This window comes from Oncorhynchus tshawytscha, linkage group LG21 (assembly GCF_018296145.1).
Source record: "Oncorhynchus tshawytscha isolate Ot180627B linkage group LG21, Otsh_v2.0, whole genome shotgun sequence".
NCBI lineage: Eukaryota > Metazoa > Chordata > Actinopteri > Salmoniformes > Salmonidae > Oncorhynchus > Oncorhynchus tshawytscha.
Window position 1 is genome coordinate 28,240,106 of NC_056449.1, and position 54,069 is coordinate 28,294,174.

At 43.9% G+C, this 54,069-nt stretch overlaps 2 protein-coding genes across 2 annotated transcripts in view; one reads left to right on the forward strand and one right to left on the reverse strand.

The window, feature by feature from the left end:
- Positions 1-863, reverse strand: part of LOC112221137 (leucine-rich repeat neuronal protein 4) — a 2,056-nt gene extending 1,193 nt beyond the window's left edge. The window contains exon 1 of the mRNA XM_024383267.2: positions 697-863. The gene's annotated coding sequence lies outside the window, so the exon portion shown is untranslated. The remainder of the gene's footprint in view (positions 1-696) is intronic.
- A 9,907-nt stretch (positions 864-10,770) lies between these two features.
- LOC112221136 (monocarboxylate transporter 8) lies at positions 10,771-47,815 on the forward strand. The gene is made up of 8 exons (XM_024383265.2): positions 10,771-11,783; positions 34,551-34,695; positions 36,605-36,842; positions 36,984-37,238; positions 40,655-40,798; positions 41,284-41,512; positions 43,560-43,826; positions 43,978-47,815. The coding sequence occupies exons 1-7, from the start codon at positions 11,276-11,278 to the stop codon at positions 43,808-43,810; spliced, it is 1,770 nt and encodes a 589-aa protein (XP_024239033.1). The 5' UTR covers positions 10,771-11,275; the 3' UTR covers positions 43,811-43,826; positions 43,978-47,815.
- Positions 47,816-54,069: the final 6,254 nt, after the last annotated feature.

Below are 54,069 nucleotides of genomic sequence, written 5' to 3' on the forward strand. Positions count from 1 at the left end.
GATTATAACCACAAGTAGGAATTAACTACCACATTATTACCGTGTGAACCCGTACAGGAGCAGACACAGGATACAACAGACAGAAAGATACAGAACAATAATGTACTGTAGGACAATTGGTTCACAGAGAGATGATGTACTGTAAGACAACCGGTTTACAGAGAGATAATGTACTGTGAAGACAACTGGTTCACAGAGAGATAATGTACCGTAGGGCAATCGGTTCACAGAGAGATAATGTACAATAGGATAATCGGTCCACAGAGAGATAATGTACTGTAGGACAATCGGTTCACAGAGAGATAATGTACTGTAGGACAACTGGTTCACAGAGAGATAAACTAATAAGGCTGATTCTCAAGGAGTAAAAAAAGAGTATCCACCAGCTAGTGCTTTCTTCTCAGTTGGCAGGGTGCCAGACAAATCTGTGGGAACCCAAACTGTACTCTCAACATATGCTAGTCCTCCTTTTAGCTTCCACATACTTTCATCCATAGAATAACACATCATCAATCTAAATGATTAAAGTTGTTGGATGACTTTATCTGAGTTGACGTTGACTATGTTAATCAATTGTTATGTTAATCAATTGTTGTGAGAAAGATTAGAACAGTCATGCTCTCAAATGTATCACCATAGCAACCAATTGAAAGAAAACTAAAACAAACCAATGCCAGTAGTGATCTTTTACTATACCTGAATTGAAGAATAATAAGATATCTAATGTCTCTTTCTGCTCTTCAATCTTCTTTGTGCTTTTCTTAACTCACATTCTCGCTCTCTTTCTCTCTACATCAGCGTCTTCTTTTATTCTCACCAAACTTTCCCCTCCCTTTTAACACACCCTAATTTTCTCCCCTCTGTGCCCCTTTCTCACTCTCTCTCTCTCTCTCTCTCTAGGTCTCCTTGGCTCTTTCAGGAGGGGGGAGGGTGTACTGTTTGTTTGTGTCCCTCCTTGCATACCAATTTACTCTTCAGTAGCAGTAGGTAAGCTTGAGTGGGCTTGTTAGTGTGTGTGTTTTTGTAGGTATATTGTGTGTTGGCTGTTCATGACATCATTGTATGACAAAGTGCCCATGTATTTCTATGTGTAATGTATATGAATAGAACATGAGTTTGGCATCAGATCATATTAAAGCATGTGACCCACATACTCACATTCAGGTGTGTACGAGAGTGTGTCAGCGTGTGTGAGGGTGAATGCTTGCGTGCGTGAGTGAGAGAGAGACAGGGAGTGAATGTTTGAGCATGCATGTTTATTGTCACAATCCCCATGGTGTGCATTGTTGCGGACCTGAAGGAGAGGAGGAGGAGGACAGAGATTTGACTCCAGTCCTTATATGGAGGAGAGCTGGCAAGGTGGACAAGCTGGGACATGATAGAAGTAATAGCATCTGATTGAGAAAGACAGAGAGCGAGACAGGAAACCAGAATCAGAGCAGGAGTCACCTAGCTTCCCCTTTGTCTTGTCCTACACGCCAAAACACAATACTTCCCCTTTGTCTTGTCCTACACCCCAAAACACAATACTTCCCCTTTGTCTTGTCCTACACCCCAAAACACAATACTTGCCCTTTGTCTTGTCCTACACCCCAAAACACAATACCTGCCCTTTGTCTTGTACTACACCCCAAAACACAATACTTCCCCTTTGTCTTGTCCTACACCCCAAAACACAATACTTCCCCTTTGTCTTGTCCTTCACCCCAAAACACAATACTTCCCCTTTGTCTTGTACTACACCCCACATACTACTGCTACACAACACCTCCCATACCCTGAAGTGCTATTGTTATCTAGTACTACTACAATCCACAACATGACACTTCATCTTGACTATAAGTTGTAGTTACCTAATACTACCCCAACATGTTACCTTAAGCCCAAAATATTACAAGTTGTAACTTTATTAGTGGGCGTTATGCAGGGGCTTATCTGAAGTTCAAGTAAATAATGTATGAAGAAATGGAATGTATCAGTGGAGGCTCCTCAGAGGAGGAAAGGGAGGACCACCCTCCTCAGTTCATTTCATAAAAATGTAAATCTTAAAACATTAAAAAAGTTATACTTTTTAGATAAAACAATACTAAATATAATCACATGTCACCAAAGAAGGTCTACAGTAGCCTGTACAGCAGTCTGTAGGGTAGCACCATGGTGTAGCCGAAGGACTGCTAGCTTCAGTCCTCCTCTGGGTACATTGACTTCAATACAAAACCTAGGAGGCTCATGGTTCTCACCCCCTTCCAAAGACATACAAAGTAATTATGACAACTTCCGGAGGACGTCCTCCATCAGAGCTTTTGCAGCATGAACTGACATGTTGTCCACCCAATCAAAGGATCAGAGAATGAATTTAGTACTGAAAGCAAAAGCTACAGCTAGCTAGCACTGCAGTGTATAAAATGTGGTGAGTAGGTGACTCAAAGAGAGAGAAAGACAATAGTTGAACAGTTTTGAACAAATGAATTTCTTCCAAAAATGAAGGAGAAGCGAGAAAGAGAGATTTTGTCTTTTTTTTCCACTTTCAGTTTCACTTGCTTAGCTAGCAAATGCAGCTATCTAGTTTAGCCTACTGAAACTGCTCAGAGGGATGCTATGTTAGCTAGCTGGCTTTGATTTTCCAAAACAGCACTGGAACTCTTCCAAGTCAAGGTAAGCTTTTGGTATTACTCACTTATTGCCACCGGGGCCCGCTGGTGTAACTGCTTACTGACTGTACACTAATGTTACTGCATGATTATAGCGAGTTTAACTAACGCGTTAGTTCTATTAGCTAGGCTGACTATGACGTTAAGGTAATATGGTGACAACGATGTAGGCTGTGTGTAGCGGTTTGGCTTGTAAAGTTTTTTTCACCTGGTCGCATACAGCTGATGTGTTGTGCATTGAAGTCCACAAGTGAAGGGAAGAGAAGGAATACAACGTGGCTGTTATGAGAGTGAACTGTTTTTACGCGTGATCAGGGCTGTATTCATTCCCTGATTCTGTTGAAAAACGTTTCTTAAACGAAAGCAAATGGAACAAAATGGGGATAAACATACCTGAATTTGTCCAATAGAAACTCTTGTTTGCAACTATTCGACTGATGATTACAGCTAGAAGCAGGCAAGAGTGGCAGTATTGAATGTCATTGTCTGTCACCTCAAATTTGTCTCTCAACTTGTATGCACCTATTTTGTAAACTTTCATTCATAGGCTAGGTTGTAGCAATCTCATGATGGGTATAGGGAAAATTGGAGTATCATGTAGTAGCTTAAACCTATCGATGTTACATTGAACTGGGAGAATGGAATATGAATGAGTCATCCAATATGCTGTAATAGAAATAAGGTCATACTTATGAAAAAAAATCTTAAACAGCACTGATCGCCACTGGAATGTATGTATCATGAAGTGAGACTATAGGTACTAACATGACATCACATAAATCATGCTAACATGACATCACATAAATCATGCTAACATGACACCACATAAATCATACTAACATGACATCACATAAATCATGCTAACATGACACCACATAAATCATGCTAACATGACACCACATAAATTATGCTAACATGACATCACATAAATCATGCTAACATGACATCACATAAATCATGCTAACATGACACCACATAAATCATACTAACATGACATCACATAAATCATGCTAACATGACACCACATAAATTATGCTAACATGACATCTCTCACTGACAAGAATGGAAGAACACTGACAACATGCACAAACATACTTTACCTTCAGCATTTCCTCATGTTTATTTTGTTGTTAACTTCTACCTGAGTCTGGTTCTAACCAGATGGATACAGGGGGTCAGATGGAAACAGGGACCCAGATGGAAACAGGGGGACAGATGGAAACAGAGAACCAGATGGAAACAGGAGAGCAGATGGAAACATGGGACCAGATGGAATCAGGAACAAAGATGGAAACAGGGGAACAGATGGAAACAGAGGACCAGATGGAAACAGGAGAGCAGATGGAAACATGGGACCAGATGGAAACAGAGAGCAGGTGGAAACAGAGAGCAGATGGAAACATGGGACTAGATGGAAACAGGAGAGCAGATGGACATGGGACCAGATGGAAACGGGCCCAGATGGAAACAGGGACCCAGATGGAAACAGGAGGCAGATGTAAACAGGAGCGCAGACAGAAACGTGGCACGTCAGACAATATCTACCAGCAGGGATCACTGGATATGTGCATGTTGGTACTGCTAATGTAGCAGGCCTTGAACACTTCCTTAAAAATATAAACACCTATTCAGTCCATTTGTTTTCACATTGATAAATAGCCAACAAGTACTTTTAAGTGGATAATTTATCATGTACATTTCCATGAGTCTAGACTGTCAGGGACAGTCATTGCTAGATGCTGTCTGGTCACGTACCCTGAGATGAAACCATGCATGTCCCTTCAGGAGACCATCTAGCACAGTGTGTCACACAAAATATTGTTTTGTCTGAAAGTATTTTCCCCACTGCGTCACCGTGTGCCAATGACTACAGGTATGAGGGTGAGGGTGTCACCTTTTGATAGAAGAAGTTTGCTTCCAATGCAAACCACACCAGGATCACAGACATCAGCTATGGAATACAGACAGGGACTCTTGATTTGTTTTTGTTCCACTGACAGGCATAAACCAGTGAATTGAATTACATAGAACAAACTGTAACTTTCAGAACCCTGAGGGAAAAGAATGTGATGTGAGTCACAGCAGTGTGATAATGGTTCTGCCAGCACCACCTCACCCCTCGCTGGCTGCTGCATGTTCAGGCATGCTGAACACTACTTACATTACCTCTCTCATCCTATCTCTCTCTCTCTCTCTCTCTCTCTCTCTCACACACACTCACTCAACCTCTCTTTCTTACCCTCCCTCTCTCACACTCACCCTCTATCCCACTCACCCTCTTTCTCTTTCCCACTCACCCACCCTCTCACCCTCTATCTCCTACTCACCCCCTCTTTCTGCCAGTTACCCCCTCTGTCACCCACTCACCCTCTCCCACCCTTTCTCAAACAGTTCCAGTCTGATCCAGACAGCATGCATCATTCAGCGCTGCTGACGTCTCCGTCTTTTCTTTGCTGGGAGACCACCCGACCCCAGCCTCCACCTCTCAGGGAAATTAAAGACCTTTGACCCATTACATGTGTGAACTGCCGGAAAGTTCGAGAAACAGAACTCCTCAATCATCTATTTATAGGCCTCATTAAGGAGTGGGATGATGCTCCCACAGAGACAAATCCTATAATATAGGCATCTATGATTATAAAACAAAGCCATCAGTGCATCGAGCCAGAGGGACTGTAAGATCAGGAGAGACAAAGGACACTTATCTATAGCCATACACTGAGATAGGTCAATGTTGCATGTTGGCCCCATCCAATGGTGAAAGTTAGCTATTGCGTCACAGCTGTGGCCTATGATTATGGCCAGTTGTTTTTTTGTTTTTTTTACTGTTATTTTCAGCATTGTCCACTAGGTTTGCTGCAGGTAGAAAATCCTAGGAAATGATTTGTAATTGATACAAGCTGTCTTCAATCAATCAATCAATGTCTGGTTGTGTGAGCATTTGGTGGGGAGGTGTAGCTCTAATAATTTGAATTGCACAAAGCCTATTATTTGGTAGGGAATACCATTTGTAGATCACTGATTCTACACCTCTCTTTGCTCAAGCTGATCCTCTCCAAGGGACTTGGAAGTTGTAGCTAAAAATGTGTCAAATAGGGGAAGTTTAGAGCCGCAATGAGCAGTAGAAACAATAACAAAGAGTACTCCCCTCACCTGTTTCAGTAAAAAGCTGAGGGATAGGGCTGGAGAAATGTAACCACTCTCAAATTCATAGATAGCTATGGACGCAAGGAAGGACCATCCATGATTTCAAAATTACAGTTTACTTTTAACCATGTTTTGAGGCTGTATAATGTTTTTTTTACATTCACTTTGAAAAAACAAGCTTATTTTGGATTCTGATGGTGTATGACCTTTGAACTAAGCTCATGAGACATTTCTAAATTATATTCTTGAAAAATTTTGGGTACTTATCATTAATTTATTAGTCCAAAAATGGATATAGCAACTGCTAATTGCCCACTTAAAGGGAACAGTCAATGAAACCAACTATGGAAGTATGTTGTAGTGAAATCGAAGCATCGAGCCCAGATCTATTGACTGTCAAGCCAATACATTAACCATTACGTCAAGAGGTTTGACAGGAGCTAACTCTTTAATTGCAGTCATAGAAGAAGCCTGCTTTACAAGCCTCAATTTCCGTCACTAGACGTAAATCGTACGTTTTAACAGCATTTTATTCTGGTCTAAAATGCAGATGTATGGGATGTGATGGATACTGTGGATACTGATATTTTCCCTTAACACAGAGGCCTCACAGGGTTGTGTGCTTAATCCCCTCCTGTACTCCCTGTTCACCACGACTGTGTGACCACGCACGACTCCAACACCATTATCAAGTTCGCTGACGACACAACGGTGATAGGCCTGATCACCGCCTGATCATCACTCATCGGCAACGATGAGTCAGCCTACAGGGAGGAGGTCAGTGACCTGACAGTGTGGTGCCGGAGCATCAACCTCTCCCTCAACGTCAGTAAGACCAAGGAGCTGATCATGGACTACAGGAAACAGGGGGGCGAGCACGCCTCCATCTACATCGACGGGGCGGCAGTGGAGCAGGTAGACAGCTTCAAATTCCTAAGTGTCCAAATCATTAAAGACTTAAAATGATTAAAACACACACGTACAGTCGTGAAGAAGGCGCGGCAGTGCCTCTTCCCCCTCAGGAGATTGAAAAAGTCAGTCATGGGCCCGCAAATTTTGTTGTGATGGCGCCGGAGGGGAAGGCTGCCGTCTTATCGGCTCTTAACCAACCATGCTATTTTGTTAGTTTTTTCGCTTTGTTCGTAACTTGTTTTGTACATAATGTTGCTGCTACCATCTCTTTTGACTGAAAAGAGCTTCTGGACATCAGGTCTGCGATTTCCCTCCTCAAACTGGACGAAGAGTTCTTCTTCAATCAGTCAGACGGGAGGGATATAATACAGACACCCGACCAGGCCCAGATCCCCGTTATTCGCTGGTGAAGGAAACTCAGATTTTGCGGAAAGAGATCAGGGTGCCTTGTGAGGATTATACGACAAGTGGCTAATCTGTCCATGCCTTCTGTCCTGCTAGCTAACGTTCAATCGCTGGAAAATAAATGGGATGAACCGAAAGCAAGTTTATCCTACCAACGGGACATTAAAAATGGTAATATCTTATGTTTCACCGAGTCGTGGCTGAACGACAACATTAAGAACATACAGCTGGCGGGTTATACACTCTATGCAAGACAGAACAGCAGCCTCTGGTAAGACACTGGGCGGGGGCCTATGCATGTATGTAAACAACAGCTGGTGCAGGATATCTAAGGAAGTCTCAAGGTTTTGCTCACCTGAGGTAGAGTATCTCATGATAAACTGTAGACCACACTATCTACCTAGAGAGTTTTCATCTGCATTTTTCGTAGCTGTCTACATACTACCACAGACTGATGCTGGCACTAAAACCGCACTCAGTGAGCTGTATACCGCCATAAGCAAACAGGAAAACGCTCATCCAGAGGCGGCGCTCCTAGTGTCTGGGAACTTTAATGCAGGGAAGCTTACATAATGTCTATCAGCATGTCAGGGGAAAAAAATTCTAGACCACCATTACTCCACACGCAGAAACGCGTACAAAGCTTTCCTTCGCCCTCCATTTGGCAAATCTGACCATAGTTCTATCCTCCTGATTCCTGCTTACAAGCTAAAATTAAAGCAGAATTCACCAGTGACTCGGTCTATAAAATCGTGGTCAGATGAAGCAGATGCTGAACTACAGGACTGTTTGGTTAGCACAGACTGGAATATGTTCCGGGATTCCTCTGCCGATGTCATTGAGGAGTACACCACATCAGTCACTGGCTTTATCAACATTCGGGCAACATTCGCACTGAGCTAAATGTTAGAGCTGCCGCTTTCAAGGAGCAGGACTAACTAAGAAATCCCGCTATGCTCTCCAACGAACCATCAAACAGAGAACCGCAGAGCCAGACGGATTACCAGGACGTGTACTCCGAGCATGCGCTGACCAACTGGCAAGTGTCTTCAGTGACATTTTCAACCTCTCCCTGTCTGAGTCTGAAATACCAACATGTTTCAAGCAGACCACCATAGCCCCTGTGCCCAAGAACACGAAGGTAATCTGTGTAAATGACTACCGACCCGCAGCACTCATGTCTGTAGCCATGAAATGCTTTGAAAGGCAGGTCATGGCTCACATTAACATCATTATCCCAGAAACCCTAGACCCACTCCAATTTGCATACCGCACCAACAGATCCACAGGTGATGCAATCTCTATTGCACTCCATACTGCCGTTTCACACCTGGACAAAAGGAACACCTATGTGAGAATGCTATTCATTGACTACAGCTCAGCGTTCAACACCAATAGTACCCTAAAAGCTCATCACTAAACTAAGGACACGGGGACTAAACACCTCTCTGCACCTTGATCCTGGACTTCATTATGGGCTGCCACCCAGGTGGTAAGAGTAGGTAACAACACATCCACTACGCTGATCCTCAACACAGGGGCCCCTCAGGGTTGCGTGCTCAGTCCCCTCCTGTACTCCCTGTTCACTCATGACTGCACGGCCAGGCACGACTCCAACACCATCATTAAGTTTGCTGATGACACAACAGTGGTAGGCCCGATCACCGACAACAATGAGACAGCCAATAGGGAGGAGGTCAGAGACCTGACCATGTGGTGCAAGGACTACAACCTCTCCCTCAACGTGATCAAGACAAAGGAAATGATTGTGGACTATAGGAAAAGGAGGACCAAGCACACCCCCATTCTCATCGACTGGGCTGTAGTGGAGCAGGTTGAGAGCTTCAAGTTCCTTGGCGTCCACATCACCAACAAACTAACATGGTCCAAGCACAACTAGACAGTCGTGAAGAGGGCACAACAAAACCTATTCCCCCTCAGGAGACTGAAAAGATTTGGCATGAGTCCGCAGATCCTCAAAAGGTTTTACAGCTGCACCATCGAGAGCATCCTGACGGGTTGCATTGCTGCCTGGTATGGCAACTGCTCAGCCTCCAACTGCAAGACACTACAGAGGGTAGTGCGTACGGCCCAGTACATCACCGGGGCCAAGCTTCCTGTCATCCAGGACCTCTATACCAGGTGGTGTCAGAGGAAGGCCCTAAAAATAGTCAAAGACTCCAGCCACCCTAGTCATTGACTGTTCTCTCTGCTACCTCAAGGCAAGCGGTACCGGAGCACCAAGTCTAGTTCCAAGAGGCTCGTAAATAGCTTCTACCCCCAAGCCATAAGACTCCTGAACAGCTAATCAAATGGCTACCCAGACTATTTGCATTGCCCCCCCGCCCACCCAACAACTGCATTGTTGGTTAAGGTCTTGTAAGTAAGCATTTCACTGTTGTATGTGGCCAATAAAATTTGATTTGATTAGATTTTACATCCTGAAAAGGTCACACAGCTGTAACATTGAGAGCATTTAGACTATTTGCATCACTGCTTGGTATGGCAATAGCACTGCCCTCGACTGCATGGTGCTACAGAGGATTGTGCGGACAGCGCAGTACATTACTGGGGCCGAGCTCCCTGCATCCAGGACCTCTATATCAGGCTGTGTGAAAAGAAGAGCCGGAAAATCGTCAAAGACCCCAACCACCCAAGCCATAGACTATTTTCTCTGCTGCGGCATGGCAAGAAGTACTGGTGCATCAAATCTGACACCAACAAGCTCTTGTACAGCTTCTATCCCCAAGCAATACGACTGATCAATAGCTAACAAAATAGCTACATGGACCGAGTTACCTTGTATCTTATTGACCTTTTATTTCAGTATTTGCACTGTCTCTATGTGTAGGGCCCTATGCACACTCATAGGGCCCTACACACTCACACACATTGTCACTCCAACACACACACACACACACACACACACACACACACACACTCCATAATTTGCTCACTCACACATAATATACACATACATTTATACTGACTCTACACACCTGCACACTTGCACACCCACTCACTTATATCCTGTGGCCTAGTCTCCTTACCCCTATACATATCTACCTCCGTCACCCCAGTATCCCTGCACATGTAAATATGGTATTGGAACTGACTTATTAAATATTTCCTGTATATAGAATGCTTGCTTACTTACTTACTATTGTATATTTCATATTTCTTATTGTTATTTCTCGTTTTTTTTCTAGTAATACAATGCTATTGTTTATTGCGTTTTGGGGCTTTGAGTTTGCAAGAAAGGCATTTCATTGTACTTGTGCGTGTGACATTAAAACTTGAAACTTGATAAAATAGGCTGCATCATGGCTGAGTGAAGTTAAATCAGTTGCGATACACCCGATACAAAATTGTTACATTGAGACTTTTTTCGCGGGAAACTGTATCCTTCGACAATTGCAACATTGTATCAATAGACCAACATTGCTATATTTTGATGGAGAATGCTGGCCCATTCCATCAACATCATTCATTCAGTTGCGGCTGCGCCTTCCAATGTAGTTCGTGTAGTGTATGGCAGAGACAGCAGAAGGGGTGGGGCGACATTCGAGTCTTTCCGTAATCTCGTACTGCAGGAATTTTTAATCCATCCCTGAGCTCGGTCATTGGTGACGGAGGTCGTGGAGGCGGGGGCAATTGTTGAATGAAGGTTCTTTTCTGTGTTTGCACAGAAAACCCGGGTTCGAGAGATTCACATATTCCAATGTAACATTAAATCCATGAAAGAGGAGGAGCCGACACTCATTTGTTTACAGATTAGGCTACACGATGTGGACAGCGGTGACTCTGCAGCGCGAGGACGAGATTGAGTTGAGGTTGGCGAGCAGCAGACGTTTTCACAGGTTGATTTACATTTTTCACGGAGCAGGAAAGCAAAAGTGAAATATTTTACGGCGTCATCATTTCCCCTGTAAATAGGCTTCGTGGACACCTGCTTTAAATCATGATAAATAAATAAAACGTGCCTGTCCTTTCACTATACAACCGATTTTATAGCAGCACTTCGGATACTGAACTTGGTGCTGTGACTTGATTTTGCCTACAATTACTGGAAGAACAGAGCAGAAAGAATCCTACTTTTTATTTTCTATAGACCGACCTTGTCAATCAATAGGCTACTGTCGCTGTCTGATGCATGAGCGATGCACCCAGAACACAACAGTAACCCCTCTACTGGACAGGATAAAATGGGGGTCAACGGGAAAGGAGAAAATCGGACCGAGGAGGAAGTATCGAGCGGCGAGCCGCCGACCGAAAACTGTGATGAGGCTACTGCTGACTCTGAAATTGAGCAGAACGGTGGTTCTCCCCAAGACCGAGAGAACCAGCAAGCACAGAAGAACCAGGGACAGGACCTGGGAGATAGCGAATGCAAGATTCCACATGAGGACAGTACTATCCAGCTCATCGAGGCTGGATGTCTCGATTGTAAACCCGGTGTGTCCCCGGATTCTCAGTCCCCGGCACCGATGCCAGGGCAGTGCCCCGGGTTCGTCCCACCCGAGGGTGGGTTCGGCTGGTTAGTTGTTTTCGCTGCTACCTGGTGTAATGGATCCATCTTCGGGATACAGAACTCCTTCGGTATCCTCCACATGATGCTGGTGAAAGACCACGCAGACCCCAATGACAATACGTCGCAGTTTAAAGTAGGTGAGTCTGTCCTGTAACTGTTGCACCTGTTAATAAAGTTAGCCTACTGATGGTGACTTACTGTTGAAGGTAAGAGAGAAGGGTCAAATTAACCCAGAACTATACTGAACAAAAATATAAATGCAACAATTTCAGCAATTTTACTGAGTTACAGTTCCAATAAGGAAATCAGTCGGTTGAAATACATTTATTAGGCCCTAGTCTTTGGATTTCGCATGACTGGGCCGGGGCGCAGCCAAGGGTGGGCCAGGGAGGGCATAGGCTCACCCACTTGGAAGCCAGGCCCACCCACTGGGGAACCAGGCCCACCCACTGGGGAGCCAGGCATACCCACTGGGGAGCCAGGCATACCCACTGGGGAGCCAGGCCCACCCACTGGGGAGCCAGGCCCACCCACTTGGAAGCCAGGCCCACCCACTGGGGAGCCAGGCCCACCCACTTGGAAGCCAGGCCCACCCACTGGGGGGCCAGGCCCACCCACTGGGGATCCAGGCCCACCCACTGGGGAGCCAGGCCCACCCACTGAGGAGCCAGGGCCCAGTCAATCAGAATGAGTTTTTCTACACTAAAGGGCTTTATTACAGACAAATACTCCTCAGTTTCATCAGCTGGCAGGTCTCAGATGATCCCGCTGGTGAAGAAGCTGAATGTGGAGGTCCTGTGCTGGTGTGGTTTCGGGGCTGGTTGGACATACTGCCAAATTCTCTGAAATTACTTTGGAGGTGGCTTATGGTAGAGAAATGAACATTAAATTATCTGGCAACAGCTCTGGTGGACATTCCTGCCATCAGCATGCCAATTGCATGCTCGCTCAAAATTTGAGACATCTGTGCCACTGTGTTGTGTGACAAAACTGCACATTTTAGAGTGCCGTTTTATTGTCCCCAGCACAGCACAGCTTCTTGATATGCCACACCTGTCAGGTGGATGGATTATTTTAGCGAAGGAGAAATGCTCACTAACAGGGATGTAAACAAATTTGTGCTCAATTTGAGATACATTTTGTGCATATGGAACATTTCTTGGATCTTTTATTTCAGCTCATGGAACATGGGGCCAACACTGTACATGTTGTGTTTATATTTTTGTTCAGTATAGAAGAATGCCCAGCATTGTCTCAAGAAGATATTAAAGTTAAACATGAATGACATTTTTGATTATTGATCATATCCGTCTTCGCTCTTCAGATGTGTCAGAGAATTTAGGCTACTACTTCAGTCTCAGCATCATGTGTCTGAAGACTCTTCAGCCTACTTCAGTCTACTTCAGCCTACTTCAAGTTAATGTATAGACTATACCCAGGCCATATAGCACCAGAGTTGCCTTACATTAACTTTCTGGTCACGGCTCTAATTCATTCATACTGCTGGATAACATGCGTCCTTATGTTCTCCGCTCATGTTGTTAATTTATTTTCCATGTGACAAAGGCACTAGTGTGTGCCACTATATTGTGGCCTCAATCTTCACCCCCAATCTGTTTAGGATTACTATCAGGCTTTTCTTTTATAACACACACACACACACACACACACACACACACACACACACACACACACCGCTCTTTTGCCTCACTACATCAAGGCCGTCACAAAGCGTGTCAGAGTAGGAGTGCTGATCTAGGATCAGGTCCCATCCTGTTCATGTGATCTAATTCATTATGATCTTTAAGGGAAAGCTGAGGCTGTTAGTGTATACAGACCCTGATGTAGGCCATTTACGTGCGGTTAGTTTGCACTACTATAAAGGTTTCACAGTGGGTGAGGAGGGATGAGGGACAGGCATTGTGGTATAGGTGAGGCTATAGTCTGTCCACGGCTCAGTTATCATTGAGCTGCAGCTCAGTTAGTGTTTCAATGTTTAACAGCTTTAGGTGCCACCACAGACACTCATCGTGAGACCTTGAGTTTAGAGGTCGACTGATTATGATTTTTCAACACCGATACCGATTATTGGGGGACCAAAAAAGCCGATACCGATTAATCGGACAATTTTTAAAATATTTTTTATTTTATTTGTAATGATGACAATTACAACAATACTGAATGAACACTTATTTTAACTTAATATAATACATCAATAAAATCAATTTAGCCTCAAATAAATAATGAAACATGTTCAATTTGGTTTAAATAATGCAAAAACAAAGTGTTGGAGAAGAAAGTAAAAGTGCAATTTGTGCCATGTAAGAAAGCTAACTTTTAAGTTCCTTGCTCAGAACATGAGGACATATGAAAGCTGCTGGTTCCTTTTAACATGAGTCTTCAATATTCCCAGGTAAGAAGTTTTAGGTTGTAGTTATTATAGGAATTATAGGACTATTTCCCTCTATACCATTTGTATTTCATTAACCTTTGATATTGGATGTTCTTATAGGCACTTTAGTATTGCCAGTGTAACAGTATAGCTTCCGTCCCTCTCCTCGCTCCTCCCTGGGCTCGAACCAGGAACACAACGACAACAGCCACCCTCGAAGCAGCGTTACCCATGCAGAGCAAGGGAAACAACCACTCCAAGGCTCAGAGCGAGTGACGTTTGAAACGCTATTTGCGCGCGCTAACTAGCTAGCCATTTCACTTCGGTTACACCAGCCTCATCTCGGGAGGTGATAGGCTTGAAGTCATAAACAGTGCAATGCTTGAAGCACAACGAAGAGCTGCTGGCAAAACGCAAAGAAAGTGCTGTTTGAGTGAATGTTTATGCGCCTGCTTCTGCCTACCACCGCTCAGTTAGATACTTGTATGCTTTTATGCTCAGTCAGATTATATGCAACGCAGGACACGCTAGATAATATCTAGTAATATCATCAACCATATGTAGTTAACTAGTGATTATGATTGATCGATTGTTTTTATAAGATAAGTTTAATGCTAGCTAGCAACTTACCTTGGCTTACTGCATTCGCGTAACAGGCAGTCTCCTTGTGGAGTGCAACGAGAGAGAGGCAGGTTGTTATAGCGTTGGACCTGTTAAAGATTGGATCCCCCGAGCTGACAAGGTGAAAATCTGTTGTTCTGCCCCTGAACGAGGCAGTTAACCCACCGTTCCTAGGCCGTCATTGAAAATAAGAATGTGTTCTTAACTGACCTGCCTAGTTAAATAAAGATTAAATAAAGGTGTAAAAAAAAAATATATATTTCTGATTGTTATGAAAACTTGAAATTGGCCCTAATTAATAGGCCATTCCGATTAATCGGTCGACCTCTACTTGAGTTGTCTCAACCACTTATATTGTTAGGATTTAACGTTTGTGGCTTTAGGGTGGAACATGTTTGTGGCTTTAGGGTGGAACATGTTTGTGGCTTTAGGGTGGAACATGTTTGTGGCTTTAGGGTGGAACATGTTTGTGGCTTTAGGATGGAACATGTTTGTGGCTTTAGGGTGGAACATGTTTGTGGCTTTAGGGTGGAACATGTTTGTGGCTTTAGGGTGGAACATGTTTGTGGCTTTAGGGTGGAACATGTTTGTGGCTTTAGGATGGAACATGTTTGTGGCTTTAGGGTGGAACATGTTTGTGGCTTTAGGATGGAACATGTTTGTGGCTTTAGGGTGGAACATGTTTGTGGCTTTAGGGTGGAACATGTTTGTGGCTTTAGGATGGAACATGTTTGTGGCTTTAGGGTGGAACATGTTTGTGGCTTTAGGGTGGAACATGTTTGTGGCTTTAGGATGGAACATGTTTGTGGCTTTAGGGTGGAACATGTTTGTGGCTAAAAATAAATCCAATTGTCTTTTCTCTAACGCTCTCTCAATTCTCAGAAAGGGTCTGACGATGGCCTAGGTTCATTTTTAGGACGAGATATGTTTACCTCTGTATACATTCTTGCTATGGAAGTGTACACGTTCTCTGGTTTTCAACGGAAACTTTTAGGCCATCATCCAGGGGAGAGGTCTTTCCTCCCTCCCAAAACAACGACCCCAGTTTAATTGGATGACGAGTGTCAAGACATCTCCCTCTCTTATTTTCCCTTCGTTAAGACTTTTTAAATGTTTGGGTCCAGTCAGTAACCTGATTTCTAATCTTGAAAAAGGCGTCCGCTGTTCTCATATCAAAAGGAATTAGACTAGTGAGCTGTAGTCAGATCCCCCAGCTCGCCCCGGGAAAGAGTACGGTGCAGAAGGGGCTTCTGAGGGGAGGACGGCTCATAATAATGTCTGGAACGGAGCAAATGGAATGGCATCAAACACAAAGAAACCATGTGTTTGTTGTTGATACCATTCCACCTATTCTACTCCAGCCATTAACACATGCCCGTCCTCCCCAATTAAGGTGCCACCAACCTCCTGTGGGGCTTATTGACTGCCTGGCACAGAATCACATCTCTCAGCTGAGCCCACCCTGAGTGCAGTGCCCAAGCCAATACCCACTCCAAATACTTCTCTAGAGTGAGACATGAAGGAGAATTTACATTGATGTGAACTCTGTGAAATCCGTGCCCATTGCCCTGTTAGATCCCAGGCCCAGTTAAAAAATATATCTACACTAAGACACACTAGTTCTGCTCATAAGAGCTATGAGGAGGGAAATGAGGTACCAATCACTTCCCAGGGGTGCTTGTTTTGATCAATGAGTCTGGATCTCTACAAAACAGGCGTCATGTTTAGATTATTACTATGTAATTACACAGGTACAAATAATGGCCTGAGATTATCTGGGGGTATCAACAACAGTAGGTTAAGTGTGTAGAAGAATCCACATGTCATGATGGAAGAAATCCTTTCAACAAAACAATAGTTTCATGATCTGAACCAGGTGGGTGAGAGGGGAATCAACAAAGGAGTGCCTGAGGCGGTGAGTTATGGAGGTACCACGGTGAAGTGAAGGAAGGGAGTGAGGGAGGGACATGTAAGAAAAGAGAACGAGAGGTGGAAGGAGTGAGGGAACATCCAGTTCCTTGAAGTTAACACCGTTTGCGTCCCAAATGCAGGTTGGCATTTATTGTCATGAATCTTGCCCTGGAGGCAGCTCTGAAGAGTGTTCACTAGCTGGCAAAGCCACAAAGTCATAAAATCTGATTTTAAACCAAACCCTACCCACACAGCTAACCCTAACCTCAAATTAAGACCAAAAAGCACATTTTTGGTTTAATTAATTTTTACCATATATCACATTTTGAATTTGCAGCTGGACCATCTAGCAGAAATGGCTAATTTCTGCCTCTAGGGCAAGATTAATGCCAATTTATATCAATATGCGTCCCAAATGGCACCATATTACCTTTGTGATATACTACTTTAGACCAGGGCTAATAGGGCTGGGGGTCAAAGGTAGGGCACCGAATAGGGAATAGTGTTTCATTTGGGACGTACCCACTGTAAATCTGAGAGCGTTGTCTTGGTGAATGCAGAATGGTGTAAACTTTGCTTTCACTTATCAAATCGCAAACTGACCAGTGATTAATTACCTGAAGGGGAGAAGGAAGGGTTAGGAGAGAAGCAAGGAAAGGGGAGTGAGGGGAGGAAAGAGATTGAGAGGGTGATGGACATACAGTATGGGGTATGTGATCCCAGGTCAGGGAGTTGCTAAAAGAGATACAGACTTGTGACTCACAAGGCTTGGAATGGCTATGGGTTCCAGTAGAGAGTCAGGGATTTATTGAGGGGTTGTGTGTCCTGTTATTGTAGCTTTCTGGATTCTATAAGAACTGTTATGGCCATGCTCATAAGGGTTGTTTACTGTTAGCAAGTTATGTCTTTATTCAACCACCGGAAATGCATTTTATGTTGGCTGTATTTGGGGACTTGATGCCCTCGAGATGTCCTACAGCCTGAAACATGAATAGAGAGCAAACATGACAGTCTGGCGCCATTCATTTACAGAAAAACAAACAAGAATCCTCTTACTCCATCTGTCCGGACCTGCTGGCTCAGCGCATTTTACTACATTTTATTTGCCATGAAAAAAAAACAGCTCATCTGGTTTACAGACTGAGGGAAACGTTTAAAATGCCTCAGATATCTTGCGCATGTTGACCAAGATTTAAACACTTAATGCTTAAAATATCGACACTAGTTTGTTTAGGCCGTAGAAATATTCCACTCGAGGCCCCTTTTGAACCCGTTTGAAGGTTCTGTTTATGATTTTTTGTTCATTGGGACCTGACAAACATATTCCACTTAAAGGAAATTCGATTTCAGATTTAATCTCCATTTTTCATGTATAGTTATCATTTGTTTCCATTATTGAACAAGATACTGTTATTACAGTACTGTTCGATAGACTAGCAGGACGCTAGGGGGTTTAGCTATACATCAAGCTGCCTCATGCTAGCAAAATAAAATAAAAAATAACAGGCCTTGAGGCCCGTTCTGGCTCGGTCAAGACTACTCACTTTGTAAGACAATACATTATCATTACCATGCCTGATCATTTACCCATGAGTAATTCGCTTGTTCCAATACTTTACCATCTATGTAGTTTCTCTAGACTAGAGCAGCGACCAGCTACATTATAAATCCTAACAACTTGCAGCTTAAGGAATAATGTAGTGTGTTTGGCATTCCAGAAGGCTGTGGAATAGAATAGATCTCAATCGGATCAGGGCCCTTTGTCCAGTCCACTCCCTCCATTTCCACATTTCCACATTACACATTTTAGACCCAATCAAATACTTGTTGTGTCTGTGTTTTAGGCCTCTTAATTGTGCACAGAAGCTGCAAGGTAGTTTCACTCCTCATAGTGTATTTAGGCCCATTGGAACAACGTGTTTCTGAGTTCACTATACTGTAACTGTCCTTATACTCCAGGCCGAGGACTGCTTTTTTTGTGTTGAAGCTAAGCTAAGCAACAGATTAGACCCATTGAGCAATTTGTTTAAAAAGCACACTTCAGTGTGCATCTGTGCATATAGCCTACTCATGCACACAGAAAATAGTGTATACCCAGCAAACCAAAATTGGTTCTGTGAACATTCCCAGAACATTCATTAGGTTGTCCAAAAGTTATAAAACACAAAAGCTGTCCAGTTGTGCTGAAGATTATACCATTTTTGTATAAAGCATTTGTCTGATGTTGCAAGAATATTCCCAGAAAACATTCTGTTATTACATTACCTGGAAATCTAATAAGAACCTTAGGAGAATGTTCTGTGGTGGTTGTGCACAACATTTTAGTAAATGTTAGTAGAACATTCCAATGATATTTCATTAAAAAAACAAAAATGTTTTTGGGATGTAATCCAGGGGTTAGAACCGGTTCAGGGAACAGAACTGGTTCCAGAAACAGAACTGAAAACTGGAAAATAATGTCAATTTTCAAGGAACAGAATTGGAACCGGGACCAAAAGTGATCCATACTGTTCCAGAACAGAACCATTATTTTAAAAGCATGGCAACAGGTTAATAACATAATTTTATATTCCAGGCATATTTTTCTAGTCCCACAAAATAACACAACAAAGCACCTATGCAAAGCCCTCACTCCGTCATTCAGAAACATATTCCAGTTTCTGCCTGCAAGCTGAAAATCTTTGCCTGTGTTTTTAGGCTCCTCCCCCTTCCGAAGATACAGTAGGCTACTGTACTGACGTTACAAGCTTGATTCAGAAAATGGGGAGAGAGATTTTTAATTAGCTAGAGAAGAATGGATAAACTTTTTCAATGCTAGTTAAGGATACTATAGGCCTAGTGATCACGTTTCACGTTGGATTTATTAACTACAAAAAGGTTTGACATTTTTAATTCTCTGCCTGCTCTATCCACACTGATTGGTGAAGTAATTTATTGAGCTTAATGTAAAAAATAAAAATAAAAACTTGATTTCAAAGGTTAAAAAAGTAACAGAGGTTAACAACAATATAAACATATGTTTTTTGTTTCCAACTGGCTCAGACCTTTCTTTAGCTGGTCAGAACAGTGGGATGGAATGTAAAAAATAGGGGTTCTGTTAAGAACAAAAGATTGGAAAATACACTACATGACCAAAAGTATGTGGACACATGCTCATTGAACATCTCATTCCAAAATCATGGGCATTAATATGGAGTTGGTCCCCCTTTTGCTGCTATAACAGCCTCCACTCTTCTGGGATGGCTTTCCACTAGATGTTGGTTCATTGCTGCTGGGACTTGCTTCCATTGAGCCACAAGAGCATTAGTGAGGTTGGGCACTGATGTTGGGCGATTAGGCCTGGCTCGCAGTCGTTGTTTCAATTCATCCCAAAGGTGTTTGATGGTGTTGAGGTCAGGGCTCTGTGCAAGCCAGTCAAGTTCTTCCACACCGATCTCTACAAACCTTTTCTATATGGACCTCACTTTGTGCATGTGGGCATTGTCATGCTGGAACAGGAATGGGCCTTCCCCAAACTGTTGCCACAGTTCGAAGCACAGAATCGTCTACAATGACAATGTTTTTGATTTAGAGTTAAGATTTCCCTTCATTGGAACTAAGGGACCGAGTTCGAACCATGAAAAACAGCAACAGACCATTATTCCTCCTCCACAAAACTTTACAGTAGGCACTATGCATTGGGGCAGGTAGCGTTCTCCTGGCATCCGCCAAATCCAGATTTAGTCCGTCGGACTGGCAGATGGTGAAGTGTGATTCACCACTCCAGAGAACGCTTTTCCACTGCTCCAGAGTCCAATGGTGGCAAGCTTTATACCACTCCAGCCGATGCTTGGCATTGTGCATGGTGATCTTAGGCTTGTGTGTGGCTGCTCGGCCATGGAAACCCATTTCATAAAGCTCCCGACGAACAGTTATTGTGCTGTCTTTGCTTCCAGAGGCAGTTTGGATCTCGGTAGTGAGTGTTGCAACCGAGGACAGATTTTTACGTGCTACGCGCTTCAGCACTCGGTAGTCCTGTTCTGTGAGCTTGTGTGGCCTACCACTTTGCGGCTGAGCCGTTGTTGCTCCTAGACGTTTCCACTTCACAATAAAAGCACATACAGTTGACCGGGTCAGCTCTAGCAGGGCAGAAATTTGACAAACTGACTTGTTGGAAAGGTGGCATCCTATAACGGTGCCACGCTGAAAGCCACGGAGCACTTCAGTAAGGCCATTCTACTGACAATGTTTGTCTATGGAGATTGCGTGGCTGTGTGCTTGATTTTATACACCTGTCAGCAACGGGTGTGGCTGAAAGCCGAATCCACGAAATTGAAGGGGTGTCCACATGCTTTTGATGATGTAGTGTAATTTTGGTTCCAACTCTTGATGTTATCATGCTAATGTTGGATAAAACCCTAACTATAACTTATTGGGAATGTTAGCTAATGTCCTGGGAATGTTCCCGGTTTGCTGGGACCAGTTAATGCCTTGAGCAGAAGCTGCAAGGTAGCTTACGTCCTCACATTGCATTAAGGCCAATTGAACAACACATTGAACAACCTGTTTACACTATACTGCAACTGTGCTAAGCCTAGTAGGACTGCTTTTTCAGCGAGGGGGAGAGAACAGTGTTGCACGAAGGATAAGAAGAAAGTGGACTCTTTGTTTTCAGTTTAGCCGAGCAGCAATACTCTGATCATTTAAATTCAACAATTGCGAATGGTATTATTTACATCACAGTTGTAATAATGAATGTGATATCATGAGATGTTCATTATTTAGTAGTTAGTTCTAGGATTCTAATAGAATAACAATGTATTGCTGTTTGCTGCTCCACTTTCATTCCTTTCATCATTGTTTTCTCTTGTCTTTTGTGAGTGTGTTCAGATACCCATGATGCATACCAAAAGTAGTGCACTAAATGGGGAATACGGTGTCATTTGGAGCACATGCGCTGTGATTCTCTTAATGAGGCCTCGTAAACAATGTTGTCATCACCGACTTATCTCACACAATTAGTGTCTTCCGTGGGGTCACTGTCTCTTTAAATGGCTAACAGCCTCCCCCCTGGCATCTGAGGAACAATCATGCAGTCAGGGGCCTGAGAGGAGGGAAGAGAAAGAGAAGGAGAGAAAGAGAGCCTGTCACTATGTGTCTGTCACTGCTACTGGATCATGCTACTAGAAAGTGTTTCTCTCTCCCTCTGTGTTTCTCTCTCCCTCTGTGTGTTTCTCTCTCCCTCTGTGTGTTTCTCTCTCCCTCTGTGTGTTTCCTCTCCCTCTGTGTGTTTCTCTCTCCCTCTGTGTGTTTCTCTCTCCCTCTGTGTGTTTCCTCTCCCTCTGTGTGTTTCCTCTCCCTCTGTGTGTTTCTCTCTCCCTCTGTGTGTTTCTCTCTCCCTCTGTGTGTTTCTCTCTCCCTCTGTGTGTTTCTCTCTCCCTCTGTGTGTTTCCTCTCCCTCTGTGTGTTTCCTCTCCCTCTGTGTGTTTCTCTCTCCCTCTGTGTGTTTCTCTCTCCCTCTGTGTGTTTCTCTCTTCTCTGTGTGTTTCTCTCTCCCTCTGTGTGTTTCTCTCTCCCTCTGTGTGTTTCTCTCTCCCTCTGTGTGTTTCTCTCTTCTCTGTGTGTTTCTCTCTCCCTCTGTGTGTTTCCTCTCCCTCTGTGTGTTTCTCTCTCCCTCTGTGTGTTTCTCTCTCCCTCTGTGTTTCTCTCTTCTCTGTGTGTTTCTCTCTCCCTCTGTGTGTTTCTCTCTCCCTCTGTGTGTTTCTCTCTCCCTCTGTGTGTTTCTCTCTTCTCTGTGTGTTTCTCTCTCCCTCTGTGTGTTTCTCTCCCCCTCTGTGTGTTTCCTCTCCCCCTCTGTGTGTTTCTCTCTCCCTCTGTGTGTTTCCTCCCCCTCTGTGTGTTTCTCTCTCCCTCTGTGTGTTTCTCTCTCCCTCTGTGTGTTTCCTCTCTCCCTCTGTGTGTTTCTCTCTTCTCTGTGTGTTTCTCTCTCCCTCTGTGTGTTTCTCTCCCCCTCTGTGTGTTTCCTCTCTCCCTCTGTGTGTTTCTCTCTCCCTCTGTGTGTTTCTCTCCCCCTCTGTGTGTTTCCTCTCCCCCTCTGTGTGTTTCTCTCTCCCTCTGTGTGTTTCCTCTCCCCCTCTGTGTGTTTCTCTCTCCCTCTGTGTGTTTCCTCTCTCCCTCTGTGTGTTTCTCTCTCCCTCTGTGTGTTTCTCTCCCCCTCTGTGTGTTTCCTCTCCCCCTCTGTGTGTTTCCTCTCCCTCTGTGTGTTTCCTCTCCCTCTGTGTGTTTCTCTCTCCCTCTGTGTGTTTCTCTCTCCCTCTGTGTGTTTCTCTCTTCTCTGTGTGTTTCTCTCTCCCTCTGTGTGTTTCTCTCTCCCTGTGTGTTTCTCTCTCCCTCTGTGTGTTTCTCTCTCCCTCTGTGTGTTTCTCTCTTCTCTGTGTGTTTCCTCTCCCTCTGTGTGTTTCTCTCTTCTCTGTGTGTTTCCTCTCCCTCTGTGTGTTTCCTCTCCCTCTGTGTGTTTCCTCTCCCTCTGTGTGTTTCCTCTCCCCCTCTCTCACTCTGTGTGTTTCTCTCTTCTCTGTGTGTTTCCTCTCCCTCTGTGTGTTTCCTCTCCCTCTGTGTGTTTCCTCTCCCCCTCTCTCCCTCTGTGTGTTTCCTCTCCCCCTCTCTCCCTCTGTGTGTTTCCTCTCCCTCTGTGTGTTTCCTCTCCCCCTCTCTCCCTCTGTGTGTTTCTCTCTTCTCTGTGTGTTTCCTCTCCCTCTGTGTGTTTCCTCTCCCTCTGTGTGTTTCCTCTCCCTCTGTGTGTTTCCTCTCCCTCTGTGTGTTTCCTCTCCCTCTGTGTGTTTCTCTTCTCTGTGTGTTTCCTCTCCCTCTGTGTGTTTCCTCTCCCTCTGTGTGTTTCTCTCTTCTCTGTGTGTTTCCTCTCCCTCTGTGTGTTTCCTCTCCCTCTGTGTGTTTCCTCTCCCTCTGTGTGTTTCTCTCTTCTCTGTGTGTTTCCTCTCCCTCTGTGTGTTTCCTCTCCCTCTGTGTGTTTCTCTCTCCCTCTGTGTGTTTCCTCTCCCTCTGTGTGTTTCCTCTCCCTCTGTGTGTTTCTCTCTCCCTCTGTGTGTTTCTCTCTCCCTCTGTGTGTTTCTCTCTTCTCTGTGTGTTTCCTCTCCCTCTGTGTGTTCCCTCTCCCTCTGTGTGTTTCCTCTCCCTCTGTGTGTTTCTCTCTCCCTCTGTGTGTTTCTCTCTCCCTCTGTGTGTCTTCTCTGTGTGTTTCCTCCCCCTCTGTGTGTTTCCTCTCCCTCTGTGTGTTTCCTCTCCCTCTGTGTGTTTCCTCTCCCTCTGTGTGTTTCCTCTCCCTCTGTGTGTTTCCTCTCCCTCTGTGTGTTTCTCTCTCCCTCTGTGTGTTTCTCTCTCCCTCTGTGTGTTTCTCTCTTCTCTGTGTGTTTCCTCCCCCTCTGTGTGTTTCCTCTCCCTCTGTGTGTTTCCTCTCCCTCTGTGTGTTTCCTCTCCCTCTGTGTGTTTCCTCTCCCTCTGTGTGTTTCTCTCTTCTCTGTGTGTTTCCTCTCCCTCTGTGTGTTTCCTCTCCCTCTGTGTGTTTCCTCTCCCTCTGTGTGTTTCTCTCTTCTCTGTGTGTTTCCTCTCCCTCTGTGTGTTTCTCTCTTCTCTGTGTGTTTCCTCTCCCTCTGTGTGTTTCCTCTCCCTCTGTGTGTTTCCTCTCCCTCTGTGTGTTTCCTCTCCCTCTGTGTGTTTCCTCTCCCTCTGTGTGTTTCCTCCCCCTCTGTGTGTTTCCTCTCCCTCTGTGTGTTTCCTCTCCCTCTGTGTGTTTCCTCTCCCTCTGTGTGTTTCCTCTCCCTCTGTGTGTTTCCTCTCCCTCTGTGTGTTTCCCTCTGTGTGTTTCCTCTCCCTCTGTGTGTTTCCTCTCCCTCTGTGTGTTTCCTCTCCCTCTGTGTGTTTCCTCTCCCTCTGTGTGTTTCCTCTCCCTCTGTGTGTTTCCTCTCCCCCTCTGTGTGTTTCTCTCTCCCTCTGTGTGTTTCCTCTCTCCCTCTGTGTGTTTCCTCTCCCTCTGTGTGTTTCCTCTCCCCCTCTGTGTGTTTCCTCTCCCTCTGTGTGTTTCCTCTCCCTCTGTGTGTTTCCTCTCCCCCTCTGTGTGTTTCTCTCTCCCTCTGTGTGTTTCCTCTCCCTCTGTGTGTTTCCTCTCCCTCTGTGTGTTTCCTCTCCCCCTCTGTGTGTTTCTCTCTCCCTCTGTGTGTTTCCTCTCCCTCTGTGTGTTTCCTCTCCCTCTGTGTGTTTCCTCTCCCCCTCTGTGTGTTTCTCTCTCCCTCTGTGTGTTTCCTCTCCCTCTGTGTGTTTCCTCTCCCCCTCTCTCACTCTCTTTCGTTCTTGTTTTGAAGCGTTCATACCTAATTCTTTATGAGTGCACTCTGGCTGTTTTATTATTAAGACCCTGAGCTGCTGTGAGAGAGGGAGAGAAGTGGGGGATGAGGGGAGAGAGGTGGAGGGAGGGTGTGATGAGATGGTGGGCGAGTGAAGATGTTGAGAAGATTATAGGGCTCAGGGGCTGGATGGAATGAAGGGCTGTGGAGTTGGTCAAGCAACAAGGGTTTCTACTATATGCTTTCTGTGCCTGCCTCTGAAATGGCACCCTATTCCCTTGGCACCCTATTCCCAGGGCCTTGGTCAAAAGTAGTACACTATATAGTGATTAGGGTGCATCTTCAGATGCAGTCTGTCTTTATTCCTCCACTGGTCCATTCTGCATGGTTGGCTTCCTTTTGGCTGATGTGAGTTACAGTTAGCCCTTTGTCTTAAAACAAACACTAACTAACTGGAAGTTTTATTGTAAAACAGCATGTTGTATGGAAAACATGTTGGATGAATAACAGTCTCTTTCTTCTCATGTTCTATCATCAGTAACCCCAGAGAGGTCTAACCGTATATTTTTATCAACTGTACATTCTCCAAGTCTCCTACATTGTAAAAAGTTAACGGATCTATATTTTACTTTAACCTGGGTCGCGGTCCAGTGTCACCTGTCATATCGGCAAATATCCAGCTGTCATGTTTGCTTACTGCTTTGGCCGGGGAAGAAGAAACATTGAATGGCTGCCAAGGGCAATATGTAGTCTGCTCAGATTTCACATCATCTCTGACTGTCCGTTCTAATGTGTAACCAGTGGGCATGTTCAGTGACCCAGGACACATCCCAAATAGCACCCTATTCCTTATATGGTGGACTACTTCTGACCAGAGTCCAATGGGCCCTGGTCAAAAGTAGTGTACTATATAGAGAATAGGGTGCATTTTGGGATGCAGTCCCTTTCTGTTGGACCCAGAACAGACTGGAGATATTAAATCTACCTTTGGCCCTTAAGACCCAGGGATGGTTTGCCCTGGAGGGTAAAGCATGTCTCTGCACAGTAGTCTGAACACATTAACCCCACTGGGCACAGTAGCACCGTATGTTATTATCATTGACCAATTGTTCTTTTCTAAGTGAAATAAGGAGGGTGGTGTACAACATGTTTGTATTCAGGTCAGGTTAACCCTACTGGGTACAGTAGTACAGCATGGACCTGGATCTCTATCCATGGCGGAGTTTGCTGTCTTAGCTAATAATAATAATGGATTTGATTTTATGTAGTGCTTTTCATTACAAACAGAATCTCAAAGTTGCTTTAAAAAACATGGTTATTATTAGAGCTGGGATGATAAACCGAAAACTATCGACACCGATCACTTATTGCAGGCATTTTACTGATATTGTTCATTAAGATACAGTGCCTTGCGAAAGTATTCGGCCCCCTTGAACTTTGCGACCTTTTGCCACATTTCAGGCTTCAAACATAAAGATATAAAACTGTATTTTTTTGTGAAGAATCAACAACAAGTGGGACACAATCATGAAGTGGAACGACATTTATTGGATATTTCAAACTTTTTTAACAAATCAAAAACTGAAAAATTGGGCGTGCAAAATTATTCAGCCCCCTTAAGTTAATACTTTGTAGCGCCACCTTTTGCTGCGATTACAGCTGTAAGTCACTTGGGGTATGTCTCTATCAGTTTTGCACATCGAGAGATTGAAAATTTTTCCCATTCCTCCTTGCAAAACATCTCAAGCTCTGTGAGGTTGGATGGAGAGCATTTGTGAACAGCAGTTTTCAGTTCTTTCCACAGATTCTCGATTGGATTCAGGTCTGGACTTTGACTTTGCCATTCTAACACCTGGATATGTTTATTTTTGAACCATTCCATTGTAGATTTTGCTTTATGTTTTGGATCATTGTCTTGTTGGAAGACAAATCTCCGTCCCAGTCTCAGGTCTTTTGCAGACTCCATCAGGTTTTCTTCCAGAATGGTCCTGTATTTGGCTCCATCCATCTTCCCATCAATTTTAACCATCTTCCCTGTCCCTGCTGAAGAAAAGCAGGCCCAAACCATGATGCTGCCACCACCATGTTTGACAGTGGGGATGGTGTGTTCAGGGTGATGAGCTGTGTTGCTTTTACGCCAAACATAACGTTTTGCATTGTTGCCAAAAAGTTCAATTTTGGTTTCATCTGACCAGAGCACCTTCTTCCATATGTTTGGTGTGTCTCCCAGGTGGCTTGTGGCAAACTTTAAACGACACCTTTTATGGATATCTTTAAGAAATGGCTTTCTTCTTGCCACTCTTCCATAAAGGCCAGATTTGTGCAATATACGACTGATTGTTGTCCTATGGACAGAGTCTCCCACCTCAGCTGTAGATCTCTGCAGTTCATCCAGAGTGATCATGGGCCTCTTGGCTGCATCTCTGATCAGTCTTCTCCTTGTATGAGCTGAAAGTTTAGAGGGACGGCCAGGTCTTGGTAGATTTGCAGTGGTCTGATACTCCTTCCATTTCAATATTATCGCTTGCACAGTGCTCCTTGGGATGTTTAAAGCTTGGGAAATCTTTTTGTATCCAAATCCGGCTTTAAACTTCTTCACAACAGTATCTCGGACCTGCCTGGTGTGTTCCTTGTTCTTCATGATGCTCTCTGCGCTTTTAACGGACCTCTGAGACTATCACAGTGCAGGTGCATTTATACGGAGACTTGATTACACACAGGTGGATTGTATTTATCATCATTAGTCATTTAGGTCAACATTGGATCATTCAGAGATCCTCACTGAACTTCTGGAGAGAGTTTGCTGCACTGAAAGTAAAGGGGCTGAATAATTTTGCACGCCCAATTTTTCAGTTTTTGATTTGTTAAAAAAGTTTGAAATATCCAATAAATGTCGTTCCACTTCATGATTGTGTCCCACTTGTTGTTGATTCTTCACAAAAAAATACAGTTTTATATCTTTATGTTTGAAGCCTGAAATGTGGCAAAAGGTCGCAAAGTTCAAGGGGGCCAAATACTTTCGCAAGGCACTGTAAGTAGCCTATACAAGAGAAATATCTAGTTTCAATTGAAATAAGTTTGCTAATATGTGGAATTGTCAGTGGTGGAAAAAGTAACCAATGTCATACTTGAGTAAAAGTAAAGATACGTTAATAAAAAATGACTCAAGCAAAAGTCACCCAGTAAAATACTACTTGAGTAAAAGTCAAAAGGTATTTCATTTGAAATATACTCAAATATCAAAAGTAAATGTAATTGCTCAAATATACTTAGGTATCAAAAGAAAGTATAAATCATTAAAAAATCTGTATATAAAGCCAACCAGACGGCACCATTTTCTTGTTTGTTTATTTATTTGTTTATTTATTTACTGATAGCCAAGGGCACACTCCAACATTCCGATATGATTTACAAATGAAGTATGTTATTTTCTTAAGGAATGTAGTGATATAAAATTTGTACAAAATATAAATAGTAAAGTAAACTACAGATACACAAAAAATACTTATTAAAGTAATTTTACACAAGTACTTTACACCACTGGTGATTTTTAATAGGACAATTGATGGCCACAACAATATAATAGTAGTTGTTTAAAGGAACATTTTTAAAAACTGGTGCACTTCATTCTATTTATCGTTATTGCATCAATTCAGGAAATGTATCACAATATGGCTCAGCTCTAGTTGGTATACAGTACAGGTTACATAAGGTGGGATACAACATGTTTCTATTCAGGTCAGGTTAACCATACTGGCAAAGTTAGAGTTGTATTTATTTTTACAGGGACAGTGCACATTAATCAACGTTTCAGTAAAAGTGCTGGTTTTAGCCAGCCGGCTAATTTTCAACCGCAGTACCTGGGCAGGTTATTAAAAACAATTACAATACAGACAATCAATGAGCAATGAGCACACGCAGAGCAACATAGGACAAGCAAGACGTAGCATACAGACGGAGCAACATAGGACAAGCAAGACGTAGCATACAGACGGAGCAACATAGGACAAGCAAGACGTAGCATACAACATAGGACAAGCAAGACGTAGCATACAACATAGGACAAGCAAGACGTAGCATACAACATAGGACAAGCAAGACGTAGCATACAACATAGGACAAGCAAGACGTAGCATACAGAAGCAACATAGGACAAGCAAGACGTAGCATACAGACGGAGCAACATAGGACAAGCAAGACGTAGCATACAGACGGAGCAACATACAGCATACAGACGGAGCAACATAGGACAAGCAAGACGTAGCATACAGACGGAGCAACATAGGACAAGCAAGACGTAGCATACAGACGGAGCAACATAGGACAAGCAAGACGTAGCATACAGACGGAGCAACATAGGACAAGCAAGACGTAGCATACAGACGGAGCAACATAGGACAAGCAAGACGTAGCATACAGACAGAGCAACATAGGACAAGCAAGACGTAGCATACAGACGGAGCAACATAGGACAAGCAAGACGTAGCATACAGACAGAGCAACATAGGACAAGCAAGACGTAGCATACAGACGGAGCAACATGGCACAAAAAGCAACAAGACAAAATCCATAAAAGCGACAGTGTTTCCACACCTCACAAGCTACAGACAACATGGAAAGTGGCAATACACAGCTAGGGACCGTGTTCACAAATCTGATTGACCTTTAGCCATGTCTTCATGTTTTTTGTGAAAGTGTGATATGTGGTGCAGTTATGTGTGTCTGATGGCAGTGTATTCCAGACATGGGAAGTTCTCACAGAGAAAACGGATTTACTAAAGGTGCTTTTCCTTAAGAGAACTACACAGTCACCTCTCATGGCAGACCTTGTGGATCTGCTGCCATATGTTTGGGTTTTCTGTTTGACAAAAATACTGAGTGGAGGGGGAGCCAGGCCATTTAGGATCTTGAATACAAGACATTCGTCGGTGTATTGCACAAGATTTTCCCAACTCAGGAGCTCATGCTTTCTGAGGATGTAACAGTGATGATGGCTATTGGGCTTCCTATCAAGCACTTTGAGAGCCTGTTTGTAGACAGACTGAATGGGTTTTAATGTTGTACAGCAAGCTTGGGCCCAACTAGTCAAGCAGTATGTTAAGTGGGGGAGTATCATAGATTTGAAGTACTGTTTTGCTACCTCTGTAGTCAAACAATTTCGTACAAATCGGAAATTAGCTAGGTTGAATTTGGTTATTTGAATTACCTTTTTCACCTGCTTTTTAAAAGAGAGGTTGGAATCAAGTATGATGCCAAGGTACTTAAAATCAGATACCACCTGGAGCTTCTCCCCTGACACATAGACATCTGGCTCAGTAGCATCAGTTGCCCTCTTTGTGAAGAACATGCAGACAGTTTTTCTCACATTGAGATGCAAACACGAGTCACTAAGCCACTTTGTAACCTGGACCATTACAGTAGTGAGTTCTTGTGCAGCTTGTTGTTTGCTCTTTGCATGCACATATATCACTGTATCATCTGCATACATTTGAACTTCAGATCCAGTACAGACAGAAGGCAGATCATGAATGTACAGGCTGAACAGGAGGGGCCCCAGTATTGACCCTTGGGGCACGCCCACATCATAGCTAAGAGTGGGCGACAGCTCATTGTTCTCTCTGACACACTGAGTTCTGCCTTCAAGGTATGATTTCATCCATCTCAAGGCATCGGGGGAAAAGTTGAACTTGGACAATTTTGTGATGAGAATCTCATGGTTAATAGTATCAAAAGCCTTCCTTAGGTCCAGAAACACAGCCCCAACAACGCCCCCTTTGTCCATCTTGGACTTCACATTTTCCAGAAGAAAGCAGTTGGCCGTTTCTGTGGAGGGTTTCGCTCTGAAGCCAAACTGCATGGAGTGTAATGTGAAGGGGCTGTTGCTGAGTTGCTCTGCTACACACTTTTCAACAGCCTTCGACGCCACAGGTAGTATACTAATGGGCCTGTAGTTATTCACGTCAGCAGGGTCACCCGATTTAAAGATGGCCGTTATTATGTCGGACTTCCATACCCTTGGAAACACCCCCAGACCAATAGATGTGTTGGTAGTACAGCATGTTATTTTATTATTATCCCAGATCAGTGGTTATTAAACAGGTTACATAAGGTGGGTACAGCATGTTATTTCATAATCCCAGATCAGTGGTTATTAAACAGGTTACATAAGGTGGGTACAGCATGTTATTTTATATTATCCCAGATCAGTGGTTATTAAACAGGTTACATAAGGTGGGTACAGCATGTTTCTACATGCAGATAAGTCATATTGAGAAGCCTACTGCGTGTTTTATACAGGTCAACTAAGGATTCTGCATGTTTCTATGCAGTGCAGGTTAACCCTACTGTGCACAAATGTACAGCATGATATTATTATAGATCAATGGTTATTCTATAGGTTGTATAATGAGGGTACAGCATGATATTATTATAGATCAATGGTTATTCTATAGGTTATATAATGAGGGTACAGCATGATATTATTATAGATCAATGGTTATTCTATAGGTTATATAATGAGGGTACAGCATGATATTATTATAGATCAATGGTTATTCTATAGGTTATATAATGAGGGTACAGCATTATATTATTATAGATCAATGGTTATTCTATAGGTTATATAATGAGGGTACAGCATGATATTATTATAGATCAATGGTTATTCTATAGGTTGTATAATGAGGGTACAGCATTTTTCTACAAGCAGATGAGCCTTATTGAGAAGCCTACTGCATGTTTTATACAGGATATCAGTTACAGCATGTCTATAAATAGGTGAAACTTACTGCTGTGGTTTTGAGCACCATTTCGAAATGAACAGGTTAGATCGTGCTGACGTGTTCTTCTGCAGGACACACGTGGGCTTCTGGAGGTTGTCAACGGGTTCCTTGTGAAAGTTTGAGGTTGTACACAGGTTGTAAATATGTTGCGGACAGGGCATAGACAGGTAACAGACATGTTGTACTTTAGATAGACTGTCCAGGAATCACAGACCTTCAGAAAGTATTCAGACCCCTTGACCTTTCCCACATTTTGTTATGTTACAGCCTTATTGTAAAATAGATTAGATGTGTTTTCCCCTCATCAATCTACACACAATACCCCATAATCACAAAGCAAAAAATATTTTTTATTCATTTTTGAAAATGTATAAAAAAAACTGTATTCAGACCCTTTACTGAGTACTTTGTTGAAGAACCTTGGCAGGGATTGCAGGGATTACAGCATTGAGTCTTCTTGGGTATGACGCTACAAGCTGGGGAGTTTCTCCCATTGTTCTCTGCAGATCCTCTCAAGCTCTGTCAGGATGGATGGGGAGCATTGCTGCACAGCTATTTTCAGGTCTCTCCAGAGATGTTCGATCAGATTCTGGCTCAGCCACTCAAGGACATTCAGAGACTTGTCCCGAAGCCTTCTCCTGCATTGTCTTGGCTGTGTGCTTAGGGTTGTTGTCCTGTTGGAAGCTGAACCTTCACCCCAGTCTGAGGTCCTGAGCACTCTGGAGCAGGTTTCATCAAGGATCTCTCTGTACTTTGCTCTGTTAATCTTTCGCTTGATCCTGACTAGTCTCCCAGTCCCTGCTGCTGAAAAACATCTCCACAGCATGATGCTACCACCACCATACATTTTTTTATTTCACCTTTATTTAGGCAGGAAGGCCAGCTGAAAACAAGTTCTCCTTTACAACTGCGACCTGGCCAAGATAAAGCAAAGCAGTGCGACAAAAAAACACAACACAGAGTTACACATGGAATAAACGAACATACAGTCAATAACACAATAGAAAAATCTATATACAGTGTGTGCAAATGGAGTAAGGAGGTAAGGCAATAAATAGGCCATAGTAGCAAAGTATTTACAATTTAGCAAATTAACACTGGAGTGATAGATGTGCAGATGATGTGCAAGTAGAAATACTGGTGTGCAAAAAAGTAAATAAAAACAATATGGGGGATGAGGTAGGTAGTTGGATGGGCTATTTACAGATGGACTGTGTACAGCTGCAGCGATCGGTAAGCTGCTCAGATAGCTGATGCTTAAAGTTACCGAGGCAGATGTAAGTCTCCAGCTTCAGTGATTTTTGCAATTCGTTCCAGTCATTGGCAGCAAAGAACTGGAAGGAAAGGCGGCCAAAGGAAGTGTTCACTTTGGGGATGACCAGTGAGATATACCTGCTGGAGCACATGCTACGGGTGGATGTTATTATGGTGACCAGTGAGCTGAGATAAGGCGGAGCTTTACCTAGCATAGACTTATAGATGACCTGGAGCCAGTGAGGGCCAGCCGACGAGGGCCAGCCGACGAGAACATACAGGTCGCAGTGGTGGGTAGTATATGGGGCTTTGGTGACAAAACGGATGGCACTGTGATAGACTGCATCCAGTTTGCTGAGTAGAGTGTTTGAGGCTATTTTGTAGATGACATCGCCGAAGTCTAGGATTGGTTGGATAGTCAGTTTTACGAGGGCATGTTTGGCAGCGTGAGTGCAGGAGGTTTTGTTGCGAAATAGGAAGCCGATTCTAGATTTAATTTTGGATTGGAGATGCTTAATATGAGTCTGGAAGGAGAGTTTACATTCTAACCAGACACCTAGGTATTTATAGTTGTCCACATATCCTAAGTCAGAACCGTCCAGAGTAGTGATGCTAGACGGGCGGGCAGGTGCGGGCAGCGATCGGTTGAAGAGCATGCATTTAGTTTTACTCACATTTAAGAGCAGTTGGAGGCCACGGAAGGAGTGTTGTATGGCATTGAATCTTGTTTGGAGGTTAGTTAACACAGTGTCCAAAGAAGGGCCAGATGTATACAGAATTGTGTCGTCTGCGTAGAGGTGGATCAAGGAATAACCCTCAACAAGAGCGACATCATTGATGTATACAGAGAAAAGAGTCGGCCCGAGGATTTGAACCCTGTGGCACCCCCATAGAGACTGCCAGAGGTCCGGACAAGAGGCCCTCAGATTTGACACACTGAACTCTATCTGAGAAGTAGTTGGTGAACCAGGCGAGGCAGTCATTTGAGAAACCAAGGCTGTTGAGTCTGCCGATAAGAATGCGGGGATTGACAGAGTCGAAAGCCTTGGCCAGGTCGATGAAGACGGCTGCACGGTCTTTTATCGATGGGGGTTATGATATCTTTTAGTACCTTGAGCGGGGGTGAGGTCCACCGATGACCGGCTCGGAAGCCGGATTGTACGGCGGAGAAGGTACTTTGGGATTCGAAATGGTCAGTGAAATGTTTATTAACTTGGCTTTCAAAGACTTTAGAAAGGCAGGGCAGGATGGATTTAGGTCTGTAACAGTTTGGGTATAGAGTGTCACCCCTTTGAAGAGGGTGATGACCACGGCAGCTTTCCAATCTTTAGAAATAATTGGAAAAAGTCAAGGGGTCTGAATACTTTCCGAATGCACCTTTTGAGCGTGTCAATATTGAAAATAACCATGTATTCATGTGTGGATTATATTAACCATTTTCTCTGTCCCCATCCCCTCTCCACCTGCCCTCCTCTTTTTCTTACCTGTCCCATCTCACACAACCTTCAATCTCCCTCCCTCCTTCCCTCCCTCCCTGCCACCCTACCTCCACCCCTACCTCTTCCCGACCTGTCTCTACCTCCCTCCCCCTCTCCTACCTCCCTCCAGCCTGGGTGGGGGCCCTGGCGATGGGCATGATCTTCTTCTGTTCCCCGGTGGTCTCCATGTTCACCGATCACTTCGGCTGCAGGAAGACAGCTGTGGGCGGGGCCACCGTGGCCTTCATCGGACTCCTCAGCACTGCCTTCGCAAAGTAAGAGAACCTTCTGTTCTAGAGCCCTTCTGGAAACCTCCAACCTTTCTAGAATCATTAGAACACTCCACACCTTCGATAATTATTATAACCCATCTCCTCTAGAGCCCTTCTAGAACCCTTCAATCTTTTAGAACTCTCCTTGAATGTTTTGCCAATCCTTTTGCCTCTCATATAATTTACACCTCCTGCCCTCAGTGACCTGAGAATTACACATTCATGCTAAGGTGTCACAGGCTCTGTTCCATATTGACACTAACTTACTGCTTATAAGGAAGTGATTTATTTGATATATATTCTAGGTGCTATGTTATGCTAGTGTGGGTAGTGTGGAACATCGCACAGTACTGAGAATGCTACCTCTTCACCCATTATAATTAAAACTAGTTTTGCATTGTTTACTTACAGTTCAAGTCGGAAGTTTACATACACTTAAACTATAGTTTTGGCAAGTTGGTTAGGACATCTACTTTGTGTATGACACAAGTCATTTTTCCAACAATTGTTTACAGACAGATTATATCACTTATAATTCACTGTATCACAATTCCAGTGGGTCAGAAGTTTACATACACTAAGTTGCCTGTGCCTTTAAACAGCTTGGACAATCCCAGAAAATGTCATGGCTTTAGAACTTTTGTCAATTGGAGGTGTACCTGTGGATGGATTTCAAGGCCTACCTTCAACAGCAGTGCCTCTTTGCTTGACATCATGGGAAAATCAAAAGAAATCAGCCAAGACCTCAGAAAACAAATTGTAGAGCTCCACAAGTCTGGTTCATCCTTGGGAGCAATTTCCAAATGCCTGAAGGTACCACGTCCATCTGTACAAACAATAGTGCACAAGTATAAACACCATGGGACCACACAGCCGTCATACCGCTCAGGAAGGTAACGAGTTCTGCCTCTTAGAGATGATCATACTTTGGTGCGAAAAGTGCAAATAATTCCCAGAACAACAGCAAAGGACCTTGTGAAGATGCTGGAGGAAACAGGTACAAAAATATATATCCACAGTAAAAAAGCCAGACTACGCTTTGCAACTGCATATGGGGACAAAGATCATACTTTTTGGAGAAATGTCCTCTGGTCTGATGAAACAAAAATAGAACTGTTTGGCCATAATGACCATCGTTATGTTTGGAGGATAAAGGGGGAGGTTTGCAAGCCGAAGAACACCATCCCAACGGTGAAGCACGGAGGTGGCAGCATCATGTTGTGGTGGTGCTTTGCTGCAGGAGGGACTGGTGCACTTCACAAAATAGATGGCATCATGAGGTAGGAAAACTATGTGGATATATTGAAGCAACATTTCAAGATTTGAGTCAGGAAGTTAAAGCTTGGTCAGGTGTTGGGTGGATGGACAATGGGCAATGATGGACATTCTTCCAAAGTTGTGGCAAAATGGCTTAAGGACAACAAAGTCAAGGTATTGGAGTGGCTGTCACAAAGCCCTGACCTCAATCATATAAAACATTTGTGGGCAGAACTGAAAAAGCGTGTGCGAGCAAGGAGGCCTACAAACCTGACTCAGTTACACCAGCTCTGTCAGGAGGATGGGCCAAAATTCACCCAACTTATTGTGGGAAGCTTGTGGAAGGCTACCTGAAACATTTGACCCAAGTTAAACAATTTCATGGCAATGCTACCAAATACTAATTGAGTGTATGTAAACTTCTGACCCACTGGGAATGTGATGAAAGAAATTAAAGCTGAAATAAATCATTCTCTCTACTATTATTCTGACATTTCACATTCTCAAAATTAATTGGTGATCCTAACTGACCTAAGACAGGGAATTTTTACTAGGAATAAATGTCAGGAATTGTGAAAACCTGAGTTCAAATGTATTTGGCTAAGGTGTATGTAAACTTCTGACTTCAACTGTACCTCTACCCCTGCCCCCCCAGGTCCCTCAGCCTGCGGTATTTCACTTATGGGATCCTGTTTGGATGTGGCTCGTCCTTTGCCTTCCAGCCCTCCCTGGTGATCCTGGGCCACTACTTCCGGCGGCGGCTTGGCCTGGCCAACGGCGTGGTGACGGCTGGCAGCAGCCTGTTCTCCATGGGCCTCCCAGTGCTGCTCACCAAGGTGGCGGAGCCGCTGGGCCTCAGAAGTACCTTCCAGATCCTCAGCCTCTTCATGCTGGTACTGTTGTGATGTGATCATCCATGACACTGCCTTTTTGTTTACATCTTACAGATTTTTTTTGAATGATGTGACTCGTTGAAGTAAAGGTTAAATTCGACTTTGAACAAGTGTTCATTTTCAATCTCATCAACAAAACAGGTCCAGGCCCTGCTGGCCCTGACCTTCAGACCCCTGCTGCCCCAGAGAGCTCCAATGGGACCACCAGGACCAGGGGGCCCTGTCGGGTCAACGCCTCAGCAAGGAGCCACTGCCCGGGGCAGCCGCTGGAGCAGGGCGCTGATCCAGGTCAGGAAGGCCTTTAACCTGAAGGTGTTCCACATCGTCACCTACCGGGTGTGGGCGTTCGGGGTTGCTACGGCCGTGCTGGGTTACTTTGTGCCCTACATCCACTTGGTAAGGGCTCAGGGACCATCAATATAATTTCTTGAAGATTTTACCATGTTCTTTACCATGTTCACATCTCATTGTGTTGTATTTAGGGCACCGTTTTCAGAGACACCTGTGCTGTGAGTGAAATTATAATGATAGAATTATAATAATCTGCAGCACAATTTATGATGTGTATCCTTTCCATTTCCATTTAGAATGTTGCTGTTTTTGCGAGGGGAAATAATGTCGCCCTTACTGCTTTTAGTGTCACCTTGAATGGCATGTTACTGTATGTTGGAAAACTAAACTTTCCAACCAAAAGTTCAAGTCAACTTCAGAGGAAATCTGTAATATTGTTGTGTGTGTTAGGTTACATTGTGTGTTGGGTTAGGTTGTCATATTGTGTCAGACAAACCCACTTATCTAAAATAAGTAGCTTGTGACATTGTTGCATGGTGATGTGAGGACTATCAAGGAGACACCTTGTCACAGCTGTATGTTTATGAAAACTCCTGGAGGGATGAGGAAGGAGGACAGAAGGAAAAAAGGAGGGAGGGAAGGAGTAGAAAAAAGGGACAGAGAGGGGGGGAGAGAAGAGAAGGGGGGGCGGTAGATGTCTAGTGTGACGTTCCGCTACATCTTAGATGTTTAGGCAGCCTCCCCACTGCCTGTCCTGTTTTCTCAGGCCCCAGAGCCAGTCCCAGATGTAAACAAAGCCACCGGCTTTTGTTGTGTGAGCGCCCATGCTGCTAAACTGACTCAGGAAGCTCTTTGCTTTAGGTCAGCCCTAAACATGGGTATCCTATGGCCCTTGATGTTATTCTGGTGCCATGTAGTGCAGTATCAAAGCAGAGGAAACATTTCACATGAACTTGATAGGGGAGAGAAACTTCTGGTCAGGAAAGGACTTCAGAGGGTTTTGTGTTTTGGATCAGATTCAGGTGTTGGGTGGAGAGGAGAGAAGGGAAATTATTCACCTATAGCTCCGCCCCTTCCTGCTTCACTGTTTACAGGTCTTCTGAGAGGAGGACGTGGATGAAAACATTTGTTATTCCAAAGAATGGTTATGGAAGTTTGGAATGTTATAAGGAGAACAAATTCCAGTTTCTAACACGACTCGGGATGAGACCCAAATGCAGACACAGGAGGCAGACCGTTTGAATCTCAGATGTTTATTACAAAACAGGGGGCAGACAAACGGAAGGTCCAGGGCAGGCAGAGGTCAGTAATCCAAGGCAGCATCAATCGGGGACAGAACGGCAGGCAGGCTCAGGGTCAGGGCAGGCAGAGGTCAGTAATCCAAGGCAGCATCAATCGGGGACAGAACGGCAGGCAGGCTCAGGGTCAGGGCAGGCAGAATGGTCAGAAACGGGAGGACTAGAAAACAGGCACAAGAGATACGGGAAAGCATGCTGGTAAGATTTGACAAGACAAGATGAGCTGGCAACAGACCAACAGAAAAAGCAGGTATAAGTACACAGGATAATGGGGGTAAATGGGAGACACCTGGTGGGGGGTGGAGACAAGCACACTACGGATCAAACAGTTAAGGGTGTGACAGTTTCTCCATTGAAATCCCTTCACCAAGATTGAAATCAATGTCCTCGATGTAAGGTGATTTCAACATGGGAATAACACACATGAAAGAATCCATGATCACATGCAAGAAATGACTACGCCTTTGAGGCGTAATTCAGTGTTGTTTTGTTTTTTTGCTGTTTTGTTTGGCTGCTTCCAACCCCTCAGTGTTTGTATGTTTCCAGGGGGCTTGGTTTGAAAGCAACAAGACACCTTTCCGTCATCTTGAATTTAAGCCTACTAGAAAGTGTGTGCCCTCTGGCCTGGAGGGAAGCAAAAGTAATTCACCTACCTCAGAATAGTAAAGCCCCTTTAACTGGCTCAAATAGCCAACCAATCAGTTACCAACCCTTAGTAAACTTTTGTTGAAAAAAATGTGTTTAACCAGATACAATACTTTTTAACAGTAAACAAATTGTCAACAGACTTTCAGCACGCGTATTGGGAAGGACATTCAACAAGCACAGCACTTACACAAAAAACTGATGATTGGCTGAGAGAAATTGATGGTAAAAAGATTGTGGGGGCTGTTTTGTTAGACTTCAGTGTGGCTTTTGACATCATCGATTATAGTCTATTGCTATAAAAACATAAGTGTTATGGCTTTACACACCCTTTTATATTGTGGATAAAGAGTTACTTGTCTAACAGAACACAGATGGTGTTCTTTAATGGAAGCCTCTCCAACAAAATCCAGGTAGAATCAGGAATTCCCCAAGGCAGCTGTCTAGGCCCCTTACTTTTTTCAATCTTTACTAACGACCTGCCACTGGCTTTGAGTAAAGCCAGTGTGTCTATGTATGCGGATGACTCAACACTATATACTCAGCTACCACAGTGACTGAAATGACAGCAACACTTAACAAAGAGCTGCAGTTAGTTTCAGAATAGGTGGCAAGGAATAAGTTAGTCCTAAATATTTAAAAATCTTAAAGTATAAAGTTTGGGACAAATCATTCACTAAACCTTAAACCTCAGCTTCATCTTGTAATGAATAATGTGGAAATTGAGCAAGTTGATGATCAGAACATAATGATACAACAGTAGCTAAGATCGGGAGAGGTCTGTCGATAATAAAGCGCTGCTCTACCTTAACAGCACTATCGACAAGGCAGGTCCTACAGGCCCTAGTTTTGTCACACCTGGACTACTGTTCAGTCTTGTGGTCAGGTTCCACAAAGAGGGACTTAGGAAAATTGCAATTGGCTCAGAACAGGGCAGCACGGCTGGCCCTTGAATGTTCACATAGATCTAACATTAATACTATGCATGTCAATCTCTCCTGGCTCAAAGTGGAGGAGAGATTGACTTCATCACTACTTGTATTTATGGGAGATATTGACATGTTGAACGCACTGAGCTGTCCGTTTGAACTACTGGCACACAGCTCAGACACCCATGCCCCACAAGTCCAGAACAGACTATGGGAGGGGCACAGTACAACATAGATCCATGACTACATGAAACTCTATTCTACATTAAGTAACTGATGCAGGAAGTAGAATCAGATTTTAAAAAAACAGCTAAAAATACACCTTATGGAACAGTGGGGACTGTGAAGCAACACAGACACATGCATACACACACACGATACATGCGCACTATACAGACATGTACACATGTATGTTCTCTTATAGATATGTGGTAATAGAGTAGAGGCCTGAGGGCACACACTTAATATGTTGTGAAATCTGTTATGAATGTATTGTAATGTTTTTTAAATGTATAACTGCCTTCATTTTGCTGGACCCCAGGAAGAGTAGCTGCTGCCTTGGCATCAGATAATGGGGATCCATAATAAATACAAATACAAATCTGAAAAAAATGGACATGAAAGTATTCCGCTTGTTCTTTGCCACCAGATGAACTTTGTGAAAGAGCAGTTCAAGGAGACCCAGAAAGAGTGGATCTTGTTGGTGTGTATAGGAGCCTCATCTGGCGTGGGGCGCCTCCTCTTCGGGAAAGTAGGAGACCTCATTCCCGGAGCCAAGAAGATCTGGATGCAGGTGAGGTAACCCTCTTCAGCATCTCATTGTCAGCTTAATTTGAACAAATTCAGATTTTAAATATGGGTTAGCACATCAGCCACATCCCCTTAGTTTTTTCCATGAATGGTGATGGCTATTAAAAACTTCAAATCTATTACTATTTCTGGTCAAATCCATTGGTCAAATACTTGTTGAGCTTCATTTAGTTTACCCGGTAAAATGGAACCAATAGAATTGGTTGAAAGTTTTTGATATGGATTTGACCCATTGGTTGCCATATTGCCATCTTGGTTGGTTACTTTGTAGTTTCTGTATGAAGTGGAATAGTGTATAAGGGACAAGGTATTAGTCAGGAGAGATGTATTGTACAACATTAACCTAAGACTCCTAAGACTCTCTGACACGTTACACAATGACAGTGAGTTACTTTGGATCAAATTGTCTGCTAAATGGCATTCATTATTATGTGTTTATTATATTGTCTCTGCTCTTCTCTCCCCTAGTCGGTGTCGTTCATGGTGCTGGGGCTGATGTCCATGATGATCCCCCAGTGCACTGTGTTCGAGGGGCTGATTGTGGTGTGTGTGTTCCTGGGGCTGTGTGACGGCTGCTTCATCACCATCATGGCTCCCATAGCCTTTGAGCTAGTGGGCCCCATGCAGGCCTCCCAGGCTATAGGATACCTACTGGGACTCATGGCCCTGCCCATGACTGCAGGACCCCCCATCGCTGGTGAGTACTATCGGTTCCTCAGGTTACTAAACACTGACCTCAAAGATTTTAAATGGCAGGTGATAAACTGATGGTTAACTGCTATCTGACAGGCAATCGCTACTGAGCATCACCTCAACTTAGGAGTGGAAGCCAAGGTGATAAAGAGATGGTTAACTGCTATCTGACAGGCAATCGCTGCTGAGTATCACCTGAACACTTAGGAGTGGAAGCCAAGGTGATAAAGAGATGGTTGCTTTCTCTTCAACAGGAACCTATTCCTTCCAATCGAGAAAAGTCAATTCTGTAGCTAGCATAGTGTTTCCATATAAGTCCTTTGAGGATACCCACATTCCATAGGGATTTCTAAACAGGGTAGGATTAGGATAATGTATTTTGTGTTTCTCATGCCGTTGAGCTGACATGTCTCAGCCATATACATACGTATATTCACTGTGTTTATGTACATCATTGGTCTTGGCTCTGAATGGAGCTGGTCTACAGAGTAAATAGAATGAGGATGCATCCCAAATGGAACCCTATTCCACATTTAGTGCACTCTTTTTCACAAGGGCCCATAGAGCTCTGGTCAAAAGTAGTGCCCTATGTAGGGAATAGGGTGAAATGTGAGATGCACACTGAGGAAAGTGGCAGAGTTCCAGTTCCAGGGCTGGTGATTTGTTACAGAGGGAATAAGATACAGTTGGAGTAGTAGTCTCGGATAGCGGATAGTTTAGCGATGGGTTGTTGACACTATGGCTGCATTTTCTGGGACTCTGCCACTCTCCACTGCCACCCTTCAGGCTCCACCGCCACTCCCCACATCCCTGTTCAGACCACCAGGGTGCTGTTCAGTGATGCAATGATTCTGATAGAAATGTATTACGTAGAACAAATATCATCAGTCATGTTGAATAGGAGTCATTTCATACATTATATTTCTATGTGCAACATTGAGAATAGTTTCCTCTGGCTGAATACACTCCAGAGGTCACAGTGAGGAGGAGGAATCCTGCCCCATCAGCCTACAGCAGGAGCACCCAGACTGGACATTAGTCTGTCTGCTCACCTCCCTACAGACCTGGGTTCGAATAGTATTCGATTCAAAATAATAATAATACTTTGAGCTTTGCTTGAGTCTGCCCTGAGTGACAGATGTGCGGAGTTTGCATGCTGCACTTTAGTGAACTATTCCTTTGGTTAAATCACGCCAAGCAAGCTCAATCAAGCACGGATAAAGTATTTGAAAGATTTTTAATAATATTTGAACCCAGGTCTGTCTCCCGGCTCGTCCTCCTTCTCAGAGCCTCAGTGTTCTGTATTGACATTACGTCCTGTGAGGCCTGGCTGAATCTCTCTCTCTGCTTAGTGCCAGATGTTGGATGAGTTATCTACCTCGTTTCCAGCTCTTGTTTATGGCAGGGCCACTTAGCTAGCTCCTTACTGAGTATTTTGGCCAGTGTTGCCCATCACCCTGGACACACATTAGATACACTTTACTGAGGGTTTTCTTTTACAAAATGTTCCCCAATCTAGTGGTACTCGTGGTTTCTATGGTTACCCTATAATAATAAAGTGTCTGACTGATACTTCTTAGTCCACATTCACTCTTCACAGATACAGAGCAGCATTTAGGACTGCACTATATTGTTTCTTGGAAGAACAGGCAAACCACTAAACCGACTTGAACAACCTCTCACACTTATTAGAGATGCTGATGCTGTACCACCTGACAGCCCTCGAGACTAATAAACTATGACTTATCTTCTTAGAGATGTTTATGACTGCTAATTATTAGTTCTGAGCTAGTTCCTGGAAGAAGAAAAGACAAACAGGTAAAACAACTTGAATCACCAAGATAGTGGGTGAATCTCATGGCACATTGGAGCTAAAGATCTAAAGCGCCTCCCCTCAGATCTTCTCCACCAATGAATTTTGAGAAAGATGTGTTGAGAGTGGACACAAGGAATCAAGGAAATACAATTGATTCGCTCAGTGATTCTCTCTTGAATAATGAGTAGTGGTTCCATACACTACATCTGAAACCTCTCCCTCCCTTGTTCCCCAGGACTCCTGCATGACTACTGTGGTGATTACAATGTGGCCTTCTACCTGGCAGGGGGCCCTCCCATCGTGGGGGGCATGGTGCTGTTCTTTGTGCCCCTGATACACCGACGGCAGCAGAGAGCCCTTGAGGGCCAGGGTGGGGGGCCGGAGGACCCCAGCACAGATCACATGCTGCCCCCGGCAGGAGGCCCCAAGGGCTGCTCTAACGGAGAAATGCTGCCTGGATACACCGACGTGGAGACACACATTTGAGTAGCACTACACTAAGGTATGAGAAGGGAGGTGTGTGTGTGTGTGTGTGTGTGTGTGTGTGTGTGCACGTAGGCATGCATGCACACACACACACAGACACATACACACAAAGATCCTAGATTGAAATTGCAGGCATCTTCTAATGTTGTCCTTCTTCCTTCTCTCAGGAATTCTATTCACCAGCACCTGAGATCTGACCGTCCCTACACCTCCTCCTTTCCCCCGGTCCCTGACCCCTGGCCCCTAACCACGGACTACCTGCTGATGTACCTCTCAACCTCTGACACAGTTTCTATAGGAACCCTCCTCCTGTCTATAGGAAGCCCCCTCCTCTCTGAATGCCATTAGTTCCTTATAGGGATCCCTGTGGTCTAAGGAGAGAGGGGGAGAAGGTTTTTTGCCCTCTGAAGAAAAGGAGGAACACATCGCTGACCAACCTTGAACGAAGAGACAATTGGCATTATCATAGGATCTGGGCGTCACACAATCCGAAACAGTGTTCTCTTTCCCTGTGGCTTTAAGCTCATCTAAAATGGGAATGCATACAATAGGTGTGTACCATTCAGAGCTGGGCACCTGGAAGAAATCATTTTTTAAATCCTATAGCGTCTGGAGTCAGAGTATGTCAATTATTTAATATGCTTCAGTAGGTTTTTAAATGACAGATTATTCAGAAAGATAAATAGTAGTAGAGTAATTGAATGGAGTACTTTGTTCTACTCTGTCTAGACCACAAGCATCTCACACTTTATTTCATATGTTCCTTCTGTCTCTAGGTGTTTCATTAGATAGGTCTAGGGAATAATATAGGACATAGGAAAGATTTCAGTTATTATGACGACTTATTGCAGTTACATTTTACAAGTCTCAGTTTATTTTGTTTATGATAGATCAAGGAAGAACACATATCTGTTTCAGTTGTGTATTATACGATAGGTCTCCATGGTGATTCTCCCTTGGGAACGCCACTAAAACAGTCACCTCAACCACATACGTCCTTATGCAGTTTTTCCATATGTAACCCGTGCCAGGATGGAGCTACAGATGGAGCTACAGATGGAGAGCGCCAGACCAGACACAACAGATTATTTACCAGCTTCACACTTTGTAGTCTTAAATCTATTTTTTTAACAGTTATATTTCTAAGACTTTAAGTCAATCAAATTTGAATTGAAACTAAATACACCTCTCTGAGATGTTTTGCCAAATTTTTATTTACTCTGCAGATTAGTTTTTATTGTTTTAAGTTTCTACTGTTTTTCATTCGTTTTTACCGTCTGTTTCTTACAATGGCATTGTGATCTTGTTATTCAGATGGGGGTGAATCCTGACTTCCACTTTGAGACTCACATTGACGTCAATGTATGACTATGTGAAAATTCTACATAAGTGAAAGTTTTACTTAATAAATGAAAGTTAGGATTCTCCCCATTGTCAGTCAAGAATTGAGCCATAGATCTCGATGGTCCGTGGTCTGAAATCTAGCGGTGCTAATAATGATAATGAATTATCCACTGATATACAGTTGTTGAGAAATAAGACACTGGCAGTTTATTAGAAAGAAAAATAACCTTTAGTCTGCCAGATTTTTTGCAAACAATCAAAATCTATATTAAGGGCATTGAGCTTAATTTTGAATTGAAAGGCCATCGTTTTTGCTGTGTGTGTGTGTTAGTTAGGGCATTGGGCCACAGACCACAGAATGATTGCCATTACATACATGCACTCAATGGCTATATCCTTTTTTCAGCCTGGTCCACATCAAACATCTTTGTTGATGAGTTTGCTGCTTCTTATCTTCAGATGACAGCATACTGTTTGTTGGGTTCATACGTCGTCACGGTAATAACCAGATACTGCCTCATGGAGATTCTCACTCTAGTAGAGAAATTCATTAAATTGCAGTTGATGTTATGTTTTTTAAATGTTAAACGGACCACTTACCTCCTTGAGATTACATTTTCCGCATGACAGAATGGTTGAATAGGCGTGTCCCAAATGGCACCCTTTTCCCTATATAGTGCTCTATGGTCACTGGTCAAAAGTACTGCACTATTAAGAGAGTAGAATGCCATTTGGGACATATTCTAGGCCTAATGTAGGACAGAGAGGGAAACAGAGAGAGGACGTCAATACCTCAGTAATCTAGTTAAACATGTTGGCATTCTTCAAATCATGACATCATTCTTCCAAGTGAAATGAAAAGGTTGCTATTTTATTTTACTACAGCTGTTAGCTTCAGCGCCACGGAGCTGAACATACTGCCAAAAACCCTATTCTCAAACTACAATGCTTCACTCCACCTGTGTGTGTGTCTGTCTGTGCGTTCACTGTGTGTGTGTGCACTCAGATTTCTGAGATTTGCCTTCCCTCTCCCACATCTGGCTGTGATCCATACTTTTGAAAGTCTTTATTTTTCCTTCCTGCTGCTCTAAATGTCGTTCCCTCTGACAGTTCAGTCCCTGCCATATAATATAGATATGATCATTTTGGTCCTTGCCTCCTTTAAGGCTGCAGACTGAGTGGACTACTCTGACTGTTACCTCATTAAGTTCCTCCGTCTCTTCTCTCTTCTGTTGATCTCACCTCCATGCTGCTCCTATATCTCCTACAGCTGTTCTGAGAGCCCTCTAGCTCACCGTGCATTATCATCCTTAGGCTATAGATGGAAAAAGGAAACCTTGTTTGATCAGCAAGCTGTAATACAAAATGTACTTTTTGATAATTAATTTTGATCGTTCTCCTATAGTTGGTCAGAGAGCTTGCTGGCTCTAGCCTGGTTAAACCAGATGCAACCATTGTGAGTGCAGCATTCAGTCTGGTCTACCAGGCTATGCTCCTGTCTCACCAAGCATCCTTATACTGTAGAGATGCAGAGTAAACTGTTCTGTTTGCTCGTTGTAAGCAAACACTACAAGATGTACTTTTGATCATTCTCTTGTTTAGTTTGGCACGTGTCATTGTTCTGTTTGTGTTTTGAGATATTTGATTTTTAACTACTGAGATAGAAACATATTTGGACAGGAGTGGTTAATGACTGATAGTGAAACATGCAGCCTTCATGGTGTTGTTTGCTTAACCAATGTTTGGCTATTCAAAGTCCTGTTGTCTCTGCAGCCTTGGTGGCCCAGCGGGGACAGTGTTTTCTGAGTGGGCACTAGCGCAGATTGCACCCTAAATGTCTAGGCCCAGTACCAGTTCAAGGAACGGTCACAGATCGGGTCACATAGGCTTACATGTACACTATGAGAGTAGAATCTCATCATAAATCTACATATTTACACAGCTTAAATAACTACATTTTTAAATTGTATGTTTCCTAATATTGTTGATGTTTTAATTGTATCTCACCCTATAGCAGCCATAGCATTCTGAACCCTAGTGATCTTTTGGGAGTTTTCTCCCATTTTCCTTTGTCAAGATGTCATTTTTTTGTCCAATCCAGCCCAGTGTGTGTGAGACAGGGCTGTCAGATAACGTCAGATGCAGTCCTCTTTTTATTACATCATTGGGCTGGTGTACACCATGCCTGTGTCCCAAATGGGACCCTATTCCCTATATAGCGGACTACATTTGACCAGGGCCCTATAGACCTTGGTATTTTTTATATATACACTATATAGGGAATAGGGTGCCATTTTGGACGTATCCCTTGTCTTTATACTTCTGACCCTACTTATCTACCCTACCTACAGTCTCTTCTTCTATAGCTTTTGCTGTATCACCCATAGACTGTACACCACCCTGACTGTATCGCTCGTAGACTGGTCATCACCCTGACTGTATCACGTGTAGACTGCACGTCACCCTGACTGTATCACCCATAGACTGTACATCACCCTGATTGTATCACCTGTAGACTGTACATCACTCTGACTGTATCACCATTAGAATGAGCATCACCCTAGCTGCATCACCCGTAGCCTGTACAGTTGAAGTCGGAAGTTTACATACACCTTAGCCAAATACATTTAAACTCAGTTTTTCACAATTCCTGACATTTAATCCTAGTAAAAATTCCCTGTCTTAGGTCAGTTAGGATCACCATTTATTTTGAGAATGTGAAATGTCAGAATAATAGTAGAGAGAATGATTTATTTCAGCTTTAATTTCTTTCATCACATTCCCAGTGGGACAGAAGTTTACATGCACTCAATTAGTATTTGGTAGCATTGCCTTTTAAATTGTTTAACTTGGGTCAAACTTTTTGGGTAGCCTTCCACAAGGCCCATTCCTCCTGACAGAGCTGGTGTAACTGAGTCAGGTTTGTAGGCCTCCTTGCTCGCACATGCTTTTTCAGTTCTGCCCACACATTTTCTATGGGATTGAGGTCAGGCCTTTGTGATGGCCACTCAAATACCTTGACTTTGTTGTCCTTAAGACATTTTGCCACAACTTGGGAAGTATGCTTGGGGTCATTGTCCATTTGGAAAACCCATTTGCGACCAAGCTTTAACTTCCCGACTGACGTCTTGAGATGTTGCTTCAATATATCCACATAGTTTTCCTGCCTCATGATGCCATCTATTTTGTGAAGTGCACCAGTCCCTCCTGCAGGAAAGCACCACCACAACATGATGCTGCCACCCCCGTGCTTCACCGTTGGGATGGTGTTCTTCGGCTTGCAAACCTCCCCCTTTATCCTCCAAACATAACGATGGTCATTATGGCCAAACAGTTCTATTTTTGTTTCATCAGACCAGAGGACATTTCTCCAAAAAGTATGATCTTTGTCCCCATATGCAGTTGCAAACCGTAGTCTGGCTTTTTTATGGCGGTTTTGGAGCAGTGGCTTCTTCCTTGCTGAGCGGCCTTTCAGGTTATGTCGATATAGGACTTGTTTTACTGTGGATATAGATACTTTTGTACCTGTTTCCTCAAGCATCTTCACAAGGTGGTTCTGGGATTGATTTGCACTTTTCACACCAAAGTACGTTGATCTCTAACCGACTTGGCAAAACAATAGTTTGTTAGCAAGAAATTTATGGAGTGGTTGAAAAACGAGTTTTAATGACTCCAACCTAAGTGTATGTAAACTTCCAACTTCAACTGTACATCATCCTGGCTGTATCACCTGTAGACTGTACATCACCCTGGCTGTATCACCTGTAGACTGTACATCACCCTGACTGTATCACCCGTAGACTATATCACCCTGACTGTATCACCTGTAGACTGTACATCACCCTGACTGTATCACCTGTAGACTACATCACCCTGACTGTATCACCTGTAGACTGTACATCACCCTGACTGTATCACCTGTAGACTGTACATCACCCTGACTGTATCACCTGTAGACTGTACATCACCCTGACTGTATCACCTGTAGACTACATCCCCCTGACTGTATCACCCGTAGACTACATCACCCTGACTGTATCACCTGTAGACTACATCACCCTGACTGTATCACCTGTAGACTACATCACCCTGACTGTATCACCCGTAGACTACATCCCCCTGGCTGTATCACCCGTAGACTACATCACCATGACTGTATCACCCATAGACTACATCCCCCTGGCTGTATCACCCGTATACTACATCACCCTGACTGTATCACCTGTAGACTGTACATAACCCTGACTGTATCATCTGTAGACTGTACATCACCTGTAGACTGTACATCACCCTGACTGTATCACCCGTAGACTACATCACCCTGACTGTATCACCTGTAGACTGTACATCACCCTGGCTGTATCACCCGTAGACTACATCACCCTGACTGTATCACCTGTAGACTGTACATCACCCTGACTGTATCACCTGTAGACTACATCACCCTGACTGTATCACCTGTAGACTGTACATCACCCTGACTGTATCACCTGTAGACTGTACATCACCCTGACTGTATCACCTGTAGACTGTACATCACCCTGACTGTATCACCTGTAGACTGTACATCACCCTGACTGTATCACCTGTAGACTGTACATCACCCTGACTGTATCACCTGTAGACTGTACATCACCCTGACTGTATCACCTGTAGACTGTACATCACCCTGACTGTATCACCTGTAGACTGTACATCACCCTGACTGTATCACCCGTAGACTACATCACCCTGGCTGTATCACCCGTAGACTACATCACCATGACTGTATCACCCATAGACTACATCCCCCTGGCTGTATCACCCATAGACTACATCCCCCTGGCTGTATCACCCGTATACTACATCACCCTGACTGTATCACCTGTAGACTGTACATAACCCTGACTGTATCATCTGTAGACTGTACATCACCTGTAGACTGTACATCACCCTGACTGTATCACCTGTAGACTACATCACCCTGACTGTATCACCCGTAGACTACATCACCCTGACTGTATCACCCGTAGACTACATCCCCCTGACTGTATCACCTGTAGACTACATCACCCTGACTGTATCACCTGTAGACTACATCACCCTGACTGTATCACCTGTAGACTACATCACCCTGACTGTATCACCCGTAGACTACATCCCCCTGGCTGTATCACCCGTAGACTACATCACCCTGACTGTATCACCCGTAGACTACATCCCCCTGGCTGTATCACCCATAGACTACATCCCCCTGGCTGTATCACCCGTATACTACATCACCCTGACTGTATCACCTGTAGACTGTACATAACCCTGACTGTATCACCCGTAGACTACATCACCCTGACTGTATCACATGTAGACTACATCCCCCTGACTGTATCACCCGTAGACTACATCACCCTGACTGTATCACATGTAGACTACATCACCCTGACTGTATCACCTGTAGACTACATCACCCTAACTGTAATCACCTGTAGACTGTACATAACCCTGACTGTATCACCCGTAGACTACATCCCCCTGGCTGTATCACCCGTAGACTACATCACCATGACTGTATGACCCATAGACTACATCCCCATGGCTGTATCACCCATAGACTACATCCCCCTGGCTGTATCACCCGTATACTACATCACCCTGACTGTATCACCTGTAGACTGTACATAACCCTGACTGTATCATCTGTAGACTGTACATCACCTGTAGAGTGTACATCACCCTGACTGTATCACCCGTAGACTACATCACCCTGACTGTATCACATGTAGACTACATCCCCCTGACTGTATCACCTGTAGACTACATTACCCTGACTGTAATCACCTGTAGACTGTACATCACCTTGACTGTATCACCTGTAGACTACATCACCCTGACTGTAATCACCTGTAGACTGTACATCACCCTGACTGTATCACCCGTAGACTACATCACCCTGACTGTATCACCTGTAGACTACATCACCCTGACTGTATCACCTGTAGACTACATCACCCTGACTGTATCACCTGTAGACTACATCACCCTGACTGTATCACCTGTAGACTACATCCCCCTGACTGTATCACCTGTAGACTACATCACCCTGACTGTATCACCTGTAGACTACATCCCCTGACTGTATCACATGTAGACTACATCACCCTGACTGTATCACCTGTAGACTACATCACCCTGACTGTATCACCTGTAGACTACATCACCCTGACTGTATCACCTGTAGACTACATCACCCTGACTGTAATCACCTGTAGACTACATCACCCTGACTGTAATCACCTGTAGACTACATCACCCTGACTGTAATCACCTGTAGACTACATCACCCTGACTGTAATCACCTGTAGACTACATCACCCTGACTGTAATCACCTGTAGACTACATCACCCTGACTGTAATCACCTGTAGACTACATCACCCTGACTGTAATCACCTGTAGACTACATCACCCTGACTGTATCACCTGTAGACTACATCACCCTGACTGTATCACCTGTAGACTACATCACCCTGACTGTATCACCTGTAGACTACATCACCCTGACTGTATCACCTGTAGACTACATCACCCTGACTGTATCACATGTAGACTACATCCCCTGACTGTATCACTTGTAGACTACATCACCCTGACTGTATCACCTGTAGACTACATCACCCTGACTGTATCACCTGTAGACTACATCCCCTGACTGTATCACCTGTAGACTACATCACCCTGACTGTATCACCTGTAGACTACATCCCCCTGACTGTATCACATGTAGACTACATCACCCTGACTGTATCACCTGTAGACTACATCACCCTGACTGTATCACCTGTAGACTACATCACCCTGACTGTAATCACCTGTAGACTACATCACCCTGACTGTAATCACCTGTAGACTACATCACCCTGACTGTAATCACCTGTAGACTGTACATAACCCTGACTGTAATCACCTGTAGACTACATCACCCTGACTGTAATCACCTGTAGACTACATCACCCTGACTGTAATCACCTGTAGACTACATCACCCTGACTGTAATCACCTGTAGACTACATCACCCTGACTGTAATCACCTGTAGACTACATCACCCTGACTGTAATCACCTGTAGACTACATCCCCTGACTGTATCACCTGTAGACTACATCACCCTGACTGTATCACCTGTAGACTACATCACCCTGACTGTAATCACCTGTAGACTACATCACCCTGACTGTAATCACCTGTAGACTACATCACCCTGACTGTATCACCTGTAGACTACATCACCCTGACTGTAATCACCTGTAGACTACATCACCCTGACTGTAATCACCTGTAGACTACATCCCCCTGACTGTATCACCTGTAGACTACATCACCCTGACTGTATCACCTGTAGACTACATCACCCTGACTGTAATCACCTGTAGACTACATCACCCTGACTGTAATCACCTGTAGACTACATCACCCTGACTGTAATCACCTGTAGACTACATCACCCTGACTGTAATCACCTGTAGACTACATCACCCTGACTGTAATCACCTGTAGACTACATCACCCTGACTGTAATCACCTGTAGACTACATCACCCTGACTGTATCACCTGTAGACTACATCACCCTGACTGTAATCACCTGTAGACTACATCACCCTGACTGTATCACCTGTAGACTACATCACCCTGACTGTAATCACCTGTAGACTACATCACCCTGACTGTAATCACCTGTAGACTACATCACCCTGACTGTATCACCTGTAGACTACATCACCCTGACTGTAATCACCTGTAGACTACATCACCCTGACTGTATCACCTGTAGACTACATCACCCTGACTGTATCACCTGTAGACTACATCACCCTGACTGTATCACCTGTAGACTACATCACCCTGACTGTATCACCTGTAGACTACATCACCCTGACTGTATCACCTGTAGACTACATCACCCTGACTGTATCACCTGTAGACTACATCACCCTGACTGTATCACCTGTAGACTACATCACCCTGACTGTATGTAGACACATCACCCTGACTGTAATCACCTGTAGACTACATCACCCTGACTGTATCACCTGTAGACTACATCACCCTGACTGTAATCACCTGTAGACTACATCACCCTGACTGTATCACCTGTAGACTACATCACCCTGACTGTATCACCTGTAGACTACATCACCCTGACTGTAATCACCTGTAGACTACATCACCCTGACTGTATCACCTGTAGACTACATCACCCTGACTGTAATCACCTGTAGACTACATCACCCTGACTGTATCACCTGTAGACTACATCACCCTGACTGTAATCACCTGTAGACTACATCACCCTGACTGTAATCACCTGTAGACTACATCACCCTGACTGTAATCACCTGTAGACTACATCACCCTGACTGTATCACCTGTAGACTACATCACCCTGACTGTATCACCTGTAGACTACATCACCCTGACTGTAATCACCTGTAGACTACATCACCCTGACTGTAATCACCTGTAGACTACATCACCCTGACTGTAATCACCTGTAGACTACATCACCCTGACTGTAATCACCTGTAGACTACATCACCCTGACTGTATCACCTGTAGACTACATCACCCTGACTGTATCACCTGTAGACTGTACATCACCCTGACTGTATCACCTGTAGACTACATCACCCTGACTGTATCACCTGTAGACTACATCACCCTGACTGTATCACCTGTAGACTACATCACCCTGACTGTATCACCTGTAGACTACATCACCCTGACTGTATCACCTGTAGACTACATCACCCTGACTGTATCACCTGTAGACTACATCACCCTGACTGTATCACCTGTAGACTACATCACCCTGACTGTATCACCTGTAGACTACATCACCCTGACTGTAATCACCTGTAGACTACATCACCCTGACTGTATCAC

What these genes read in the sequence shown, in the direction of transcription:
- LOC112221136 (XM_024383265.2), top strand. Translation starts at nt 11,276, where the DNA reads ATGCACCCAGAACACAACAGTAACCCCTCTACTGGACAGGATAAAATG. An exon ending in CTCAGCACTGCCTTCGCAAA is followed by an intron (nt 34,696 to 36,604) that starts GTAAGAGAACCT and finishes CTGCCCCCCCAG; the next exon opens with GTCCCTCAGCCTGCGGTATT. An exon ending in TTGTGCCCTACATCCACTTG is followed by an intron (nt 37,239 to 40,654) that starts GTAAGGGCTCAG and finishes CTTTGCCACCAG; the next exon opens with ATGAACTTTGTGAAAGAGCA.